This window comes from Podarcis filfolensis (assembly GCF_964270895.1).
Source record: "Podarcis filfolensis genome assembly, chromosome: 4".
Lineage (NCBI taxonomy): Eukaryota > Metazoa > Chordata > Lepidosauria > Squamata > Lacertidae > Podarcis > Podarcis filfolensis.
Window position 1 is genome coordinate 74,932,745 of NC_139607.1, and position 67,166 is coordinate 74,999,910.

The following is a 67,166-nucleotide window of genomic DNA, read 5'->3' on the forward strand; positions in this document are numbered from 1 at the left end:
GGTGCCCTCCAGATAATGTTGGACAACAACTTCCATCAGCACCAACCAGTATGGCCAGTGGTCAGGGATGATGGGAATTCTAGTCCAAAAGCGTCTGGGGGGGGCACAGGTTTCCCATCCCTAATCTAGAGAGATGTGATGTGTTCCCTACTTTTCTATGGACCAAAGCATATCACAAACCATCAGACATCATATTTTAATCCATGAAGGTAAGGCTGAGATGGAGGGGGAAGCATTTAATACCTTCTGCTTTGAGCTTCCTTTTACTATTTTGATATGAAATAAGGGGAAATTGATATAGAGGAAGGGAGAAAGCAGATGTGGCATCAGCACATACCTAAACATAGATAATTCCAAAGCAATCAACTTTGTTCCCATGCCACCAACTCCTTTTGGCTGCTGTGAGCATGGCATGCAAGTTGGCTTAATGAGGTTCTGCAGTAAGACCCAACATCCCATGCCATGGATTATATTGGCATAAAATGCCAGTGTTTTTTTTAGCAAATGTTTTATCTAGTGTATTGCCCATTTGTTCATTCAGCCTAAAACAATATGGAGTCTTTTTCAGGGACCAGTAAGACAATTCCTCTTCCATAACTCATATTTTGGATCTTATCCATCTATAAGAGGGAAGCTCCTTTGATGACATGTTAGAACTTGTGAGCTTGTTTCTGTTGGGTTCCCTCCCTGTCCTGATTGCTTGCCTGGAACTCACAGAATTTGTTCTCCTACAGAAACATCCTACATGTATTTGGTCTTAGCCATACTTGTCTGTAAAGCTACCAAACTGCTGGAGTGAAAGAGAACTATTCGGTGACATTGTCTAGGCCCCCTATTTATATCTACAACAAGCCCAAAACAGGAAGGACACACAAGGCTTTTTTTTTTTTTTTTTTGGCTTGGAAGGAATCCACATCTATGAGCAACCACAGGGTTCTCTTTGTCTCCTTTCTCCTTCTGCTCTCTGATTCATCCTTCCTGGCCACATACAGCTCTCATCTGCGCTACCCCAATCACATGATTTGCCATCTGGGCTTTTTTCCCAGCATGGAGAGGCAATTTTGCAAGAGTCTCATTTCCCTGATTTTTTGGAGAAGCGTCTTAACAGGGAAAAGGCTACAGAAATGACCGTCCTTACAGTCATACCACACTGCCCTGTGGCGAAGGGATTAATGTTAACATCCAAAGGATTGTTTTTGACTTTTCTCTCTGTACTTCCCATCTGGAATGAAAAGATGTTAGTGACTTTGTGACTGACAGGCTGAACAACAGTTTGCTGAATATATACATCCTGATTCAGCTGCTTTTTATTCTTCATCTGTCCCAGATTATTAAAAAAATGGATTTTGGATTGGATTAAAATTGACTTTGGAAGTTGGCTGTTTAAAAGATCTGGTTTTAGAAGACCTTGAACTTGATTAGAAATCTATTAATCTCCACTAGACAAACCATTGCTGTTCACTGGAAGTCAGTAAGAAGAACTCCTATTTCAGATTGCTATGTGCGTTTTTGGATGCTGGCCTGTTAAGGTGAACTCATGAATCATAGTAGAACTAAGGAAACACAATATGCAAATATTTTGTGGAGAAATGGAATCTGTTGTTCAGTCATTGGAAGAACAAAGGACACAATCATATCTATCCATATACATTGTTTTCTCTTATTTTAAGCATTTTTTCTTGGCTTTTCAACAGAAAAAAGCTTGCCCAGCAGCTTAGAATAATCAGTAGTAAGATAGTGCCTGGCCCTAGGCTTACAGTCTAAAAATACACAACACAAAAGGAAAGGGGATTGGGAGGGAGAAAGAAAACAAAATCAGGCACAAGCTCTTATTCACAAAATTTCTATAAGTGTTCTGTTTGGCGGGGAAGGAACCTGACAATGGTCATTTGACCCCTAACCAATGGCAGAAGGCAAGGTATGCTATTCTACAACTCTATAGTCCCTGAGCATCTGCTGGAGCCAAGTTCTTTCTGGTGGGAAGGTAAAAGCATACTCTTCACAGCCCATCCCCCCCTAAGCTGGCAGATGGGGCCTGGTTGGTCTCCCCATGATGTTCTTAACTTAATTACATTAATTCTTTAAAAATAACCTAATCTTTCCGAACAAATTTCCTTGTTCAGTACTTCTGCACTTGAATATTGTCACTGGTACTCAACAATGGCATTTTTACATTTGCAATCCTCCAGGACTCATAGCCAAACGTTTCTGAGCTTGGCTAATTCTCCATGCGTCTTACTAGAGTTTCAGCCAGCAGTGCTATGTCTCACTTAATATCCTTTTTGTGGGTTAAGTAAGGTTGTGTACACAGAACATTTTATTCTACAATCAATGGAGATGGAGTGCTTGTTTTCCCCCCCTCTCTTTATTGTTCACACACAATCTAGATCTATTGCATATACAGTGGTACTTCGGGTTACATATGCTTGAGGTTACATACGCTTCAGGTTACAGACTCCGCTAACCCAGAAATAATACCTCGGGTTAAGAACTTTGCTTCAGGATGAGAACAGAAATCGGGACGACCTAACCAAGAGGATGGTTTTCAAATGCAGATCAAATAGCTACACCCATTGATGTAGACAGCAGGACCTAACATCAGTCAAGATTGAGGGCAAGCATGAACAAATCCAGATTAAGGAAAACTTCATGTTTGTGCTACGAATGTGGTTAGTGTGCACACAACCTATCTTTAGCATCTAATATATCCTTGCAAAGGAAAGTACTCTTTAAGTGGGGAATTATCCTGGCTTAGGTTCTTCTTTCTCGTTGTCAAAGTGTTGCATATTTTTGTATCACTTCCATTTCTCTTTGACAATGTTCAGCAGTTGGAAAGAGTTTTCATTTGGCCTCCCTGGGGAATATTCATGCACAGCTGGAAGTGCCCAGAAGGGCGAAACAGAGAGACAGCCAAGATAGTTATGATGTCCAAAATAGAAAGCAATTTACATGGACAATTAAGATGGAATCACCAGGGACCTGGGAGGAGGAGAACTTGGAAATTCTAAGTCTTTTTTTTATTTGATAGGGTTTTTTTTAAGGATGGTTTCACCTGAGACCAGGAAAAAAAAAGAATGGGAAAATTGTAAAATGAAATTGTTTCTCTGTTTCGTTCATCAGAGTATTAGCCTACAACATAGTCAATGTGGTTACCTTCAAAACGACCCCACTTAGATCTCATAAGAGAGATAAAACTAGGTCATAACACACGCCAGCTTTCAAACTACAGGTTCCCCAAAAGCACCATGGGCCCCTATCCCATAGTTTACATTGTTAAAATAAGGTGTAATGGCTTGTTTTAAAGTGACATAATGCCCTGCCCATCACACGGCATCTTCATTTTTAAACTAAACGAACCCATTTCTTTTTCTCCACTCCTTATCCCCCCTTGTTGCTTAACTCTCAAGGTTTTCAAAAGTGCAGAAAACAAAAAAACAAAAAAAAAAACTGGACTCAAAGCTGAATTAATTGATCCCCTGAATCTTCTGAGGAATATTCAGTTATATTTGATTATTTTGATTATTATTTAATTTATTATTATTTAAAGAGCTGAATGGTTTTAAACCGAAGTAACTGCGCCTCTGTTGGGAATTCATATTGTAAATTACTTTTTATATCAATTTTGTAAAAGACAAAGATTAAAAATCATAAATAACAAACAGATGACAAAAATCACTGGAAGGGAAAGGAAAAGTAAATAAAATATATAACATGAGCCTGAGTTTAGCCTGATCGTCCTGTCTCTGTTTGACAATTCCTTAGTATGCAGCATAAAGTTCCCAAGATACTGGCCATTCATATACTGTAAAGTGTTTTAGCTATTAAGAGTTCCATAACTTACATAATTTGCTTAATTTGCTTAATTTCCATAAACTTACATAATTTGCTGAGTTATCTGGAGCATCACTTCCCACATTTATATATTTCATGAAGTCAATCCAGACTGGATAAAAGGTGTGTTTACCTGATATCTTTCTGTGTAAGCTAACTTTTTACAGTAGTTTTTCTGACATGGCCAGAAACCAGAGTGGTATTCAACTTACTTAGAGCAGACCCATTGTCTCAGGTTAATAACTTCTTAAGAGCCTACTGGTCCAGCATCTCATCCTCACATTGGCCAATCAGATGCCCTATGGGAAACCCACAAGAAGGACCCAAACACAGAGCACCTCCCCCCCCCCCGGTTTTTTCCAGCAACTGATATCATTCTGTCTCTGAGCATGGAGGCAGAGAATAGCCATCATGGCTAGCAGCCAATGATAGCCTTATCCTCTGTTAGTTTGTCTAATCATCTCCTTCCAAACTGATGGCCATCACTGCTTCCTTTGGGATTGAGTTCCACAGTCTAACTCTGCGCTGTGTTAAGAAGTACCATTCAACTTTATTGGATGCCCGCAAGTTCTAGTGTTATGCAAGAGGGAGAAAATTTTTCTCTCTGTCCACTTCCTCCATCTGATAACCTTCCATCATGTCATTTCTTAGTCACCTTTTCAGTCATTTCATTGGGTCTACTCAGAGTAAAACTTAGTTGAATATCACCCTTTGCCATCTTAAAATAGCTACACAAGGAGCACGAACATGTGTTCCCTCTTGCATCATGGCTTCTCTTTTCTCTCCTTCCCCTTATGCTCCCAAATCTGCTCTTCAAAGTAGGGTATCCTGCAGAGTAGATGGGGGGGGGTGGTAAAAGAGTCTGGAAAACTGATATGGAGAAACCAGAGGCCCTCAAGCAGGTGGACATAATTGGATGTCGCCCAGTGTAATTAAAAATTAATTGCATTAATAAAACCTAATAACATTGTTATGATATTGCCAGCAATCCCTATTGGAAACCCTTTTGGTATATACAGTGGGTATTATTTTTATGTCTACAATAGGGCTGCATTATTTCTCCTAGCTTGATATATTTTATAATCATAGTTTCCACAATCTTCACATTTTGTGTTTTTATAGTATAGTGTCTTTTGCAATAGGAATACAGGAAGCTGGCTTCGACCATTCTTCCATTTAGCTCAGAATTGTTTACACTGACTGGCATGGGCTCTCCAGAATTTCAAACCAGGATAATTCACAGCTGTTCCTGAGAAATCAGGATTTGAACCTGGAACCTGCTGCGGCGACATCCAACTGATGCTCTACCACCGAGCTATGGCCTCTTCCTATGTACCTTGTTGGTGAATTTTAAGCCAGTAATGTTGCTAAAGTTAGTATTTTAACAGCTTTTTAATTCTAAAACAAACCCATAAATACAGCAGAATTCAGGGTGTGGGAGAGTCAAATGTGAGCAAATGCAGTTGGATTTTCCCAAGCAAATCTGAGCTGTGAAAATTGGTTGAGAATGTCACCTCGTCCAAATTTCTGTGGCTTGGTTAACTGGCAATTTCTGACACACTGCATCTCCCAACCCTTCCTTCACTTCTAATGCAGATTGTAGCCCTAACCATTCCTTTATAGTGAATGTGTGCAGGTTTAAAGTGGGAGAAGCAGATCTCCAGTGTGCTAGCTCCACTTACAACGATTGCATCCTAAGCAAAGATGCAAAGGTCTGAAGGAAGGCTGAAACTGCAACCTTCTAAACTCATCTAGAAACCTTACTAGGATGAGGGAGTTCCATTAGGCAGCAAAAAATTTCTGCATTAACAGAACTGCTTAGCAGGATACAGCCCAATGTACATACACTTTGGTTTATCCCTCCTCTAATTTTCAACTAAATCAATTTTGCTGCATTCCTGAGGCTCCATACAGTTCCAGACATGTACCTTGACTGTTTTTTGGCCCTTTCCACTTCCAACCAAATCAATAGCATCACTGCTGCATGTACAGTCCACGTTTTTATGACTCCCATTCATTTTTGTAAAGCTTGTACAGGAGACATTCTCAATGGATGCATCAGCCCTAAGTAATGTCACATTTTGTACAATAAATGCTCAAGTGTCTGCCTCTCACTCCCTTCCCTGTGACACGGATGCCCAGGAGGGAACGGCCAGTTATTCATGTAAACATAAAGTTGTTCAGTTCCCTTTGTTTTAATTGTCAGTGTTTGACAAAAAGCTTTTAGGTTACCTGTTTCCTGGTTATAGAAGGCGGCCTGATATGTTGTTTATATTCTGAAGTGAGGAAAGTGAGTTAAACTGCATTAACCTTTAAAGCTTCCATTAAGGAATAGCCACTTTAGGAAGGCACAATACTGTACATTTTTTATCATGACTTATTTTTATCCTTGCTTCACAACCATAGCTCAGTGGTAGAGCTCTGGGGATGAACAAATTGGTCTGTTTTGAGTGTATTCACTTTTAAGTCAGTTCCCTTCCTGTTTCCACATTCATCTGTGATTGTTGTATTTTAAAAAATCTGAAGAAAATGTGCATGTAAATATGTTCTCAAGCATGATTTGTTAGTGGATTCCTCTTATAACATGTATTCCTAAACATATTTCCTCTCAAAATACTCATTTGATAAGCATGTTAATATGGTTTTGAGCAAAGCACACACAGACACACACACACACACAACAAGCTCTGCATCACAGCATCCAGGAAATGTTTTTTATACTGTAAATTGACCTGTGATCTTCAGGTGAAGGGCACTATATAAATTAAATAAACAAATAAAATTAAAATGTGAAATCTAATGGAGACCGTATTCCCCTCATAGAGCTGTAATTCCAAGAGTTCCCTCTGAAGAGGACTTGGTTGTTAAACTCTGAGATGGGAATAGCATACCCTACAACATTTCTCTGATGAAAATAGGGACCATTCCATAATGATAATTTTGCCATTTATATCCCACACATATTACTGGGTTGCCCCAGCCACTCTGTGCATCTTCCAAAATATATAAAAACATAAGAAAACATTAAACATTTTTTTAAAAAACTTCCCTATACAGGATTGCCTTCAGATGGCTCAGGGATCAGATAACTTCATACCCTCCAACATTCCTCCAATGAAAATAGGGACATCCTAAGGGAAAATGGTACATTCAGCATTAAATCAGAAATCGGGACGGCTTCTCTAAATTAGGGATGTCACTGGAAAATAGGGATACTTGGAATGTGACATGCCTATTTTCATCAGAGAAACGTTGGAAGGTATGAAATAAGTATTGCTGCTAAGCTATGAGACTAAAACAGGAAGGCACTCTTGCAGACATTTCTCCATTTGTAGATATAAGCATAATTTGCTCATATCTCCTCGACAGCAATGCTGTCTGGTGTGTGCTGAATAGAAAGTAGCTGAGCTAATTTGGAGGCATGGCTAGTAGAAATAGGCTTTAGAATTATTCCCTTCCTTGCATGGCCTTCTGCCGGCTGATTCCATTCCATATCCAGGTGCAAGCTTCTAAACAAATCTAGATTTGTCTGGGTTTCAGAGCTTTTGTGTGTGGGTGTAGGGCTTCCGTTTCCAGACTGTGTAGCCATCCCTTTTTCTGCTCAGGTTAAATGTCTGTAAAATGTGAACATCAGCTCCTAGAAGTACAGATTCTTGGTTGCCCCATCATCATGAGATGTGTCACATAATTCAACCAACAATTTGTCCATGCATCCAATACACTCAAGAAAACAATGGATATTCAGAATAGAAGAAAATCTCCACAGTAGAGCCATGAATTGTTGTTGTTTAGTCGTCTAGTCGTGTCCGACTCTTCGTGACCCCATGGACCAGAGCACGCCAGGCACTCCTGTCTTCCACTGCCTCCCGCAGTTTGGTCAAATTCATGCTGGTAGCTTCAAGAACACTATCCAACCATCTTGTCCTCTGTCGTCCCCTTCTCCTTATGCCCTCCATCTTTCCCAACATGAGGGTCTTTCCCAGAGAGTCTTCTCTTCTCATGAGGTGGCCAAATTATTGGAGTCTCAGCTTCAGGATCTGTCCTTCCAGTGAGCACTCAGGGCTGATTTCCTTCAGAATGGATAGGTTTGATCTTCTTGCAGTCCATGGGACTCTCAAGAGTCTTCTCCAGCACCATAATTCAAAAGCATCAATTCTTTGGCGATCAGCCTTCTTTATGGTCCAGCTCTCACTTCCATACATCACTACTGGGAAAATCATAGCTTTAAATATACGGACCTTTGTTAGCAAGGTGATGCCTCTGCTTTTTAAGATGCTGTCTAGGTTTGTCATTGCTTTAGAGCCATGAATTAGGCCACATATATTAGGCACAAGATGTCTCCGACTGAATGTCAACTTTGTGTTCTTAAAGACAATGTCTGTAGTGAATTCTTGGCCAATAAAGGGGTATTTTAAAATGATGACCTTATTAGAGTTTGCAATAAGGGTACATAATACCAAGTTGGACAAAGTGACTGGAGTGTATTTAGATAAAATCTTGCTTTGCAAAGAAATATTCAAAAGTAGGAAGGTAGCTTTGAATGCAATGTAACCCTTCTATCTGTTCAGGTGTTTAAAAACGGAAGAGAAAAATGGAAGAGATGGAAGACTGAGATCTCACAGAGGTATTAATAGAGGAAATGTTCAAATAATGCTGTGTGTTAAGCACAGATTTAGTGCAGGTTTCAACCCAAGCTATAAAAGTGCTAACTGAAATCAATGGTAGCAGCTTGTCCGTTCACGAAATGCTTATAGAAAAGGCACCCAAACCCCTAGAATTTTCAAAAGGGTTGATAATTCACCGCCTTAAGAACATTTTTAGAGCATGGATACAATCATTTCACAGACAACTGGTGCTGCCCTTTGCAATGATTTTAGGAATACTCTTTTTTCCTGTCATTCCATAAATTGTATGGAAGGTTCATAACCAAAATAAAATGAATACAACGGAGGAGCCCCCACCTACAATCCCAGTTGCACCTTGGCTATGCACATAGAGTCATTTTCCAGGGACCCAGGCTATATGTACATTTGGGTACATACACATAGGCTGTGTACACAAATGTCAAGGCCTGAGCCAAGCAGATGTCAGCAACAAAAACAAAAACACTTTTTTTCTCACCATGCAGCCATAGGGATAAGTTGCAGTCTGTGCGCTCCTGAGCACAGGCACCGTGTATTTTTATAACCCAGAAATATATTTTGGCTGTCTTATTTCACTGCTATTTTTTGCTTGAACCAAGTCTGCAACTTTAGGTAAGTAAAATAATTTTTTATATATTCTTACATTACAAAATTTACAGCCCAGTCTCACCAGGGCATCCTGGATAGCTGTAGAAAGCTCCACAGCTTTGTCCCAAGTTTCTGTGTTAATGCTTTTTAACTCTGCTATGTTTTTAACTCTGCTAAACTCGCCACTGATCTTACTCAAAGGATAATAAATAAATACGGTAATATATCCTACCCCACCTTCCAAATCGACCCCAACTAATATTGCATTAGCGGCTTCTTTCTGGCCACGAGACAATTTCTGCTGGGATTTTTATTTTCTTCAGAATTCTCCAACATCTCTATCTGCCACTGAGCGGCAATCTTCACCGGGAGCTCCCTGACCCTATAAAAGATCAATCTTCCTACCCAGGTCTATGCAATTTGACGATCCTTCTTGGCTGCAGACTGCCCTGCCATGAACTGGCTAGCTCAGCCACAACATGGATGGGCTTCAGATGAATTATATAGGGGAAAGATAGTTTCAATTCATGCATTATCTTGTGATCTGGTAATGGAATGTGCCTGTTTTGAGGCTGGAAAGAAGTTGGTGCTTGGTTACCTTGGTGATGAGTGATAAAAGACTAGCAAGCTTTAGTTTATTTTTTTTAATGAAGTGCTGCAGAGTAAAGGTGAATGTTAATACTGCATTTTGTGCCAAAAGCAATTATGAATTGTATAAATTGACACTGTTCTTTGGCATGAAATGTAAAATATTAGTCTAAAGGATCGCACAGTATTTTTCTTACAGGCTAAGTCCTAACTGTGTTACCATTTTCTTGCTCATTGAAAGCAAAAATCCCCCTGTACCTTGGAGTGTAAATATGCAGATAGTGCCGCACTTGGCTTTACGTGAGCCTTTTTTCCAGCGAGTCTTTCTTTCAGCTTTTTCCAGCTCTATATGACGAAGACTTATAGTTGCATTTGGGGGCGGGGGGAGGGAGGCAGGAACACCTATCTGGAAATGTAAGATAGTTTTGTTACAGTGATCAGCCTTGCAGAGACCAGGAACTGCTTCCTTAATGCCAGAAAGCTGTCAAATCCTTGCATCTCTCATACCACACATAGGGTGCGAAAGGGAGCTCTCATCCATGTCCAAGGGCATCCTGGGGGCCCCTGTGCTACAGAAAAAGATCTCATAGAAGGACAGAGGAGTCTCTGTGAAATGGCATTTCGTGAAGCCCAAGGGACTGCGTTCTCAAAGTTAAATTACATTATTCCTCTCTATTATATGGTCTCATCATTAAGAACAAAAGAAGATCCCTGCTGTCTCAGGCCAAAGGAACATCTACTCCAGCACTCTGTTCTCACTGTGGTCAACCAGATGCTTCTGGGAAGACCACTAGCAGAATGTGAACTCAATGGTGTTCTCCCCACCTGACATTTGGAGCCACTGGTATGCAGAGGCATGCAGCTTCTGAAATGGCTAAGGAAAAACAAGATGGAGGCAATGTAGGTAAGCAGGGCCGTCTTTACCCAGGGGTGCAAGGGGTGCGGGGCACCCAGGCGCCGAATTCTGGGGGGCGCCAAATGTATACCTCTCGATCGGCAGCAGTGAAAAGCAATGGAGCAAAAGTCCCTGCCCCCCCCCGTCGCTCTGTTACTCTGTAGCGTCAAATATTTCTGACATGTCAGGAAACAAAAGCAGTCGTCCCCCCCGCTGTGTCATTGATACAGGTGAGTGACTCCCCCCTCCCAAAAAACTCAATAAAAGAATTTGGGGGCAGCTAAACTAAATTTGGGGGTGGTGGGCGGATCTTTGCACCCTGACGCACATATGCTCAACATAACAAATTATTAATCCATTTAATCAATTACATTATTTTCTCCCTTCCCCCCATCCCTCCCTCTCCCTCCCACCAAAGACTTCCCTCAGTTCCCCTCTCTGATTTCTTTGCAAATATTGCTCTCTGCATATTATAAAATTGTACATATCTTTATCAACCATATGTTCACCTAATAAATTTGTGGGTGTTTCTTCAAAACCTGCCAAGGTGTCCAGTCCATTTTGTTGTCTTTTTAGATAATTTGTAAAAAAGCTCCCATTCTTCCTTAAAGTCACAGTTGTCCTGAGAAATTGGTCATTTGTCTACCCTGAATGGTGTTGCACTCCTCCTGAAGGAGCAGGTTCGCAGCCTGTACGTGCATCTGGATCCAGCTGTGTCACTGAGGCTTAGGTAGCTTCAATGGCTAGAAGTGCTTTTTACCAACTGCATTGGGCTCAACAGGTTTGGGCATTCCTGGACCAGTAAAGCAGTTTATGTGTGGGTTACTTTGAGAATGGATTACTGAAGTCTATGTGGGGCTTCCCTCGCACTTGATCTGGAAGCGGCAGTTAGTGCAGAATACTGCAATGCAATTGCTGGCAGGAGGGAGGCCTTGCCCACATAGAACACCTGTGCTCAGAGATCTGCGATGGTTGCCGGGTTGTTAACAGTCCAAGTTCAAGGTGTTACTAGCAGCATATAAAGAGCCCTTAAAAACTTAGGACCAGTTTACATACAAAATCATATTACCACAGATGTCCCCACTTGACCACTTCATTCAGTGGAATTCACACAACAACAGGCACCACATAATACCCATTCTGCATCTGTATGAACACCATCATTTTAGTGTGGCAGTGCCTGAACTTTGAGTTAAGTTGTGGGCGAACATATCAGACGACATAGCGATTCTTCAAACAGCTCTTGTTTATTCAGAGGCCAGAACAGAACTGAACTGAAGAGCTCAGTCAGCCTGCTTATATAGAGCTCCAGAACAACGTAACTATAGCAACTTTCTAAAACTATCCAATCACTGAGCGTCACTTTCGATCCTTCATTTGCATAACTATCTACAGTATCCCCCTGCTGGCCCAGGGTGAGAACTTCAGTACATAACACTTTGGAACTCCCTTTCTATTGAGATCAAGCAGGCGTCTTCCCTGTGCTCTTTTTGGTGCCTGCTAAAAACATTCCTGTTTAGATAGCCCTAGCCAGATTAATTTAGAAGGTTAATCTGTTTTAATATTTTAACTTTTGTGTGTTGTAAGGTACGGCTCTGATTTTTTACTTTATTTTACTGATTCCTCTCTTTTTAAACTGCTTTGAGTTCTGTTTTGTTTTTACAATCAAGCAGCACACAATTTTTAATGAAATAAATAAATAAATAAAGCCTACATATTTGCATTAACTGCTATGCCCACTTTTTTTTTTCCTCCAGTCCCACCCACCAGTGACAAATAGCCCCAGAAAGTTGCCCATAAGGAAATGCAGCCCTTAGGGTATCAGACTGTCAAGTTTTCGAATCAGGGAGATACGTGTGAAAATATGTAGGCTGAAACTTAAACAGTAAATGTTGAAAATCTTCTAGTTCTGATTATAAGGATCTGTCTTGTCCTCGTCACAAAATACAAAATGGCAATAACGTACAGTCAGATAAAGTGTTGATTTTCCTTAATGATAAATGAAATGAAAGATTTTAAATTGGGATGATGAATGTGGAAAGTCAGAAATCTTCTTGCTACAGCAGCCAAAGCCTCTTTTACGCTCCCATCTCATAAAAGTGTCGAGCATATTTAAAAGAGAAATATGCCAAAATTAAAATGGAGTAGAAAAAAGCCATTTCACATCCTTAATGGCATAATGAAGTCTTTTTAATGTAATTTTCTTTACTCTTCTGATTACATATTCTAGAAGAGATTCTTAACTTCCCTTTTTATTAGGAGGACTGTTTGTAATCATAATGGACTAAGAATTTTCATAAACATTTGATGAATATTAACCATTTGAAATTAAAAATATATATGTAGTTTATGCTCTCCCTAATGATTGCTGGGCATGGCAAAATTAATATCTAAACTGAAGCAAGATGTAAGTATATAAACTCCACTACGTAGCCAGAATAGAAGCCTGAAGGTTAAAATGTTGAGAGGTTCCCCATGCCAGAAGGCAGCACTGAAGTCCTGTTATTGACATCCTATCCTTGAATCTTTGAGCTACCTATTCCTTAGTCCCAGGGGTGTTGTCAGCAGCAAAATCATCCTCATCATCTAGATGTTTTACCATGAGACTTCAGGGTGGACCACAGCAATCCAAAACTGTAACACTGACATCAATTTGTTGTTGTTTAGTCATTTAGTCGTGTCCGACTCTTCATGACCCCATGGACCAGAGCACGCCAGGCACTCCTGTCCTCCACTGCCTCCCACAGTTTGGTCAAACTCATGCTGGTAGCTTCGAGAACACAGTCCAACCATCTCATCGTCTGCCGTCCCCTTCTCCTTGTGCCCTCCATCTTTCCCAACATCAGGGTCTTTTCCAGGGAGTCTTCTCTTCTCATGAGGTGGCCAAAGTATTGGAGCCTCAGCTTCACGATCTGTCCTTCCAGTGAGCACTCAGGGCTGATTTCCTTCAGAATGGATAGGTTTGATCTTCTTGCAGTCTCAAGAGTCTCCTCCAGCACCATAATTCAAAAGCATCAATTCTTCGGCGATCAGCCTTCTTTATGGTCCAGCTCTCACTTCCATACATCACTACTGGGAAAACCATAGCTTTAACTATAAGGACCTTTGTTGGCAAGGTGATGTCTCTGCTTTCTAAGATGCTGTCTAGGTTTGTCATTGCTTTTCTCCCAAGAAGCAGGCGTCTTTTACATCAAATTAATTGAGAAGAGAAAGGAGACAAGAGATGGCCCATGTCAATGTCCTGTTTCTGCATTAACTATACACTCTTTTTATATTTGTATCTAAATATTTTTAATTTTATTTATATATCTATCTATATCTAATCACAAGGTAATATCCTTCAGAATCCAAAGTGTGTACATGTGCATGTGCATACATGTACACACACGACTGAGAACCAAATACTATATTTCAATCCACATATTAGCAACTTAGGTTCCCGTAGGCTGCAAACATGGCACTCATGGACTCCCATGTTTCTGTAGAAGCCTTCCCAGATGGGTCCTGCCCCCATCATTGAAATGAGGCTTGAATGGAGCCTTCTATTGCAGCTAATAGCAGGTTCAAGCCTAATTGCAATGTATGTGGTGGGGAGGGGATAATTTCTACCTAGACATGTCAGGGGTTGAAAAAGCATGTTTTCCGCCCTGGACAATTATTATTACTATTATCATCACCAATTCGTTAACATTTATATACTTCATCAAAAGACCACTAGGTGGTTTGCAACATGGACCACACATGTCAATACACCACATAATAGCCATACAATAAAGGATCGAAACAATTACGTAAATACAACTGTAATAAGAAGAAATGCATAATAAAGATTCTTCTTCTTCTGATTCTTCTTTATAAAACCACAAAATATCTAATAAAAATAAAACAACAACCCAATATCCTCCCCCCCCAAAAAAAAACCCCCACACATTTTAAAAGGGCATAGGATGTAAATCAGATCAACCAAAGGCCTGGTTAAAAAGGAACGTTTTAGCCTGGCACCTAAAGTTATGATGAAGGCACCAGGCAAACATCCCCTGGAAGAGCATTCTCATAACAGTAACAGCATAAAAAAAAGGAAGAAGAAAATCAGAAGCAGCTACATGGCTAAGTCTAGGCATGAATACCCCAAAATCCTCTGAACAAAAACAGGGGTTTAAAGAACTGTGTTCCTTGAGCCACGTATTGAAGGATCAACCATCTGCTAGTTCTTCGCCAAGCACAGAAAGACCATTTGTGATGTTGTCCAGTTTCATGGCCATGGTTGGGACTGGTAGGGGAGAGATGGTTTTTCATCTCTGCCTTTGAAGTTGTAAACTGGGTCACTTCAATTAAATTCTGTACAACTGAAGCCAGACTAAGAGGGCTAAACAGCCCAAGGGCCCCATTTGAAAGACACTGGCCATATCCTGACTGGGTAGGCTTAATAACAATTAGTGTTAGTGGTTTAATTGTTATTGAATATATGGCGATTCATCACCAGGTTTGCTCTGCTTCAGTAAGCAGTTCACATGGGAGCTGACAAGTCTCGTCCTGGAGCTAAGGCTCCATCTGTAGGCAGCAGCCTCACAATTTGGCTACCTTCCTAAATTCCCGGCAAGGACAGGTTGAGTAAGTGGTCCCCTTGCACCAGAATTGACAATATAAATCTAAACTGCAAGGGAAATGGCTTGCAGGACAGGGATTGCTCCTTTTCACCATTGACAATATACATCTGGGCAGCAAAACAAACAGATTGCAGGACAGGACCGTGTTCACTCATTTTCACCAACTTTCAAGGCGGGTACAATCCAAATCGTCTAACAAACATCAGCCTTCCTTTTCAAACACTCTTATCCAGGCATAGGCAAACTCCGGCCCTCCAGATGTTTGAGACTACAATCCCCATCATCCCTGACCACTGGTCCTGTTAGCTAGGGGTGATGGGAATTGCAGTCCCAAACATTTGCCTATGCCTGCTCTTATCCTTCCTGGAGAAATGTGATATTCCACTGTGATGATAGACTCCAAATCTTGAACATGTTCTCTTGTAAGTAAGCAATAGAAGCACATTTCAAATGTAAGATGGACGCCAATGTAAGTTGTGTGTGATGACTTAGCACAGACAAGACAGAAAAAAGGAAGCAAAAAAATGGAAGGAGTCGAGCCTCAGAAGACATGTGCTTAGAAATATGAATTAACTAAAATATATATCACATCCAACTCATGGAGAAAAGAGTTTTGACCTACCTAGAGCAGTTCCCTTGAATAATGTTCTGTTGTAGCATTGTGCATCACCATTATGGCTTTGGTAGGCACAGAGCATTTTCTCTGCCTGTATCAGCTATCTCTTAGAGGTGGTACTCATAGGAATTCAAACTCCATTCACCAGGATAAAACCTATTATAGATGCAGTTGGAGAGCAAATGGTTATTCTTTTCGACATGGTGCAATTTCTACCATGCATGTGATGCCCTGCTCCTTTACATCAAGAGTGACTCCAGATTTTGCAGCATTCCATCTTCCATCATCCTTGGTCATTGGCCCTTCCAGTTGGGACTGGATTTCAAGTGCAATGACATTCAGAGGGCCACAAGTTATCCACCCTTGCTTTCATTTTACCCTACTCTGCAGTTTTACTTCTTGTTTTCCTGTTTGTTTCAGATGTTCACTTCCTTTGTGTGGTTGCAATCATGTGAGGGACAGACAGAATGCACTGCTAAGCCCCACCCTCTCTAGTGCAATACCTTTGTCAATCTCTGTGGCCTTCCTTAAGGTGGAAAGCAGTCTTCTGAACCCTAAGTGTGTGGAATGCTAAATTAACCACAGAAGAAGACTGAACTTGAAGAGGACTGTGAAGACTGGCAAAGGTGACATGTATTTTTTTGGAGGGAGGGTCTTGCAAGTATGCTCTTGCTCTCCCACCTGAGTAAAGTGAACACACAAAAGGACCTTCTTTTAATTAAATAAAATGATGCTTACCCTCACAGTTGGCTTCTGGTAAAGCTATTAGGGCTGGGCTGGGCAAATCTGTCAATCTGTCTACTCTCAGTTTCTCATTTTTCCAGTTTTGAGTTCTCCATATTTCCACGTCAGTTTGCTATTAAAAGGAAAGTTCCTCATGAGAATTAATCAGCATTTTAGAGCAAATTTCCCCTACATGTTTTTGCAAAGTAATTTGTGCATGCTGCTTGGCCAGGGAACTGCATAGCAAAATTTGGAGAAGTGTGCATTTTGAAGCATAGCTATGTTTCGGTACATGTATTTTTTTCACCAAGTTCTAATTAGGTAGGTTCCCCATTAAAGCAAAACTGAATCAAATTTCTTCATATTCCCTAAAGGTTACACACACAACAATGGACTTTGGTGCATAGATTTAAGAGATTCTTCCACTGAAGGAAGTATGCTTATGATTGCGGCATTTGTTATATTGTAGGAAATTCTATAATAAAGCACTGAAAATTGTAGAATTATATAATTGGAAGGAATTTCAAAAAAAATTGAGGCAGGACTGATGGCTATTTTCTATGTACTTTCCATTTCTTCTAATTCCCTTTTAAAGGGAAAAGTAAAAGATGAGTTCTCCAGGTTCACAATGACTTTTTATCGTTATTATTGAACTCGGTGCATTTTGAATTGAGTGCCTCCGGGAGGGGGGGCACTATAAACAGAAATAATGTAAAACTGCAATGCAAATCATTTGTGCAAACGAGAGTAATGAAACCTAAAAGCAAAACTTCCAATGGCCCTATTGCAATGTGTGTCAATAGCAAAACGAAACAATGGAAAGGGACAACCAAATAATTTACTTTTTACTATTTTGATATGCAGTGCTTCTACATAATTACAATACCCAAATATAAACAAACAATCAAAAACTGCCTTCATGTCACCATTTCCGTTGTTTTGTTCTGCTGTTGATAAAAATGCTAACAGGGCCATTTTAGGCATTGTTTTTTACATTTCCTTTCTCCTGCGAGGCAACTACTCTTATCTGGGTCACCCATACTCCACCATGGCAGCTTCAATTATGTAGTGCTTTGTGCCCATGCTTGCCACCTGCCACTGAGAAAGGCAAAAAGCCAGCAAGACCTAAAGCGGCATGGATATTTGGAGGGGAACTGTGGCAATCAATTTTGATGAATGAGTGCATTCAGACCATGGGGAAAACCCCAAGCTGGAATGTTCTCAGGGATTCCAGAAACGCAAAGTTCAAGGGATTAAAGGTTGAAATAATAATAAAATGAAACTTAATTCCTTTTCTCCTCCTAAAGTCTTCCTTGAGCAGAGATCTAGGACTGTTTTGCCAGCAGTGGCTACCAATTCCACCCTCGTTCTCTTCCCTTCTGAACTAACAGTGTATGGTGCTGAAGGATACGTTGATGCCTTCAGTGGCTTTGGTAGGGAGAACTTCAGCAACTGGGCATTATTCCACTGTGAGAGTGCCATCAAAAATGGAAACCATTCCAGAATCCAACTTCTGGAAGGGAACTGGAAAAATATGGGTGTATTAAGCATAGGGGAAAGGAATGGAAAGACAGAATTGTCAGGCATAGAGAATAGAAGAGGTCAGAAGAACTGGTTTTAACTGTAAATTAGAGTTAATAAGATTTGAATTAAATATTAAGAAGAGGCATTAAAAAAACACACCACAAGAGGTGTTCAGGAATGGAACAGAGCTAACCAGGCTAACCAGGCTTGGACCAGGAGATTGACAGAATTCCTTCCAAACTTTTGATTTTAGGATTTTAATGCTGCATTATTGTGTGAAGATGGCAGCCACCAGGCTTCTCAGGACCAAACATCTTATTGGTTATGGCTCATTGTAATTGTGGAAACCAAGCACTGAATGATGAGGTCTAAAAATCTAAATCTAAAGTCTTGTAAAGATATGTATTTTCGCCTAGGCTTTCCTTGACCTAGAAAATTCATTCCTCAGAATTTCTGTTTTATTTGCTTTTATAATTTTTACAGTGGTACCTCAGGTTAAGTACTTAATTCGTTCTGGAGGCCCGTACTTAACCTGAAACTGTTCTTAACCAGAAGCACCACTTTAGCTAATGGGGCCTCCTGCTGCCGCCGCGCCGCCGGAGCATGATTTCTGTTCTTATCCTGAAGCAAAGTTCTTAACCTGAAGCACTATTTCTGGGTTATTTCTGTATGTGTTTTTTTTTAATTGCTGTTTTCCTGGTTTTAGGTTGTGTTTCTGTTTTAATGTTTTAATGATACGTTTTTTGCTTTTTAGACTGTACACTACTTGCTTTAAATTTTATGTGATGTAGAAATGCATTTAAATAAATACGTGGAAAGGGTGTGCTGAAGTGCAAGGTGTTCCCCTTTAACTTTCCTCCCCCCTTTTTTTGTTCTAGCTAGAGTTTTTAAAAACATGCACTACCTCTCTGTGTTTTGTCTCTCTTTTTTTTTTAAAAAAAAAGCTTTCTTTCTTCTTTTAATTATAATAATTAGCCACTTGGAGCACTCCTCTATGGAGTGGAAAGATGTGGTTAAAAAATCTTAGCAAATAAGATCACAAGGTTGGTTGGTTCGTTCATTCATTCATTCATTCCCCTGCAGGCCACTATAAGAAGGACAGCAGTGCCAAGGCATCTTGCATCCATACCAGTCTTCTCTCTCCCTCCTTGACTGTGATATCCAGAAAACACCAGCATATACCCCTGGATTAGGGCAAATGGGACACTGCCACTAACCTCAGCCTGCCCTCAGCAAGCCCCCACTGGTCTACCTTCTTACTTGCTACCAGCCAGGCAGGGGCGTCTTACCCATAGAGGCTAGTGGTGCGGGGCGGCAGGGCGCCAAGTTATGGAGAGCACCAGGGAAGAGGCCGAAGCTGGACGCGGCGCCTCCCAGCATCAGCTCGCCACCCTTGCCTGCCTCCACCATGCCGCACCAAAGCAGTGCCACGCCCGGAGCATCCGTCTGCCGTGGCCACTGTGGCACAAGCGGCCAGCTGAGCTGGGAGGCGCCGCATCCAGCCTCTGCCTCTTCCCTACTGAAGGAGCCGCCCTCCAGCCACTGCCCACCTCCTCCAGCCCCGCCGGCAGCGCCATCCTCCCTAAAAAACTCTGGGAAATGGGGGGGGCGCCAGAGGGAGTTTTGACCATGGCGCCAGATATGCTTAAGACGGCCCTGCAGCCAGGGTATGACTCTGCCTGTCATTGACTCTGGCCCCACCAAGTGTTGGTTTTCCTGCTTTACATTCTTCCCAGGGAGCAGCATCCACCACTACCCTGGACAGCATTAACAGTAGTGCCCTTCAAGGCCACAGCCATCAAATTAACTTCTACCTTTCATAAGTCTACCTTTTCCCATCCATGATAGGAAGCTCTACCCTTCCACCAGCTCCAACCCAGGCAGTTGCTCACTTTCTCATCTCCCCTCTTCCCCTGAGGTAAAAGTGTTCACCTCACACACTCTCCCACTAACGGAGCAGTTTATCAGCACTCACAGCCTCATCTATCAGTCCGATTCATCTCTCCTTTCAGCTTTTGGAGAGAGTAAGAGGGAAAACCATGAGCAGCCTTTCTAAAGAAACTGGCGATAGCCATGGGCATTTATATAAGCAACCAGGAAAGGGTCATTTTTCACTCCAGCTGACATTTAAGCTATTTCATAAATATGAAACCAAACCAGAGAGGCCAGATGGACTGCCACTTCTTCTTCCTTGAGGTAGGAAAGGCTCAGCCATTTTTTGCTAGCCTCATAATGGGGAGCAATGACAGAGCTAGCTAACTCCTCTCTGGAGAGAGGTAGGAGGGGGAAAGGAAACAGGGTGTTTTGTATGTGGAGGCATAAGGTAGAAACTCCTTTGTCCTGTTCTGTAGTGTAGTGGCAAAGTGCACCATCCTTTCATGATAGTCAAAGCCACAGTTACTTTTGAGATTATACAACCTTCCAAGATTATATAATAGAAATAAGCCTCAATCTATTTGTGACTGCAGGCACAGCAGCTTTATCTAGCAATTCAGCGCCCCAAAGGCAGCGGGCAGACAGAGTTTCATCTCACTGCTGGGCATGCCCTAAGCTCAAGTTAAGGCCTCTGCCTGGCTGGATTCTCTCACCCAGCGAGACCTTGCACCATGTCAGGGTTCAAGCACTTAGCCTTCTGGGCTTGCCGATCAGAAGGTTGGCAGTTCAAATCCCCATGACGGGGTGAGCTCCCGTTGCTCGGTCCCAACTCCTGCCAACCTAGCAGTTTGAAAGCATGCCAGTGAAAGTAGATAAATAGATACCGCTGCGGTGGGAAGGTAAACAGCATTTCCGTGCACTGCTCTGGTTTCCATCACAGTGTTCCGTTGCACTAGAAGCAGTTTAGTCATGCTGGCCACATGACCCAGAAAGCTGTCTGTGGAAAAACGCCGTCCCCTTCAGCGTGAAGGCGAGATGAGCGCTGCAACCCCATAGTCACCTTTGACTGGACTTTACTGTTTTTACCTTCAACACTGAGCAACTTCCATGGAGGGGTTTGGGGGCTTTCCAACTCTGACAGAGTGCCATTCCATCAGCAAGGGCTGAGTGGAATGAGGAACTGATCCTTGCCCTACTGCCATGCTAACCCTGCTTGCCTGCTGATAGCCAATAAAGATCTGGCCTGATTTTCACCCAGTAACTGGTGTCTTGTCTCAGTTATTTCACTGCCTTTGTGTGCTTGCTTGGGCAACTAGGAGTGCATTGCAATGATCAATTCAGATCTCCATGTGTTGCCTTTCAGCTAGGTTATATTATGTTCTGTGCCCTTACATAGCCAAATGATTTTGAGTGCTTCAGTATCTTCTTTCAGAATACCTAAAGTTGTGTTTTCCTTAAAATTCCATTTTACATAACAGAACTTGCACACCAGTCTTATGAAAGTGAAGCACCTTGCATTTTCCATGTTCCTAACTGCTAAGTTTTGAAGCATGCAGAACAACTCCTCCTTGATGTTCTTCTCAGGCACCTTCTCCAGAATGATCCTAGGAGCCAATCCTTTACATCCCAGCTCAGTTACTGAGGTTTCTGGGGGAAATAACTGTTAGTGCTCCTCCCAAGCTCTGATGCATGGCTCATATCTACCAGCAGCCATGTGTTCGGTATTATGTACCAAATTTCATGGAACTCCCTTCCAGCAGAGGTCAGACAGGCCCTTCCCTACTGAACTTCTGGTGTGCATGGAAGACCTATTATTATTATTATTATTATTATTATTATTATTATTATTAATATTATTATTATTACAAGCATTTTAACTGAAGTTTTATAGTTTTATTTTTATTCTTTGCATTGTATTTTTGTAAACCATTTGGATACTATTGTAATTAAGCAGCATAAAAATTGTTGAAATAACTTAACATTGTGATATCGCCAGAGAAAAGAAGTCAAAGCTTTCATCTTCATAGCAAATATTACCAGTGGTAGGTAATAAGGTCCAAAAGAGCCAGAAAGAACTAGGCATGGGTTATAACAGCTTTGAAGTTACTCATGAGGTCTTGGAATAGCAATAGCTGACCCACATTTATGAAGCTTCTGGACATATCTCTCATCTTTGGACCATGCCAGCTTAACAATGAAGCCATAGCCAAGCACTCGAGCCTTGAGCACTAGAGAAGTCCAGAGGGCTCAGCCTGCATGCTGGGCTCCAAGACAGCTAAGGTAGGCTGATCAGTAATTGGTAAGAATTTGTGCCTAGAAAATGGGAAGCATTTAAGCATGGTTATAAATATGCCGAGGATAAAATTAAAGGGAGACCGTTTTTCTTTCCAAAGGGCTAGTGCAATAATTTATGAAAAGTAAACGTAAATGTTCCTAAGTCAGGAAAGCATACAAGGTCTCCACAGCTTACAGATCTGTAGCAAGGTAGGACTATTCTACAATTTGAAAGACTGGATGGGTCATACTTATTGGCCTGGTGCCAAGGAATCACTCAACTAGTTCTCTGTTCCTGACAGTGTTTGGGACTCATCTCTCTCCAACAATAGCCCTCCACTCGACCCCAATCATGCTGCAGGGCAAAAGTCTTCTGAAATCATGGAGAATCACAAAAGCAATTCATTATTTGCCATGGAGGGGTAGAGTGGGGCGACTTCAAATGAAGAAAGGTTACAAAATCCCATCTGATGAGTACAAGCCTTTGAGGGAGTCTGAACTCTCTCCAAATCGTGGCTATAATTTGGTGCTGGCCGTAGGAGCAATAACCATCTAGGCATGCAACCCTCTTCAAACGACAATTGCATGTAAACTAAATATGCAGAACGGAAGTGGGATTAGGTCTCCTGTCTTCATCCTTGACACCTGAGAGTGGAGCTAAAGGTCTGAGCTCAGCCTATGGGCACGGATAGTCATGTTGAAAGACCCTAGATGTCTACATGCCAAGGCTTCAGCTGAATGCATGGCCTTAGGCCTGCAGAAAGGGGGCATGAGTTAGATGTGTGTGCAGTGTGTGCAGTGAACATGTGAAAGAGATGCTCAAAGGAACATTCTGACAGCCCCAAGATCACAGGCAGAGAGAATGTTTTCGACTGTTTTTAGAATGCTCTTTTAAAATCGCTTTATTATTGATGTGTTTGCTGCCCTGGGCTCCTTCGGGAGGAAGGGTGGGATATAAATTGAAATGATGATGATGATGTAAAGGCGGGAAGCACAGTTCTGCCATTAGCCCAGCCTGCAATAACAACATATCATGCCCCTCCTTGGGAGCTATATGTTTGGCATCCCTGTGAAGGATGCCTATGTTTCTACAGATGTGAGTGATTTGTAGTCCAACAAATAGGAACTTTTCTCAGCCCACAGACCACATTCCCTTTTGAGCAACCCTTCATGGCAGTGGTGATGGCAGGGGAGACAGAGGCAAAAGTGGGTGGAGCAATGGAAAGGCTAGTTCCTACGAACACCTCTCTATACCCCATGCAGGCAAGCAAGAGGCATCCTTAGAACTCAGGGAGGCATTCCAGCCAGGCAAAAATACTCAAGGTGGGCATGAAGCAGGCCTGGAGAAAGGAGGTGACTGGGTGTGTTGAACCAAAGGTGAGCTGCAAGTGCCATCTCAGCAGTGGCGAAGCTGTATGCTCCGCTACCGGGGGCAGAGAGCAGAAGGGGGCATGGCTGGTGCCCCCTGGGGGCGTGGCACACATCCCGGGGGCATGGTACGCCACCTGTGAGGGCGTGGCGCACCGCCCACAGGGGTGTGGCGCCTTCTGGGGGCGTGGCACCTGGTGCACGTGGGAATGTGCAGTGCATGTCGGGGGCGCTGAGATGGCACCCTGCTGGAATAGTGGTGCTGGGGGTGGTCTGCTCCCTCCGCACCCCTGTTCCTCCGCCAGTGCATCTCGGTAGTCAAAATAACCCTACAATTAATTGGTAGTTGTTGTAGCAATGAGCTCACTTATGTTTATATTCACTTGCTTTGATATAAGCCATTTGGCTTGCTTATCTGTGGGCATGGGGTGTTGGGCTTTGAGCCCAGAAAGGAGAACGATTTGTAAGATTTGAGTATTTGCCAATAATAATAATAATAATAATAATAATAATAATAATTTATTTATTTATACCCCTCCCATCTGGCTGGGTTTCCACAGCCACTCTGAGCAGCTCCCAACGGAATATTAAAAGCATGATAGAACATCAGACATTAAAACTTCCCTAAGCAAGGTTGCCTTCAGATGCCTTATGCCTTTAACAGGTCAGGTGGAGTGAAGGGGAAGTCCTGGCCCAAATGACATATGCTGCTTTGTGTATAAAGAATGTTTGTTTGGGCACAGACAAGCTATCTCTTTGCTGCAGTGTCTGTCCCGTGTCTGTAAAGGCTGATTAGCTGTCAATCCATACCTTTCTTTAATAAAGCACTAGAACTGAGCATTCCATACCCTGCAACATTTTGGAAGGGCAAACATGCATCCCACACCATCTCACCCACATAATCTCTGCACTCCCTTCTCCCACCCACCCACCTGATCTCCATGCTCTTTCTCCAACCCACCTGCCCGATCTCTGTACTCTTTCACCCACCCATCAAGCAAAATTGGATGCCCCAGAATGAAGGCCAAGCCAGGGACTCCTTCAAAGTAAACAGAGCCATCCCATTCAAAACAGGGTGTGTGGCAGGTGTGTCATTTGGGTGTTTTTGACATCCTTCTTTGATATCTCTTTGAACCACTCCCACAAGCCTTCTTTTGGGCCTGTGGTTGAGAACACTGGGAAGGAGGTGTGGCGGGAGAGTCCCGAGAACCAGATAGTGAAGTCTGCAGGGCTCAGGCCTGAGGTTCCCTACCTCTGTCCCAAAACATCTGTATGGCTACCCCTAGCTCAATATAGTCGTGTGGTTCGGGATAGGGGAAATAAAGGAATGTTTCCACTCCCCCCCCCCCACCGCTTCCCCTCAGTGGGTAGAAAATACGCTGTGAAGAAAGAGACCTCTGCTCTCCACCAAAGCCATTTCATACTGCCCTGCTGGGTGAGGCGTTTCCCTGCAGAAACATACGATTAGAAACATTTGTTCTGGATGGGGGAACCAAAAGCTTGATCGGCACCCAATAGGCTTCCCAGCTTGCTGGCAATTTGGAAAGGATTCGAGACACACCGGAGTGCCGGTCCCCCATGTACTGGCTTCAGGGCACGGAAGAGAAATGGCAGCTGGGCCTGACAGAGGCAAACTGAAAAAGGACTGAGAAAGTATTGTGTTGCACATCCCAGTCCTACAGAGCTTGTGAAATGAAAATCACTTGTAGGGAAAAGCCAGGGAGTCGAGGAAGAAGAATTAAAAGTGCTCTAATCTCATGCCACTGAATCGTAATTGAAAAGATGGTCCCCAGCAAGGAGCAGCAGGCACAAACCACTTAAGCTATTGAAAAAAAAGGGGGGAGAGACTATCCCTGTGATTTTTACACATAATATCTATCAGGACTGAAAAACACCCCAAAGATGATGAGTTTAATTCCCCATTGCTTTTAATCATTCACACTTTTCAATAGGGCATGAAACTCCACATTCTGAACTGGTAATATACAAGGGTAACAAATGACATCTGCTTACGCTTTCACTAGTGGATATTGAAGCTGTAATTGCATTGACAGCACCACCTGCTACCACTTGGGCTTGAACTCTAAATACCCTTAGGTAGGAAGTTCTGACAGACACTTATCATTGTTCAGGGCCCCCACTAGAGGGAGCCATCATTGCAAGCACTATAAAGATGATTTGCACAAATGGTCCACGAAGAATGATGTCACTGTTATTCAGAGAGGCTTCTGCTAGGAATGCAAGGGAGGGAGAGCTGGTTAGCTGCTAGGGCAAAATAAGACCCAAAGTCATTCTCAATTAATCAGTCTCTGCTTCCCTCCCTCCTCCACTGTGTGTATATGCAGAACCCATTCCCCTGATGATCACACATTATTCTCCACAATGGATTTGAGGTTCAGTTCTCTCAACAAAATAGTGAATTTGCTGGCAACTCTGAAAGTGGGGGGAAATCAGTATGAGATGTTCCAATCAGAGAAATCTATGAATTAAAGAATCATAGAATTGTAGACCCCTGCAATGCAATAATCTCCATGACAGATGCTTCAGCTGTGTTTCAGAAGCCTAATTTTTGTAGCTGTGGGTTCACGTTTGAAATTGATTGGCATCCAATTAATTCAATTTAGATTATTACGATGTTTTGACTTGTTTTCCATAGTTTGAATGCTGCGAGCTGCCTTGGACTTCCACCTCGGGGAGGAGCGGTTGGGTATAAATTTGGACTAATAATACACAGGTAGCAAGTGTGAACCCCTCCAGATGTTGTCGGACTTCAACTCGCATCATCACTCGCATCCACACTGGCTGGAGCTGACAGGAGCTGGAGATAGTTGTTTTGGCCACCCCTGGAATACTATGTATATGTAGCAGAAATGCATCAGACTGTGGGAGAAGGCAGCTGTAATATATAAAGAAGCCTCGAAGCACATTCATGACACTGAGTGCTCACCCTTCACAACCTAACTGACAGATGAGCATACGAAGCCATTAGTTTTCCCTCTGCTTGCTTGCTCCCACTCGCACAGCCACATCACCTTCCTGCTAGTCTACACAGGACAAGTTAACTAACCACAAGGCAGCCAGATGCCTGAGAGAAGGACATGTTCATTGCAGGCACCCAGAGGCAGGACGCTTTGTTACAGGAAGGAAGGACATGAGCAGACAGAAGAAGCCCTGTGAACGTTCACAGGTAGCTGTGCACTATCCACCATTTGTCTCAGTGCCCCTATCATAGCATCGCTCTGGGGCATGATGGGAAATTTGTAATGAAATAATAGATACATCCTAAACCAGACTTGTGAGAGCTGGACCATAAAGAAGGCTGGCCGCTGAAGAATTGATGCTTTTGAATTATGGTGCTGGAGGAGACTCTTGAGAGTCCCATGGACTGCAAGAAGATCAAAGCAATCCATTCTTAATGAAATCAGCACGGAGTGCTCACTGGAAGGACAGATCCTGAAGCTGAGGCTCCAATATTTTGCCCACCTCATGAGAAGAGAAGACTCCCTGGAAAAGACCCTGATATTGGGAAAGATTGAGGGCACAAGGAGAAGGGGACGACAGAGGACGAGATGGTTGGACAGTGTTCTTGAAGCTACCAGCATGAGTTTGACCAAACTGTGGGAGGCAGTGGAAGACAGGAGTACTTGGCGTGCTCTGGTCCATGGGGTCACAAAGAGCCGGGCACGACTAAACGACTAAACAACAACAACAAACCAGACCTGGGGAACCCTCTTCAGCCTACAGGCCATATTCTCTCATGGCCTTCTGGGGGACGATTGCAAGCAGTGAGTGGAGCCAGAGGCAAAACTGGGTGGAGGGGATATGATGTTTATCTTTGCACAGTCAGAGACCAAAGATATACAGCTATGCACTCCTGTTGCTGGGCTCCACTGAAAACGGCTCCTCAATGCGAACCAGGAAGTGGGCTCTCCAGACAATGGAATGGCTCTTATCTCTGCGGCTGCGATCTCCTGGGTGACGTGGATGCCATTAGCGGCTGAATGTGCAAGCATACTCTGTCCGATTCCCTCTCACGCACCCACCCCCCTGTGCGGCCTGGCACTGGCAACCCACACTATGCCACTGGCACTGACACGCCTCTCCACCAACCATCTAGGCAAGCAAGAGGTGTTATCACCATTCAATGACACATTCCAGATAGGGAGAAGCATTTGAGGAAGGCGTGGACCAGGTGAGGCATGGCCTGGACAGAGTCTCAAGGGTCAGAGAGGGAGTATTTGGCCCCTCTGCCTGAGCTAAACCACCTGCATTTCAATGGGAACATAAAAGAAGGGGAATCTCCAGTTTCTGAGCATACTAGAGCCATCAAACAACAAAAGCACCTCTGCACATGCTGAGTGACAGCTACCATGCATAAAAAAAGTGATCATGCGAATTGGGTCTGTAAAGCCGCCTGTTCCATTAACCTCCTTACCGCAGACGGTGCTCCCTGCATTTGGGCTTGCTAAAATGAGAGCATCTCTCTCACCAGAGTGAGTGGAAACAAAGGGGGAGGAAATTAACCCCCTCCCCACCTTCCCCTCATTCCTCCCTTTTCTTGCCACATGAAAGTAACCTAGTTAAGTAGCACCATCACTTTTCAAGTCAGAAAAGCATTATGCAGCTCCTTTCGTGCTTGCTGAATGAAGAGAATAATTATTCTTTTACTGAAACAAAAAGGTGGTTTTCCCCCCAATGCTTTTTAGCCGATTTTTGTATTTAGCTTCCTATCTCTTAAAAGGAAACTTTTAAAAAAATCCTAAATTGATGCAAACAAAATAATTGGCAAGGCGTGAAAATACCGACCGTATCCTGGAGACAGGCTGTGTTGTCGGTCCTTTCTTAATTTTCACTCTATTAAGGTAATTTCCTGTGACTGTAGCTTTTCCTGCAGCCATTCCCACATGCTGCCATCTCTGGCTTTTTTGTAAAAGGTTTTTTTTAAAAAAAAAACCACAACAACAACACCAAAATCTTAAAATTTATGCTGGGGGGGGGGGGACACATCAAAATTTGAAACATATTTTATGTTCTTTTTTGTTGTTGTTCTGCATACGAATTGACAATGATATGCTGCTTTCTGAGCACAACCGAAACCTGCTGGAAATAAGTGTTGAGGAAAATATAGAATGCTTTTGTTGGTATTTAAGGCAAAGCCCCAGAGGTACTTTGGATGTAGGTGATGTTACAGCCAGAGTAATGAGCTTGGAGATGGGAATTCCATCCCCCGAGAGGTAATGAGGGATACCAACCTAGATGACTTTAGCACACACTTAGACACATTCATGGAGAATAAGGTTGCCAATGGGTAGTAGCCTGTAGCCATAATGACTATGATCTGCCTCCACTGTTGGAAGCAGTAAGCCTCTGACTACCAGATGCTGGGAATCACAAGTGGGGAGAGTGTTGTTGCACTCATGTCCTGTTTGCAGGCTTCTCATGGGTGTCTAGTTGGCCACTGTGAGTACACGGTGCTGGACTAGTTGGGGCTTTGACTCTTTATGTTCCTATGAGATGCCACCCAGGGGCACCTGAAGGTTCATGAGTCAATCACTTTGCTTAAGGCAAAACATGTCTGTGTCTGGTCAGTTCCTGGATGGGTGACCACCCAAGAACCATAGGTTCCTTGGGTTCCATGATGGAAGACAGATGGACTATAAATCTAAGAATTCCCTGTATGTTGCCACAACTGTCCGATGAATAATGTCAGAAGAATGTGGTAGGGTTGCCTCAGCACTGAACCCATGAATTACCAAAAACACGTGTTTACAAGTTAGAGTGGGGAGGAGCCATAGGAAAAGAGTGAGTCTTCACCAAAACTGAAACACGACTAAGAGCTGTCCACCTTCTCAAGCAACTGAGGATCAATGAAGGTTCCTTCCAGAGACTGGAGCTCTCGTCTGAAAAGTTCCTTCCTCAGATGAGTTTATGTGATGGATTATGGCCAATATACCAGTGGCGTAGCGTGGGGGGTCCAGGGGGGGCCGGCTGCACCGGGCGCAACATCTGGGGGTTAGGGTTAGGGGGCGCAAATCCACGGGTTAGGGGGTGCAAATTACTTGCCTTGCCCCGGGTGCTGACAACCCACGCTACGCCACTGCAATATACTACATATGCTGGAAAGTAGTCTGTTCACCATGCGTATGGACACCTATTAAATTATCGTAACCAAATTTTACATGTTGGTTCCTGAGATCAGGGAGCAGGATTTCCTCTATGTTTCAATACAATTGGTTGCCCTTTTGAATCATGAGGGTAGACCAAACCTTAAAAAAGTGCCCTGATTTTCACAACTGTACTGATTTGCGGGGGGGGGGGGCTTCACATAATTCCGGGATATGAGGCCGTAAGTGTAAAAATAAAACTGAACTAAATATATGTTTTATGCTCTTTCATACTTCGAAAATAAACTTCCCTTTAAAATTATTTATGCCCCATCTTTTGAGTACCAGTACAATACTTGTTGCAATACTTAAAAAAAAACATTGTATAATAAAACTTCACATAGCATAAAAATGTGTGTGATCTGGTGGACAGGCCGTAGTTATAAAGATATCATACACATCACTTGCAGCGATTGCACAGGCTGTAGCCTAGGCTGTGAGAGGAAATGGCTACAAGCAACCCAAACCAACCTCTGCTGCTTCACTACTGCCACCAAGTGCATATCTTTGTTTTCCCCCTCTCTGGCTGCCTCCATGTATTAACCCTTTTGGTTTACAGACTTTACTTGCCCCAGCCTACTCCCTATAGTGGATAAAGTGACATGGTACAGCTATGGGTTGAATCACAAGGGCTCATGCCATTGCCCCTCCCAAACAAACAATACTTTCACCAACAAGTTAAACAGTCTTTGAGAAAATGAATTCAGAAAAGCAAACTAATTTTAGTCTGAATAGTTGCTCAGAAGAGCAGATCAAAAATAATCAGAGTTCGATAAGGACAATAGAGGTTTTAAGAAAGACTGGGAACTGTTTATGTTGTATTTAAAGAACTATTGTAAAGAAGTGGACTCATTAGCAGGGTCTGAGTAAACACTTACAATTAAGAAAACAAACAAAAAAACTTAAGATGTAATAATGGGAAAATAACGAAGGGTAGGAAGTAATATGGGAAAGATGAATTGAATCAAAATTGAAATGATTATAACAAAATTTAATTGAAAAATTATAAAAGGAAACTAGAAGAAAATGAGCAGGAGAAGTAAATACTTAATGAACCAGAAGACGAAGTTGGGGGACGTCAGGGGGGCAGTTAGGGATTTATATACTATTTTGTTGATAACATTGATTGTGATGAATATAAAATTTGTAAAAATTGATAAAAACTATTTAAAAATAAATAAATAATAATAATAATAATCAGAGTTAAATACAAAATGTGCTCTTTAACACTTTCCAGTGTTGTAGCCCTTCCTCTCTCTTGCTGCTCTTCCATTCCAGCTCTTTAATTTTTCGACTTCACAGCTGACTAACTCAGCTATTTTCTAGCTTAACTTACACAATATTTCCTCTCCCCTTATCAGCCTTTTAGCCAATCAGGAAGAGAGCAGAGTGTAAGTGGAGTTAATGTTTCCCCTTAATTGCCAGGTTCCTTTGAAGAACTTTAACCCTGCTAAGCAAAATTGCCCCTTGTACTTTTAACCTTCCTGTGAAGCTTTGACCCTTCTACGTGGGAGAGCCTTTAAAGCCAAAAAGCAACCACTTTACAAGCCAAACCCCAACACAAAATAACTGTAAGTTCACACTTGCTTCTCCAACCCTTGGTAACTATCCTTTCAATGCTTATTCTTATGCTTATTATATCCCCACCAATCCTGGCTCCTGCCCCCAAACATGCAAGCCGAAGCTTTTACTGGTAAATAAGAAAGAGACCTATATTCAGGCAAATAATGGTACACAGGCACAAGGTTCAAGAGTTATGGTTCAGGAGTGCAAAAGCCGATCAAGAAGTCCAGAACTAAACAGAAGCAATGAAGATGTCCTAACAAGTGTCCATGCCCTAATCACCAAGTTAAAAATATGAGATGTAGTGCAGACTTGCTTGTCTTGCTGGAATGTTGGGATTGCAAACAAACACTCTTCCTTGGTAGGTGGGTCTGTCCCATCTGTGAAGGTGGCTACTGGTTCCAGTCATGTCTCCTGTACAGTTGCTCCTGCCTCTGGTTTCACCTTCCCACTCAGCTGCTTTAAGCCCTCTGCAGCCTCCACTAGGCTCTTCTCTCCACAAGAAAGTCAGGAGGGAGAGCTGGCATCCCTCCTCCTCTTCCTGAAGTATCTGGTGTTGCGGTGGAAAGAGGAGATCCTCTTCCTCCAACCCAGGTTCCCACCATTTAGGCCCCGCTCTGTTTCTTCCACCTCTTTCAGCAGAGCCTGCTGATTCTAGCCCCAATCCAACAACCCTGCCAGACTCATGACCCCACCCATGACCCCAATTCCTACACTCTATCCACCTCAGCTGACCATAGGTCTTCTGCCCTCTTAACCAACCCTTCTCCTTTTCTGCATTATCTTTTGGTACATGCCATGCACACAGATTGCACAGTGGTGGTGATGTTGATGATGACTGGGAGCTGAATGCAAAATTTACTGAACTGAAAAGGTACTGCATCTGATGATACTTGGTGCTGGCGGATTTCTGATAGCATGCCATCACTGTATGCTTGTAAGCCATCACTTCACATGGTGGTCGTTGTGTGATGTGATATGTGAAATAGACTAGCTCTAAGAGTGGCTTCTCACAGTACATTTTGTATTTGGGGCAAGGTCCCAAATACTTGAGGACAGCATTCATCACAATAGATACACATATTGATGCAGGTAGCAGTGGGGAAAAGTCAGGTATCGATTTCCACATATTTTAAAGGGGATCATAGGGATGTGCACATGCATGTCCTGATCAAAACTGACACAATGCTTATATATATTTTACACTTGGTCACCTAAGGTCTGTGAAGCCAAAAGGTGGTGTAAGACACAACCTCGGGAAACGCTGGGATTTGTACTCCACTGTGCTACTCATTGACATGGAAAAAATGATTGAGGTCTCTATGCCTTTCTCTCTGGCTTGGGAACGTGGGGAAAATGAGAGCTATCCATCTTCAAACATTGCTTTTGAGATTTATAGATGGAAAGCACTAAATATTAACATGCATATCTGTTGTTTACTCTTCTCCTTATGGCCTGCTGTCCCCCTAAGGCTGGTCTCCTTCCCCTGTGCTTTCATCAGAAATAAATTAATTGTTCTTGGTCTTGGTCTTCAGGCTTTCCCCCTCCCTCGTGTGAACCACATAGTGGCTGCATATACACCATACATTTAAAGCACATGGCTTCCCTCAGAGAATCCTGGGAACTGTAGTTTGTCAATGGTGCTACAGTTTCCAGGATTCTTTGGGATGGAAGTCATGTGCTTTAAATGTATGCAGCGGCATAGCTAGCCACTCAGGTGCTGGGTACGATGCGCACGTCCTGCAGCTGGGGGTGGGGCGCATCTCCCATGGGGGTGGGGTGTGCTGCATGGAGCCTCTCTGCTGCCTCTCCCTCAGCTTTAGGGCAGCTGAGGGAGAGGCAGAGGGCAGACGCAAGTCCCACGCTGCTGTTTCAGGCAGCGCAGAGCCTGCAGGCGCCCAAGCCACCACATCACTCCCACGAGAGATGCGTGGCTCGAGCACACTGCAGGCCCCTTGGTAAGTGCCAGCCCCCATGGTGTGTTGCCTGTCAGGAGTTCAGCCTACACTCAAGTAGGACGTTAGCAGAGACACATGCCCAACTGGCATGTTCCCTCCCTCCTGATTGAGCGTTTGGGAGCTTCAAAAGCTTTCTTCAGCCCGAACATCACAGCAACCGATGCCAACCGACACTGGCACACTTAGGGATCCACAGAGTTTGCGCACCCTGTGTGACAGACCTCAGCAACTCAGCATTTTGGCTAATCTACTTTATTTACATATAAACACACATGGAGCACTGCAACATGGCTCCCTCTCTCTCTAGCATCAGACAGCAAAGAGGAAAAAGAACAAAGGACAATAGTTCCACTTCATGGAACACAGTAACACAAACATCCTGTCTCCGTCACTTCCCACTCTGTGGAGTCAAAACATACACCGTCATGCGATAGACAAAAATCAAATGACTGCAATCATAGATCAGGAATTCTAACAGTGCCCAGTGCCAGCCGTGTTTCATTACATTTGTTGACTGAACTAAAAAGTTTCATGAGCCCATTTTTATATATAAAAATAACTCATATATTTTTTTTTATTTTGTCACCCCCCCCTCAGTGATGATACCCGGGGCAGCCAACACACCCCGCACTCCCCTTCCTCCACCACTGCCTTTATCATAATGAACATCCCTACATTATCAATAATAATAATAATTAATTGATAAGCCTTGCTAGCATTAAACAAGTATCAGCAGCTTACATGGCAGTGCCAGCCCTCAGCCCAGATCTGATAACAGTATGAAGAAAAAGAGGATTATTCAAACATTAATGTGCATGAGGGAAGGGCAGAAGGAAGTGAAATCCAGTCAAAAACCTTGAGGTGTCTCATTGGACCACAGCACCATCAGTCAGCTTGGTGACAATAAGAGCCACACAGAGCCCAGACTAATCCACATATAAAAAGGATTAAATTAGAAGGGTCAGGGAGGAATCCATGCTTCCTATATCCTAGCAACTATTTGAGATCTCCTCAAGGAATGACTACAAGGGACGCGGGTGGCGCTGTGGGTTAAACCACAAAGCCTAGGACTTGCCGATCAGAAGGTCGGCGGTTCAAATCCCCATGACGGGGTGAGCTCCCGTTGCTCAGTCCCTGCTCCTGCCAACCTAGCAGTTCGAAAGCACGTCAAAGTGCAAGTAGATAAATAGGTACCGCTCTGGCGGGAAGGTAAATGGCGTTTCCGTGTGCTGCTCTGGTTCACCAGAAGAGGCTTAGTCATGCTGGCCACATGACCCAGAAGCTGTACCCGGAAGCACCCTCGGCCAATAAAGCGAGATGAGCGCCGCAACCCACAACTGGACCTAATGGTCAGGGGTCCCCTTACCCTGACCAAGGAATGACTACTGTAATGAACTCTACAACAGGGCGTTGGAGACCATTCAAAAGCTGTAATCAGTGCCCCCCCCCCCCCGAAAAATAAGTACCAGTACTCACCAAGAAGTTGTTACAGTAAGTGTCACACTTTTTAACAACAGCAGCAAAAGAGGTGCCGGTACTGTGTACCCTTGAATACCCCCCCCCCGAAGAAAAAGAAGCACTGGCTGTAATCAAACTCACCTTTGAACACTATGTCTCCTCTTGTGTAGATGCAGCAGAATATTTGTTGCACACTTTGGGAAGTTCCTACATAAACCACACATTCATCCTGGTTTCCATTGAGCAGAGACCACTTCCACAAGTCTGGTTTTTCAGAAATTTCTACATATGTTGAACCCAAAACAGCATGCTGTCCGGCTGCCTATTGCAGGGGTCAGCAAACTTTTTCAGCAGGGGGCCGGTCCACTGTCCCTCAGACTTTGTGGGGGGCCGGACTATTTATTTTTTTTGGGGGGGGAGAACAAATTCCTATGCCCCACAAATAACCCAGAGATGCATTTTAAATAAAAGCACACATTCTACACTCTGATTCCCAGACCATCTGCAGGCCGGATTTAGAAGGTTGATTGGGCCAGATCCAACCCCTGGGCCTTAGTTTGCCTACCCATGGTCTATTGTGTATAAAAATGGTATGATGGGTCAGTGTGTCTGGCTGTTAACCAGAATGTTGGCAGTTCGAGCCCACCCAGGGATGGCTGTGGGTAGGATTACTGCACTGCAGGAGGTGGGATCCCTTCCAACTCTACAATTCTATGATTCTATGAAAATAAATAGTTAAAATAGATGCATGTTGGGATAGTTTACCTGAACCACTCCTTTCCAGGAGAGCAGTAAATAATACATTGGGTGCATTTGTGCTGGTCTAATTTGAAGCCATGCCAGTTTTTTCTCACCCGAACATTATTTTTCTCTCTGAGGCAGGTGTAGCAAAATGTCAACTGGTTGTTAAAAATTGCTACACTTCATGGTCTCATAAGTGTACCATTTGTTCATCCCCCATTCCAAAGAACTAGATAAGGTATACTTTTGCCAGGAGGGCTGGTAGATGAAATTAGTTCCATATCAGTATCTTTTACCTGGAACACTACCTCCCTCTGAAGACTACATTTAGCAAATATGTCCACAGCTTGCGAACAACAGATATGCCCCGCTATCTCCTAACTGAACCACTAGCTCCTTCTCCATTCGTGCAAAACTAGATACCATGTGTAAATGTGCCGGTCAGAATGAATGCTTCATGTCATGATCAGCAGCCCTGGGGTATTAGCTCTCTTTCTGGTCCAGGTATAGCAAACCATGTTGACTGGTCATCAAAAGTTGCTATGCTTCAGCATCTCTTAACTCATTGGTAAGCAAACTAAAGCCCGGGTGCCGGATCCGGCCCAATCACCTTCTAAATCTGACCGGGGACAGTCCTGGAATCAGCATGTTTTTACATGAGTACAATGTGTGCTTTTATTTAAAATGCATCTCTGGGTTATTTGTGGGACATAGGAAATCATTCATTCCCCCCCCCAGAAAATATAGTCCAGCCCCCCACAAGGTCTGAGGGACAGTGGACCAGTCCCCTGCTGAAAACATTTGCTGACCCCGTCTTAACTCCTACCCTATTCAAAACATGGTGTGCATTTACATCAGACTTACTAGTTGCCAAAAATCACTGAATGCCTGACTTTCCTGCCTAAAACATTATTTTATTTTTATTTCATGTACGTAGGACCCTTGGTGTTCTTATTGGTGTGCTAATGGTATTTCTGATCCAGGTACAGTTGAAACTCTATGTGTTGTCCTGTGATGACTCACTCTGTCACGAGGGGGTGGACTCCTCTCTCTCATCAGCTTACTGAAGGTTAAGAGACGACACTAAAAAAAACACCAAAACCTTAGTCACTGATTGCTTTTTTTCTGCCATGGGAGATTACTCAGTGTGGGTGCCTTGAGTTATCGGAACCCAGCCAAGGAAAATTAAATGAGTCTGGCATTAATTCACCTGTATAGAGTCAAGTGACAATAGGGCAGAAAGGAGATGTCCTTTTTGCCGTATGATTGAAATTCAAATTAGTTCTGAGAACATCCCATTTACAATGTGGCAAAACATCATCAGCAACCAGTGCCTGACATATCCCAGGCAGATAACCTTTAGTTTAGAGGCAAGACTAGGGAGTCAGGATAAGTGCTGAACAAAAGCAACTTGGTGAGCTAATATAAAGAGTTAATTACTGGTGTCAGGAAATAGATCACACAGCATGAAAAGTGTCTAATTTGACGAAATTGACAAATTTTTATTTTTCTGGGAAACTTGCACATTTATACAGCTGTGCAGAATCTGATCAGGCTGAGGGCAGAACTGTCCCTACAGTTTTCAGTGAAATGAATTTTGTACAATCCTGCAATTTTATTTTTATTTTTCAACTCCTTGTGTTTGAAATGTGCTCAGCAGACATAGCCAGGAGTATTCATAGACAGTGGTCCCCCCCCCCTTATTGTTAGCAAGATTCAATATAAGATCCAGCCTCTGTGCCTCTAATAGCAATATAAAAGGGGAAAATGTTCCCATTGCACTGCTGTTACACCAATCAGATTACTTTTTCCTGTATAACTATTGAAACCAAAAATTTACTGTGCTATATAGTCATGGTTGTAAGATAGTTTGTTTTTAACTCCTTATTTTCTACGTGTACCAAACAGTCCTAGATTTCTGCAGACTTATATACATGCATCTGTTGCCCAGTTGAAATCTTAAGTGGGCCAGCAAGGATAGTCATGTGTGGAAAAGCCATACCGATGAATATCATGTGCAATGCTGCAAGACCATACAGAGGCTCTCCAACAAACATTCAAAGCAAGCTCTACCATTAGACTTGGCACATCATCAGCCAAAAACATTTGGTTGATGGGAATATGGCACAAACTTTTTTCTGTGACCACATCCTGTGTACTTCTCTGATGGATTTGAGGAGGGAAGTAAAATAATATCAATTGAATGCCCCTATTCACCTTAGTTTTAGGTCTTTGGATTTTTAACAGCAATCCACCACCACCCTCACACCGAGTTGGAATGAGGGAAGGTGTCCCACCACCCAACTTTCTAGCTAAAACAGCCTCCTGCTGGCCATCAGATATGTGGGATGAAGGAAGGCCACTGGTGGAATCCCTGCCCATGGGAAGACCCAAAATTGGATGTTCCAAAGGCAGAGAAGGGGCATGAGCCAGTCTCATTTCTGTCAAGTGACAGCATCAGGTCCAGATCAGGCACAGCCACCCTGTCCCTCATCTTCCTGCATCAGCACCATGATTAGCACATGTGTAGATGCTGCAGTGGCCCTGCCGCCAAGGAAAGCCCACAGTGGGTGGCTGCAAGGTATTGTGTGTGTCATGGCACCTGCCATGTGTCCCCTAAGCTAGCCTCCTGCCCCACGTGCAATCCAGGATGCTGTCCTGTCACCATTGCTAGAGTGAGATTCACCTGACTTTTGCACTTGGAATGGGAGGGGAGGACTGCCCCTCATTTCAAGCAACAAAATATCTTGGGCCAACCATAGTGATCTGCATTTTTTATCTGAGTGAGAAGAATTGAAAGTCATGAGAATCAGAGATCTGAGCAGTTGGGTGTCCACAAGAAGACCCATTGCCACACTTGACATCACCTGTATGACTCCATATGAGATGGAGTTTGCCACCTGCATACCAACCATACAAACACACCATGCAAATGCTTTCTCTCACTTTCTCATTTTTCTAGTGTTAAGATCAGTTTGGAAAAATATTTTTTTTAAAAAAAATCTGCATGAGAATTCATATGCTTTTTGCATGCATTTCTCCAAATATACACATTTTCCCAAGGAATCTACCCCAGCATAATACATCTTTGCATGCTGTTATCACTGATATGCACATTTGTCAGATATATGCTTTTCAATGCATTTTTGGGGTGGAGCACAGCATCACAGTGTTCAGTTTGGTTCATGTATTGGTCTGAGGAGAAGTGCTCTACAGAGGTAGCTTTGCATTCGTATGTGAGCTGAATTAATTTCTCCCCCATTTATTGGCCCATCCAATAAATGCCTTAACCAAATCCCACTGCCATCCTGTTGCTATTTCTTTTCCCCTCGTGGCACTCAAGAAAAAAAAATTAACATATTCAGAGTATATATGACAGCAGCATTATTGGGGAGGGGGGAATGTTGCGGATAATTTTTGAGATGATTTCATGTGCCCTGTGATCCTACACTAGGCAGGCTTGATGTATGGTAAGCTGCAATAGAAAGAGGCTGTTGGCAAGTCCAGTCACTTCTAGAGGCACCCCTGCTCTGCAGATTATTTTTAAATGTCAATATATACATTTCCCTGCGTTAGTCCAGAACATTTGACTCTGTATATCTTTGAAGTTAGCCCAGTCGTGAGCAAGAATATCCAGATGTCCCAAAACAGAGAGAAATATATATACTTTGGAGTCATAGGCTCTGGGGCTTAGAGTCTTTCTGCTTCAGCTGATATATTGTTTAAATCTAAAACTTATTTAAAAACCTGTCTGAATGCGACAGCTTTTAATTAATCTTCTCTTAGTTTTTATACCATATAGTACCTTGAAGACGCAAGATCAATCACAGCTGTATTGTAACATGGAGTTGGGAGACAGAAAGATAAATGAGCTATCAGGTTTAGCATTTTGATAGCTAAGTTTAATTTTAACTAGCTCATGAACATACTGTAGATCTGAGGATAAAGTCATGAAGCGGAACATTCATCTCTGCAGTCCATTCATAAAAATAAGGAAACGGCTTAGCCAGCCCCTACATTAGGGACTCCAGTGAACTGGGGGGAGAAATGTGGGGGTCTAGAAGCAAGGCTATGCTCTCCATCCATAGAAATGAATTTGGGGAAGGGCAAAAAGGTGCAAGAGCCACATGTCTACAGGGAGTAAAGCAGCGTGGGTAAGGCAATTTTGAACAGGCAAAAGGCAGCAGGAAGAACGGTGAACCAACCAGTGGCGTAGCGTGGGTTGTCAGCACCCGGGGCAAGGCAAGTAATTTGCGCCCCCTAACCCGTGGATTTGCGCCCCCTAACCCTAACCCCCAGATGTTGCGCCCAGTGCGGCCGGCCCCCCCTGACCCCCCACGCTACGCCACTGGAACCAACCGCTCTCTCCTTGGGATAGATATATCAGTCTATTTTTGGTCTCTGTTTGTTCTGACTACGCTTCCCTTGAAGTATTACCTCATAAAGCATGCGTTCCTAAACACATACGTTACAAAATGAAGTACATCCGAGAATAGAGATGGAAAATTGGAATGATAAAGATGCATATTCTAATCACACTTACATCCAGAATATGCAGATCTGGACAGTTCATTCTAGATTTGCAAAGAACTAATTTCCTCAAGCATTGTGAGCCTTTGCTGATACTCCTTCACAGAATCTGGAAGTCATTGATGCTTTTTGTTTTTAAGTGTTGGAGGACTATCTATACATCTCTTGCATTGCTGCCTAATGTAATCCTCAGCCTCATCTCTCCCCATATAAGATGAGGATAATAATACTATCCTACCTTACAAGGATAATTGAACTGATGTAAACCAAATGCTTTGGGAGAGAGGGGAACACACTATGTACTAAGTATTGTGGCTATTAGGGTTGCATTACTGATTAGATTAGGGAATCAAATGTTCGTGGTAATTCTTCCTGATGCTCTATTACTGCAAATGTGTGCAGGCTTTGGAGTGATGCTGAACTCTTCATCACAGCATGAAAAGCTACTGAGTTACAGCTAAGCAAAGAGCAAGGTTATATGCTGATGTAAATAGTTTAGTCACTTCCAATATATAGTGGCCTAAATAGAAAAAAAAGTTTTAACACTTCAAACACTTGCAATACAAACAAAGTTAATGGAAAGTAAATTTCAGGCCAACAGCTGAGAACCATTTATTATGAAACTAAATTAGTGCCTGGCAGAAGTAATTAACAAAGGCTTACTCATTCAGGCAGCAGTTTGAACACGGAGCCACTTTGGTGACCAATTTTACAGCAGGAACTTTGAATAGCCAATAATCATGATTCAAAGGAGCATTTAGCATCCAGGCATTTTCAAATTTGGCATAGTAGGCCCAAGTCAAGAAAGAGAAAGCAGATTTTTAAATAACGAACTGGAGAGAGAGAGAGAGAAAACCAAGTATATATCCGACATTTGTCGGAGCTGATTCGCACATGCATATATCACTCAATGTCTCATCAACTTAAAACTGTCACTTGATGATTTACAACTGGGTATGTGAATTACCTACACTGGAAAGGACTGTGTTTGAACTGATGAGAAGCCATTTGATACCTCTGTTTGCAGTGTCTCTCCAGTAATGGCTTTTTGACTCTGGCAAGTCATCATAGGATACTGCAGCTGTGATCTGATGAACAAGCATGTGTGAATCGCCCTGAGACACCTGATGAATCAATCTTAGGCAACTGAGGAGGGGTGAGAGGCCAGAGGATTGCCTTGTATTGAGTCATCATATTGCTCCTTCTAGTTCAGGATTGTCAACGCCAGAGGTGTAATATATGCATCATCAACTAAATAGCTGGCATACAGCCCCTATAAGAGAAACAGCTATGACCCAGGAGGCCAGCTCCTGGAGAGCTGCTTCAGATGGGTGGCTTGGTTGGAGAAGTTTGTGAATAGGTAAAGGTAAAGGTAAAGGTACCCCTGCCCGTACGGGCCAGTCTTGACAGACTCTAGGGTTGTGCGCTCATCTCACTCTAGAGGCCGGGAGCCAGTGCTGTCCACAGACACTTCCGGGTCACGTGGCCAGCGTGACGAAGCTGCTCTGGCGAACCGGCCCCAGGGCAGCACACGGAAACGCCGTTTACCTTCCCGCTATAAAGCGGTACCTATTTATCTACTTGCACTTAAGGGTGCTTTCGAACTGCTAGGTGGGCAGGAGCTGGGAGCGAATGACGGGAGCTCACCCCGCCGTGGGGATTCGAACTGCCGACCATGCGATCGGCAAGTCCTAGGCACTGAGGTTTTACCCACAGCGCCACCCGTGTCCTTGGTTGGAGAAGTTTGTGAATATGCTGTGCCTAATCCAGGCCTAATCCATACCCTCCAATAGGGGCATTTCTCACTCCCCCCCTGCCCAACTGACCTTCCTTGAGCCCCACAGAGCCACCACCACTGCACCAATGAGACACAGCACACATGCCCTCCCCTGTTTTGAGAAAACCCCTTAATCCTTATTTTATTTTATTTTATTTTATTTCATTCTTTGGTAGATATACAAAAAAGAAAAACATACACCAATAAATAAATTTCAGAAAGGGGCAAGAAAGCTGAACAAAGCATCATCATCATCATCATTATTATTATTATTATTTAAAAAAGACTCCTTGCGCTCCACTCCCCCTTTCTTCCCACCCATGGGAGCCCTGCCTTTTCCCTGCCTCTCAGAGCCAGCGCATCATGTGGGTTTGGACCTCGGCGGCAGCAGCCTCTCTTCTTCCTCACCAGAAGAAGAAGAGTTTGGATTTGATATCCCGCTTTATCACTACCCGAAGGAGTCTCAAAGCGGCTAACATTCTCCTTTCCCTTCCTCCTCCACAACAAACACTCGGTGAGGTGAGTGGGGCTGAGAGACTTCAGAGAAGTGTGACTAGCCCAAGGTCACCCAGCAGCTGCATGTGGAGGAGCGGGGAAGCGAACCCGGTTCACCAGATTATGAGTCCACCGCTCTTAACCACTACACCACAAGCTGTCCAAGGGGGAGGAGGCCAGCAGCAGCAGTCATGGAAAGGTCATGGGATGCTCCCTCACTTCCACCTCTTGGGACAAGCACTGGCTTATCCTCCTCCCCAAGCTTGGTGGCAGCAACACTGGCAGTGGAAATAGGGATCAAATCACAGAAGCTAGGGCAGCTTTCCAGGACCGTCCCTGGAAAATCAGGACACTTGGAGGATATGCTAATCAAGAATAAAAGCTTTGATTACCATTGTCTCATTCAAGTGGTGAGGAATCTTAGGCCCAGGGCTTCTCAGGGCTGAACCCAGCCAATATCCCTGCTCCAAGGCATCTCCCCACAGTGTCCCTGCTCCGCATCCTTCTTCTCTGCTTTTGTCTGCCTGGAAGCCTCCTTGAACAGGCTATAAAAGGTTCCCCACCGATGGTCAAACTGATGGGCATCGGTTCAGTCTTTCCTGGACCTAGTTGGTGATTGAACCAGGGACTTTTTGCATGCAGCACATGTGCTCTACCACCGTAACAGTTAAATAGCGGCATTGTAAATGAATAACTTGCAAACAGCAGTTAAGTGCTATATTTACCATTCATTGCATGCCTCACCTCAAGTGTAGCACAATGAACGGAACCTGAAGGGTGGAAAGAAACAGCAGGCATAAGATTGAATAAAAGCTGCGAGGAAGATAAGAATGTTAAAAATATGCAGCCCAATAGCCCAATACTTTAAGTATGTCAAAGAGAAGGGATTTCTCGCCTTATAATTCAGGAGTAAGCAGCAGAATGCAGCAGCCCTACTGCTTGCTAGAGCAGGATGCTGGCAACATGTTATCCCTCTGCTGACACAGGTGCTCTAGCTGCCAGTTTGCTAAAGGTTAGTTCACAAAACCCTAAGCAAATTGGGTCCCGAATATCTTAAGGACCACATAGTTCCTTAGGCTTCACCTTGATCATGCGGATCGTCTGATGGGGCACCTTAATGGTCCCCCGTGCCCCTGAGGTTTGGTTGGTCATTACCAGGGACTGTGCCTTCAGGACAGCAGACCCTGCCCTATGGAACTCCTAGCTGGGAGAGATCCAGCAGGAATCACCCCTGCCTCCTCTTAGACCTATTTTCAAAACTGTAGTATTCAAAAGAGGCTTTGAAATGTGGATTTCTTTTTACCAACCAGTGTTTATTGTTGTTTATATTGGTCCTTTTATTGATCTTGATCAGCATGGCCAAAGGTCAGGGATGATGGAAGTTGTACTCCAGCAACAACTGGGGGCAAAAGCTTCTGCATCCTGGGACTAGGCCAGGTTGTGGCATCTGCCTGATCTGATGGATGAGGTTAAGGACCAGATGCCTCCAGGAAGCCAAGTTGCGGAGCTGGTGATTGACTTCCTCCTCCCTCCTTCATCTAATGCACTGGTTCCCAAATGTTTTCCCTCATGGACCACTTGACAATGACAATTGTAGTCTTTGTGGACCACTTAATCTTGTTGTTTTCCTGATTGTAGCATAGATGCTATATGATTTTTAACTGTATAGTACTTCTTTTATTTCTTATATTTGTATTACAATTTGAATCCCAAATTCTATTACATTAAAAATCAATCTAAGAAATAAAAAAGCAATAATAATAATAATAATAATAATAATAATAATAATAATTTTATTTATACCCTGTCCATCTGGCTGGGTTTCTAGCAGAATGAATGCTAGATAGTGAATGTGATTGATGTGCCATCTCTCATCTTCAGCCACAAATCCACAAATATGCTGTATTCTTCCAGGAACCACAGAATGGGGGCCCTTGCGTTTTCAACTATTTCCATTGCAACTTGTGGCCAGACCTAGGTACCTGGGTTATGTGAATAAGCCTCCCAAAGTATAGCAGAAATAATACACTGAGCTTCTTTCAGTTCAGAATGGAAGGAGGGCAAAATCACTACTGACTGTTTCTGAGCAATTCCTGATAGATTAGATTAAGCATTAAGGGCAAAAATGAAGTGGGAAATAGCCATGTTGTCATCCTACTGTTATGCATCACGACAGGAAGGTCAGCAGCGGAGGCAGAAATAGGAGGAAGAGCATGAGATTGCCATAGAATATAGTAATTTACATACTGGATCAAAGCAATAATCTATCTAGAGCAATAACCCATCTCTGACAGTAGCGTCTAGCAGATGCATCAGTGGAAGACATAAAACACCCATAACAGACAATTATGTGCTAATAAGCTTGCAGTGGAAGTTTCTATCCAACTTCAGTCAGTCAGCGCTTAGATTTATGCTCTCAGACACACGGGCTGCTATAGTTTATACATTTTTAAACCCGCTTAATGAATGTTCAGAAGTGCCACACAACTGTCCAGAATTTCTTAAAGTTGTGAAAAGTATTTGGCCTCCACATTTGGCTTTACCCTGCATTGAAGAGTTCCATAAGTTTAACTAATGACCCTGCAGCCTGGAAGACTCCCAGCTCCCACTTTGAAACTCTGCTCCCTAGTTTGTATGCAATATATTGTGGTTATTGAGTAGTCTGAGACAGGCACTCTGTGCATGCTCATTGACTTTCAGACAGGAGCCACTTGAGACACAGCCATAATATTAACAACTCAGCAGCAGCGTCAATGCCGCTTACCAGGAGGGAGAGGGTGAGGACCAAGGTGGCAGGGAGCTCAGAACTGTGCAGGTATCAGGGACTGGGCACAGGAGGAATGGTGGAGACCGCCTCCTTATCCTGACCCTTCCAGGAAGGAGGAAGAGGAAGACAGTATAGATTTACAACAGTGGTTTGAGGGAGGTCACAGCTCAGAGGCAGATGAGGGGGAAAGTTGGGAAATCATGGGAGAGTCAGAGCAACACCTGACTGACACGTTGTCATTAGAAAGTATTCCAGACCCTCCATCTCCCAGAACCCGGTGAGCCTTAAGAGTAGGAGAGCAAAGAGCTCAAAGACAGAGGACGCTTAGCAGCACCTGTGGGAGAGATGATGAGAATGACGAATGAGGAAGTGGGAGAGACGGGTGGGGGGTGGAAATTAAATTGGGACACTGCCATTATCCAAGAGGCTGGGTTCTATAGCCTCTCTCTGTAAAGACTGATATAGAAAAGGACTGTAAGAAACTTTTCCTTGTCTTATACTTTCCTGGGCAACCAGCCGGGAGCCGCCAACAGCATCCTAACAGCAGGTGCACCAGTGGATCCAATCCAGTGCTCCCAATATATAGACTAGGCAGCCATGACCTCCCCATCACCTGACCCTTTCCCCTCTCCTTCCCAGTAAGCAACAGTGACACCACTGCCAAGAATTTGCATTTAGAACAGCACAGAAGGTTCTGGTCAAAGAGCATATTGTAGAGTTGGAAAAGATCCAGAAGAGGGCAACCGAAATGGCCAAGGGGATAGATCAACATCCCTATGTGGAAAAGGGACTTTTTAGGTTAGAGAAAAAGCAAGTCAGAGGTGACATGATGGAAGTTAATGCATGGTATGAAGAAAGCAGATAGAGAAAGGTTTTTCTCCATCCCTCATAACACTTCATCAATATCCAATGAAGGGGAATGTTGAAAGATTCAGGACAAATAAAAGAAGCTACTTCTTCAGGCAGCACATGGTTAAACTTGGGAACTACCTCCCACAGGAGGCAGCAATGGCCACCAACTGGGATGGCTTTAAAAGAGGATTGGACAAATCCATGGAGAGCTGAGGCACCATCTTCTCAAGTTGATAGAGGGGGCCCAACGCAACATGGTGAGGAGCCAGGGGCAGAGCCAAATGCCTTCTGAACATTGAGGGGGCCTGGCACCCTCAAAAATACCATCGGGGTGGCTAAAACTGCCTCACCCCCTAGGAGCTGGCACATGTGTTGGAGAGCAAGGCGATCAATGGCTGCTAGCCATAATGACAATGGTCAGGGGTCATATGCCTCGGAATACCAGCTGTTGGGAATCATGGGTAGGCAGAGTGCTCTTGCCCTCATGTGCTGCTTGCCAGTTCCCCACAGGCATCTCCTTGGTTGCTGTGAGAAAGGATGCTGAGCTAGAGGGACCACTGGCCTGATCAAGCAGACTTATATTACATTATGTCCTCAGACTTCCAACACCCTAATGAAGACTTTGTTATTAGCTACTTAATTCTGACCCACCTGGTTTCTGGTAGCAGTTTGCTTCCCTGTGAACATGAGCAACTGGCAGGCAAAATTTCTAGACTCCTGCTTCTCCTCTGTTTCCGTTGGCTGCTACAGCACAAAGATATTGTGTGTGTGTGTGTGTGTGTGTGTGTGTGTGTGTGTGTTATGCAACGTTGTTTTTTTAAAAAAATGCACAGGTCTAGTACTTCTGGTGTTCCTTCTGTCTCTCGTGAAAGCTCTGATCTTCTTGTCTTCATGCATGTTAGCTGGCCAGCTGCCCTATTGGGATTGTAATTCAAATAGCAACACACACACACCTTTGTGTGACACAGCACCTACCTCATAGTGAGGGGATGTTTTAAAACCTTTCAAGCTATTTCATAAATGCTGCCTTGTAATCTCCTCATTAACTTTAATGTCCTGATTGAGTTAATTTCTATAGCTGTTATAAAATGACAACCACGGAAAAAAAGAATGACTAGCTCTTTGGTGTGAATTATCTGGACGGCACACCTGTGTTTGGTCCATGGGTATCACCAACGTGGAAGATATATGGGTTATGTCGGGTGACAAATGCTAAACTATTCCAGTTGCTATAACATCCTATCTGGACAAGAGATTAGCTCAGTTTACAAAAAAGAAAAATAAATACAGAACAGAATTGCAGAATAATGCAGAGAAAGGCTTCATTTTATTGCTGCAGGTGTGTCATCTTCAGGTATTTCTGAATTAGCAGGGGGAAACCACGAGCTGTTTCGTTGAAGCCGTCATGTGCTGCACAACATCTTAATTCATCTGCTGTTGGTGGGGGCGCGGAGTGTTGGTTGTTGTTCTGTTTTTTTATGGCATGTGCGGGTTGTTGTTTTTTAATCCAGTCAGCCATTTGCTGGATCTTCAATTCCCCGGCGTACACATTTCTTCTTTGCAACGCTATCTCCTGCTTTCCACAGATAAACACCTCACACCTAGGAGACAGGAGCTTCTAATTAGTATTAAAACCTGAAGTTTTCCTGTCTTGCTTTGAAGCTTTCCAGGGTGCTTTTTTTGTGAATAATAATAACGTCCTCAACTCTACATTATACAGTGTTCAATCAAACGTTGGTTTAGACTTAGGGAAGGAGGAGTGCTGTGGTCTTCCAAGTACTGTTTGACCTATCACCCCCAGCCATCATGGCCCATAGCCAGGGACGGTGGTAGATGCAGCCCAACAGCATCTGAATGCCTTGGGGTTCTCCAATCTTGGTCTAGAACATGAATTCCTGCAAGAGAATCCGATACTCTTCTGCTCTGTGTTGGGTTGAGGGAAACACACCAGAGATGACATGGTCCATCAGAAGAATCTCCTACACATGTTCTATTTAAGTGAACAGAAGGTTTACAAAAGCACAGGTGTCTATTCTTAGGGTTGCAAGAGTTACTAAGCCCTATACAATATTGATCCCCCATACTGTGGCATGACTTCCCCTATATTCTTAAATGATAGATAGAGAGGTTTTAGCATCATAAAACTTCTCTATCTATCATTTAAGAATATAGGGGAAGGGATGCAGCTCAGTTACAGAGCATCTGCTTTCCATGCAAATGACCCAGCACATCCCCAACCCTCTGGAGAAGATTTGGAGGATGCAGGGAGGAACGTGGAGAGGAGAGGATGGGGGAGTTGCATTACACAGCTAAAGCTAATTGTACAAATTGCTCCAGGGCAAAAAAAGAGCGCTTGGGCACAAATGGGTAGGGCTGTGCAGCCACATTGGCAGAAATGATATGGCATTCCTCCAGTGCATCAATGCCTCCCACATTCATTGTCGCCTTGTCTGCCCCAGCCACATTCAGGTGGGCCATAGCAATCCTGGTGTCAGGAAGATGTCTCTGTTAACCCAAGCCCCCACTTTCCTGCCCATCTTTACCCTTACTTATTATTTACAATATGTATATACTGCCCTTCATAGGGCAGTTCTAGGATTTCCTCTGTGTTGAATTTTACATGATAAACATTTCAGGGACCTGTTGGAAAGAATGATGGTGATGATGTGGGTGCTCAATTCCAACATTTCCTTCTAGCACATGAATCAGATCGCTGGCTCAGTGAATGTGTGAGCTAGGAATAAGGGTGTGTGAATTTTCATTCCACATAGTGGGCCATAGTCACATATACTGGGTGTGTGTGTGTGTGTGTGCATATTAAGATGGTCATGCTTATTCTAAGTGGTGGGATGGTGGCAGAGGGTGGAATGGAGAATTTTTTTTTTAAGCCCTTTCATCAGTCGAGAGCAGGTGTATATGGAAGCACTGCTATCTCAAGTTGGGTTGGACAGGGTTCTGATATGCCACAGAGCCACCATTTATCCAAGCACAATACTGGTGCCTCCTCCAAAGGCCTCTCATTCCTACAACTGGAATATGTCTCTGGGCATACTTTGATGATATACATATTGCTGTTGATTTTGTCAAGGCAAATTAATGGCTGTATTTGCATTATACATTGAGTATTCTGCTCAAATGTTTAACTCCAGAGTAACGATTGTATTGCAATTAAGAATGATAAACATTTCCTTCAGCTCCACATAATCAATATTCATACACTTGTTTAAATAGCCATTCTCCAAATGGGACTGACCAGCAGCCTCTTTCAGCAATTAAATTAACATTTATTTTATAGGATGCATATGCTGTCTTGGATCCCACATACCTCTCTCTCTCTCCACTCAGTAAGTACTATCCTCAGAGGTAGAAATATCCCAAGGAGATAGAAGTCTTCATTCTAATTTTCCCTGTAATATATCAGCATACTTGAGGATATTTTTCAAATGTGTCACTGAACATGCCAACTACTAATGAATTTAAAGCAATCAATAATATGGATTATCACATCCAGACTCTTTCTCTGAACAATAAAAAAAAAGAAATCTCAAGGGACTGCTCTATACATTATGGATGCCAAATGAAGGTCATGTTAAATCATTCCCTGGTTGCTGTTGCCATGCAGCCAAGAGTACCTGAGCACACTATCTGGATAACACTGCCTCTATCCCTTTTGGGTGGAGGGGAAATGGATGGAATGATGAAAATTGCAGAAGATTGCACACCATTCAGTAGTTACTCCAAAGTGTAGCACTGGTTGTTTTGTGTAAATCCATACATAAGGCTACAATACATTTTTCACCAACAAAACTTTCCTCTATAGTCTGAAAACCCATGATGGTCATGTTCTAGCTGAAGCTAAGCAATTCGATGTCTGGGTCTAGTCAGTTCTTTGGGAACAACCACTTGTTTGCTGCCTTGGTTCTGTGATGGAAGAAAGTTGGGATATAAATGTAATAACATCAATATCATGGTTTATTAACTGATTCACCCCAGTCTTCTGTTGCAGCTGGTCACATGGTTGGGATGAGGTGGTGGGTGCTGTTTTCCTTTGGCTTATTTGTGAATCTCCACTAGCTCAGAGCCCAGGAACTCTGTTATTTTGTTCTTTGAAGTTTATGCATCCAATGATATGTCTAGGAAAAAAGATAAAGGACCCCTGGACGGTTAAGTCCAGTCAAAGGCAACTATGGGGTTGCGGTGCTTTCAGGCCGAGGGAGCCAGCATTTGTCCACAGACAGCCTTCCGGGTCATGTGGCCAGCATGACTAAACCACTTCTGGTGCAACGGAACACTGTGATGGAAACCAGAGTGCACAGAAAACCAGTTTACCTTCCTGCAGCAGTGGTACCTATTTATCTACTTGCACTGGTGTGCTTTCGTACTGCTAGGTTGACAGGAGCTGGGACACAGCAACGGGAGCTCACCCTGTCGTAGGGATTCAAACCACTGACCTTCCAATTGGCAAGCCACCGACCTTCTGATCGGCAAGCCCAAGAGGCTCAGTGGTTTAGACCATAGCGCCACCAGCAGCCCTATCTCTAGGAAGAACTGGACAAGTCACTACTTCCCATACCTAGTAGCACTGAACAGAAGGAAGGCAGATAATCCCCCTATTTGGATGTCTGTGCCTGTGGTTTTATGTCTGTAAGGTGGGATTCTGATGTAGAAGGAACTGTTGAAGTGGGTCTCTTTGATAAGTTGATGACCCTAGTCTGTTATGTTTCTCTTTACTTGACTAAGGAGTCCAGGTGACCAATCACAACAGAAAAGACTAGCGAGTGATGTTTATAGAAGAAGGCAGGCATTGCAGGTGATTTGGGTCATTTCCAGCTCTACAGTTCTATTATTCCCTCTTCCCCTGGCTGGAGGTGATGTCACTGGAGTATAAGAAGAAAAAATGGACAAGAGCCAGAATTCTCTGGAGCTGGGAAAACAAAGAGGCCTGATCTTCTCTCTGTGCTGAGTCCATGGCTATGGCTTTTGAAGAAGAGTCCTAGAAACCCAATGCAGGAGCAAGATCTGCTGGAGTGTTGTGCTGTAACCCTTCTATCTTATGCCAAATCTGTACACTGTGGGATGTAATCCATTGGTACAGTCAAATGCAACATTCCTTATTTCCCTAGAGTGGGCACAGGCAGGAGGACATCAACTCCGTGTAACTTCCTGTTCCACTGATTGAATCATCCTCCCCCTGCATGTGACCTGCGAGATGGGTGTGGTCCTGGCTCACTCCATAAAAGAGCCGAGTCATGCAGCCATTTTCTCAGTCTATTTTAGTATTGCAGTCTTGTCTTGTTCTATCTTTTGCTGCCATTGCTGCTCTCCTGTAGCCATTTTGTTATCTTAATGTAATTTTTCTTTCTGCTGGCTCTCAGCCAGCAGCACATGAGTTCAGTCTCCCTATGAGATGAACTCACAGTTTATTATGTAGCCACTAAGTAAAGACTGCCTTTCAGGGATCAAATCGTGAAATGAAATGTGAGTAAACTTTTTGTTACTTTACTCAGAAAGACTCTTGTGTCTTTATTCTTTTAAGAGGGATCTAAAGGGGATACCAGGAGTAAACTTAACTAAGAGAGTCAAACGAATCTGCAAACTAGCTTCCAGCTATATTGAGGTGATCTGCTACATCACTTACTTGCATGGGTGAAGGAAGTATAATACTTATTCAATATATCCTTTCCTACTAGCCTTAACATCCCCAAATATACATGTCTACATAAAACCATATATCATGAAGAAGCCAATGTATGCAGTGACCTTCTTTCCAAGGGAACCAAACCTGAGGTATGTGCTGGCATCCCTGAAATCACTTACTGCTAGGAAACGGGAGTGTGTATAAACATATTTCTTACTTTGGTCACCTGCATATGATTACCTGTATATTATTAATTGCTTAGAACATTGTGGCATTCTGCTAAGTTTGGTCAGGGGCCTGTGATATCTGTGCTGGTGGAACTCAAGTTGGACAATTTTAAGTTAGCCAAATTGCTACTATCAGTGTTGCTGTATTTCTGACTGCGTTCCACTCTGTGTCTTAGACTTGCAGCTTTAAAAAAAACAAAAAAACCCTGTGATTTTCTTCCTTCTTATTTTTCGTCTTATTATAAATGTGTAAATCCATACTTAAGGCTACAATGAGTTTTCACCTACAGTAGGATTAAAATCCCTCTGTTTTGTAATTTAATGACTGACTGACATTTCTAAATTTAGTCTGATAATTCTTCCAAGGACAATTGGATTTCCTATACAATTGTTTCCCTGTGATATGCAGCCCTCTGCTATTACTGTTTCTGAATAGCAACAAAAATTGCAATATGATCTGCTTTGGAATGCAAACATGTTTACTTTTTAACATTTGCTAGGAAAAGTTCAGTTTAAATTTGAGGATTGCGGAAGTAGGCTTCAAATGTCAGTAAGTAGCTTGGGTTTACATTATTACAAATTGAGGACATGACTTGGGAGTGAAAGAGCTCAGAGCAGAGGTTGCAGGTGGGGCACAGTTCAGGACTGGGGAATTCATCAAGAATCCCAGGTATGTCTTAAACCTATCAAAGTGCAGAAAATAAAGTATGTGGCAGCAATGCAAAGTAGCAGGGTATGGCTTAGGGGGAAGAGGATTCAGAAACAGACCTGAGTCTCCTAGCATGACCAGTGTTCTGAATGGATTGTGATGCATCAACTGCATTTTTCAAGGGATGAACCTGGAAGCATCTTGTACAATCCACATTACTGCCTTGTTACTGCCACCTCTGCCATGTGGCTCAAAATCCTTCAGTACTAAGAGCTCTGGAGAACCAACAAGTCAGAGATCAGGTTGATCAGGATAACAAGGAAGCCAACCTCCAGCAAGGAACACCTCAGTAGCAAGGTCTTGACTCTGTAGCAAGGCTGTTTTCTAGCCATTTCTTGACTGTCACCAGGGCCTTGATCCAGGGCATGCTGGACACATGTCAGACTCTGAGATGATTGACCTCCTGCTAGCAGTGGACATGCCACTGCCTCTGCTCCTGGAGTGATCTTGGTGGGTCTGGAGCAGAGGAGATGCATTGATTTGTCCAAACCTATGGCATCTTTGACTAGGCCAGGCTTCCTCATCCTTCGCCCTCCAGATGTTTTGAGACTACAATTCCCATCATCCCTGACCACTGGTCCTGCTAGCTAGGTATCGTGGGAGTTGTAGGCCAAAAACATATGGAGGGCTGAGGTTGAGGAAGCCTGGGCTAGGCTATCTTCAAGGGTTGTGGTCCTTGTCACCTAGATTATCATGGCAGTCACAGACAACTGCAAGGTTCATGTGCAAAGAGAAAGATTCTGGTCATGGCTAGCCAATATATGACATATGATGCAATATGATGTAGAAGTCCATGTCCTAAGTGTGTTTTGGGAGAGTCTGAGGCTCTATGGGAATAGCAAAGGGGGGAAAAGCACAAAATTTGAAATGTAATTGATAAACTTAAAGGTGCACATTGGCAGCTGAGAGGATGGTCATGGAAGGATAAGCACCAGTCAGCCGATTGCAGAATGAGTGAAACCCTGATCAAGAAGTGCTGTTGGGAAGATAAAATGCTGATCAGGGCATGTTCTTAGGGACTATAGTTAGACAGCTTGAACACATGGCTGTACAGCTGAAATAGTAATAATTAATAATAAGGAAATGATACTTACCCCGTGCTGGTCACCTTATTAAAAGAAGGATATTGGGGAAATGGAAAAATCACAGCTGGACTCTACCTGGAATGATAGATGGATGAGATGCAATTAAAAAGAGCTCACTGCATTTCAGAAGACAGATTTTTTGAAAGGAGGAGCTGTCAAAATATCCCCAAGATCCATGAGACATAAACTATATGTGTAATTTTTTCTGTCTCTCCAGCATTTTCATTCTTTTTCTTCTAACTTAAAATATAGAGGCAGTATCCAGGGGAGAGGAAAGAGGATTCTTAACCCTTTGGCATCGAGTGTTTTCTGCCTCTCGAACTCTGCCACCAATACTGCCTTTTGCTCCTCTCCCCTACCCTTGTCTTCTGCTCCAGATGGCAAGTGTATGTTTTAGGTTTTTAACAAGGAAATATAGTACAAATACATACCGTACTTTTCCGTGTATAAGACTAGGTTTTTTTTTTTACTTTAAAAGAAGGTTAAAAATCTGGGGGCGTCTTATACACGGATAGTGCATATGCCCATTTTCTAAATTTGGCGTCCCCAAAAGTAAGGGGACGTCTTATACATGGGGGCAACTTATACATGGAAAAATACGGTATATAACTGAGTGACATATGGAATATGGGCCTCAGCCACTACAAATTATTCCACATGTTATTCAGCATTGTCTCAGCTGCTTATTAACTCCAGGCTAGCCATAGGTAATTCTACCTCACCAAGTGCCACATGCAGTTCCCAAAATCTCCTCAGAGGAGGATAGTTACTCCATCAATTGGATTCTGAGGAAAGATTTACAGGTCCAACCAACAAGCTTTGGAAATTTCCAGTGAAAGGTCCGCCCCCACCCCAAAGTTCTATTGACGTCACGTGGCCCCAGGCTCCCCTCAATCATGGTGCGATATTTGCTGACAGGGTCTCACTCCTGCAGCACGGTGTGCAGCTTCCAGGTCAAGCAGAAGTGAAGTCCCACATAGTGTGCACTGTAGTAAGTCAGTCTTGAACCAACCAGTGAAATGACAAATATAAATATGATAAGAGAGGCCTGGGGGCTGTGCAACTTTCCTAACTCAGCACAGGCAAGTTAGCAGAGGAGCTGCAGCTGCCATTTCCACCAGCATCACCACCACCACTACTAATAAGCTGTGGTAGTGGAGAGGCATTTCAAATTCAGGGGAGCGGGAGGCTGATCAGCTCTGGCAGAAGGAGGGAGGTCAGTCGTAATGAGCAACTGTGAAGAAGAATGCAAATTGCACAAGGATTTATGAAGCCGTTTCTGCTCTGTGAGCATATTCCAGATAAGTCGAGTGTTAATAAGGCAGGCAAGTTTTTCAGCTGTGCCAGCTGTTATGAAGATGCTGGCACACTTTCCGAGTGGTACTTAGCGAAGGTTAGGCTTACCATGTCATAGCGCATAAATGAACATAGGCATGTCCTGCCTCGATACACACGCATGCAGCCGGTTACAGAGCATGCTCCAATTACCATGCCATGTGAAGACAGGCAGATAGATAGATAGATCTTACACTTAAACATTTCAAAGCAAATTGGAGGGAAACAAGAAGCTACTAGGGGAAATGATGGGTGGCAAGATGGAGAGAAGGGGTGGGAACAGAAAACATAAATAAATAATCTCCAGGAAATTTTGCTGCCTACAGCGGAATCCAGATGCTGTCTGAGACAGAGCTAATGCTTTTTTAAAAGTATTGCTAGACGAGTCAGACACACAACTTCTTTAATCTCTCCTCATGGTCATGGTGCCCCCTGAGGCAGGTTCCTTCAGGACATGGCAGGTCCAGGTCCTGAAAAATGCATTCCATAGCAACCATTAGCCAATGTGGTGCTCTCTAGAGGCTATACATGTAACCACTGCGCTTTGCACAATTCTGGTGGTCCATAAGAGGATGGTTTCCATTACGGTTTGGGATGAGACATCAAACTGCTTTCAGTTGCTACAAGAGAAATTGGAGTCCGCAAGGGAGTTGCTGACAATATGTTCACACATGGTTCTTATCCCCCCAAAACCAGTTGCATAATATAAATCGCTTTAATATATATTTTTGTGTTGTATTTTAATGTTGGAACCCTCCCAGGGATGTTAGGGTGGAGGGCAGGTGATTAATGTTAACAGGAATAAAAACAACAACAACATTAATCACTTTCCATTCCAGCTTGAATAACAGATCTCCAACTTCTCCCTAGTTTCAAGCACAGAAACTATTTCAAGTGCAGTAACTTGCAGGTATCTTCCCCTACCAGTAAGAAGTGGTGATTTCATTTGCCCTTTCAATGAGAAAAAGCTTTCTTGTTAGTTACACTGAATGGGTTGTATGGGCAGATCAGGAATTGCATGAAGAGTCTGTGTCAATAGCTATTAAGCCAGTTACCAGCACCAAATACAATGATCTCTTCACACTAGCAGCTTGAATTTAGTTCTGAAGATAATTGGCATCCAATGTGGTTTCCACATTGACAATTGCTGGGTAATGTTCCGTCTCTCTGCTTCATTCAGAGATTGGGCTGCAGAAATGCAGCTGCAACCCTTACAGTCTCTAGGCGCTATCTAAAAATCACCACCACTGCCATTTTTGAACCATTAACACTGTAGCTGTAACAATAGTGCTAAAGCTGAAAGGATAGCAGGATGGTTTTGCGCATTGTATACCCCAAAGCACAACCAGATCAACATTGTGTCCCAGTTACCTAGATATGCATGATTGGATCTGGATCAGAGATTATGGTAACATGTTCCCTCTTCACCTCATTTGAACAATTCTGCACTCATTTACAAAGGAGTGTTCAGTAATCACAGGGTGGGGTGGTTGTTTATGGAAGAGTCGGACACGACTAAACAACAACAACAAACCCCCAGTCTTTATTTATATTAAATGTGTTCAGCAAACACAAGATTCACCTTGTATCTGTGGCATTTGAAAACAACCCACTCTGTTTCAGATTTTCTCTGTGTTGTTCCAATTCAATTCATTTTTTGTGTCTGAATCTGACCTGGTAAATCTGAAGGACTGTTTTGCTTCCATTGAGTATAAACGAGTATAAAAGTTTTTTTCCACATAAATTTCAAGCAGATTCATCAATGGGTTTCTGTGCACTTTTTTTGTTTTCTGTGATGAAAATTTTTTAGAGATGTATGATTTTAAAAAAACACCCCTCTTCTCGCCAGCCCTCTGGGCATTTCCCCAGTCAGCTTGGTTTTGTTTCTCAGAAAAGAAGAGGAGGGAAATTGGTGTATCTAACATTTTGGAAAACCAAGTCCAAAAATAAACTCAGACCTTGACTACCAAGTGACTCAAATATGCCTTGAGGCACCTTGCTTGCTAACAGTGTGATCCAACTTAGGAATGTGAGATCATGATCTGAAACACTTCCAGTTTATCCTTGTTGTTTGGGTATGCAGAGAGCTAATGCACACCCATATTCAAAATTATTGTATAGCATATTTGTACTGCTTTTGATTCGCCTGCATAAAAATCACCCATATTATACAGGTATAGAGAGAGATACTAGAAGCTCAACTTCCTTCTCTTTTCTTATTTCCTTTATCTGATACTTTCTCTTATTTCTGCTGCCATTCTTCCTTTCAGCAGATGAGAACATACTGAGTTCTCAGCATGTGCCAGTTTGATGGGCCCATCTTCATGTTCATTGGAATATTACAATGAAATGATGTGCTTGGGGGTGGTGTGGGGCGAGTCTCCAGGTTCATTCAATCCTTCTTTGGAATAACTCAGCAAATGCCTGTGGAATAATAGCAGGTTCTGGAACTGATCCAATAAATTGTCCTAACAAACCAACCAATTAATTAGAAACTATCTATCCAGGAGATCTCGGCAGCCAAGTGTGTGAGAAACATGCAGATTCAAAGGATGGGGTTTCTGAGACTGTCACCGTCATTATATGCTAAAAGATAGTGTCTAATTATAATGAAGGCAAACATTAGATCCAAATTCCTCTACATGCTGTGTACATAGCACAAAACTGACAAAATGAATCAAAGCTCTGTATCATCCTAATCCATGAACTTCAGAGATTTAAGCAGGTGCATTCTAATCACAGGCTCAATGTAGTCATATTTATAATGCACACTGAGTTGTGCCATCCTCAAAGGAAGACTATGCCCTGGTATGCACACACATGAGGTAGGAGGGGCTGTTGCTGAGTGGTAGAGCTTTGAATGCAAAAGATCGCTGGCAACTCTGGTTGAAAGGACTGAATGATAGGGAGGGGGCTGTTTGAGTCTCTGAAAAACACAGGCACTCAGAATGGATAATACTGGGCTAGATAGGCAGTTCTCACCAAATAGGAGGCCCCTTCCTTTGTTCGTATGAATAAAGCAGTATAATGGGTTGAAATCACTTCAGGTGAGGGAATCGATTTTTAAATCCACTACTGTATATGTATGCATATCAAGTTGAAAACTAGTACAGTGGGGAACAGGCTGGATTAAAGCCTTTCTCTAAGACTTGTTCAGGTTTCTTGCCATTGCTGTGATATAAACGGCCATCTGTCCTACTTCAAGGGGGCTGTCAGAAGACAATCCTCAATTTGAAGGAGCCCTCTGTTTGAAAGCCTGTCAGGTTCTAGCGTTCTATCTGCACCATACATTTAAAACAGTTTCATACCACTTTAACTGCCATGGCTTCCCCCAGAGAATCGTGGGAAATGCTGAGTTGTTAGCAGGCCCCTATTTCCCTCACAGAATGGTGTAACCGTCAATCCCTCTTCCCAGAGGACTCTGGGAATTGTAGCTTTGTGAGGGGAGCTGGTGTGTTCTCACAACTCTCAGCAGCCTTAAATTACATTTCCCAGGATTCTTTGGGGGAAGCCATGATGGTTTAAAGTGGTATCATACTGCTTTCAATGTAGAACACAGATGGGGCCTGATTTGAAGATACAGAACTGAGAATAGAAGTTTTGGAATTGCCTATCAGTCACACTGGTCAGCTTGTCATTCTTCATGGTGAGATGCATCTAATTTTTATTTAAATGGTAACTATTTAAAATATTTTTCAGCTGTACATATGAATTACCAAATGTAAATATGTGACTTTTTTGCAATACATTGTCTTTGTGGGGGTGAGACTATGTGACCACCCTATTTTACTTGATGGGGGAGCAGTCAAAGTAGCACTGCCAAGCTTCAGCCTTCTTTAAAAAATGGGTCTATCATGTCCGTTCAGAAATCTGCTGCCAAGCCCTTGTTTATGCAGTGGGGCAGAGCTGCCCCAACCCCAGCATTGGTGTTGCAGGAGTGCAGGATTAGGGCATGACAAGGTGACAGTGAGGTTAAGGTTGCATGGGTGCCCCAGAAGGAATGCTGCATTGGCTCTGCTGCTACACCTGCACAACCGGATCTCACCAATATCCGGTCCCTTCCCAGACCTGTCCATGTAAATGGCAGTGATGCTGATCAGGAGGATAGCCCTGCAGTACCACTCCACCACATGGCCTTCTACTCCCCCTTTCTTCTGCATGGACCAGGCCTCTCCTGTGGGATGTAGAGTCAGGCCAGAATAGGACATCCCATTTCTGAAGAGTTATGGGGAAGCATTCAACATAGTGCTAAGGAGATCAGTCCATCAGCATTTCAGCTTGCCAGATGGAATGATCTCCCCTCTTCTGCTCCTGCATGCTGTTCTGGGGTCCTCCCAACACCCCCATAATCAATTTGGGGGTTGTGGGGAGCACATGGGGGAAGAGGGGGGCAAAAAGCCCCACTGGCCTAGCAGAAGACATTTCACTGGCTTCCCCTAGTGGGACTCCTTAGTTAAATCTTGGACTCTACCATCAAGCAATCCTCCAGTTTGGAACCTCTTTGCCTTTGTGCTTATTTATTGATTAGAAACAATTACTGGAATCCCTTCGTAGCCCAGCGAATCCATTCAACTTAATTTAGGATTCAAAAGATTGGATTTTGTTCCATCAATGTACTTTTCTCTACATACATTCTTATTGGTTTAAGGACTTGCTCAACACTTGACGCTTCCTCCAGAGCTGCAGCCCTGCCACTCACCTTACTTGAAGGATGAATATGGCCCTTGGGGAACAGCTAAAGCTCCTGCTATTTAAATATAACTGAACACAGGCTTCATGACAGGGGAAGAGGAGAAATGCAGGGGCCCTCCAAATGCAGAAATAGGTAGAATATGGCTGGGAGTTTGCACTCATCACAGACATAATAAGTCTGAGTGCGACATGTAGCCTTTGAAATGCACAGGGCCCGCTTTTGCACAATGTGCTTTTTCACAAAGTGGATTGCAATTGTACACACATTCAGGTAAGAGCATCATCTGAAGTGGCAGCTACTATCTGTGCTGTCTGTACACATGGGCGGGCATGTTTTCAAACTAGTGCGCAATGGTGTTTTCTATTCCTCTCCCTTCAATTAGTGTTTTCATTGTCTATATTTATCACAGACTTTCAAAGAAGAGGGGCTGGAAACTGGTGTGTCGACGTACTGATGTATAGTAGGATACAGAGGCAGCTAAGTTACTGATTTTGCCTATTTCATTCATAGGCAAGTTAAACATGGTGAGGGGTGTGTGGCACAGCTCTGCCGATAGGTCTGCCCCAAAAGGAGGTGACCCGATAAAGCTCTCTCTGTGTGTGAATGCAGCAAGTGTTGGCACAAAGCAGATTACCACTGTTCCAGCAGAAGGCACTTTAGGTGGACAAATAGCACACCCACAAGTGTCCCAGAAAAAAGGGGTCATCCCACTTTTTCACACAAGAACACAGAAGCCATTGGGGGCCGCGTGCTCTCACATGATTTTGCGCTGAGATCTCGCAACAAAGCAAGCCCTTTTTTGGCAGGGTGTGATCTCACGCAGCATCCCAAACACATGTTTTTGGGCATTGTGAGAGCATGCCCCCCCCAAAAGCAGGTCTTTTGGGTTATGTGATCTCACGCGTGTCACATAGCTTGTGCAAGAGCACAGGCAGGAAGACATACATTCTGGATTGGGGATTCAACACGCTGGAGGTATGAAATAGTGTGGCACAGGGACAACATGGGGATGGTGTTGTGCATGCAGCACTCCAAAATGATGGTTGTACACAGCATGTGCACACTCTAAAGCTACAGACATTCCTTGGAAGTTGAACGGAATCCATTCCGGAAGTCCGTTCGACTTCCAAAACGTTCGGAAACCAAGGAAGCTCCTGCAGCCAATCAGAAGCCCCTTCGGACATTCAGCTTCCAAAAATAGTTGACAAACTGGAACAGTCACTTCCGGGTTTGTGGCGTTCTGGAGCCAAAACATTCGAGAACTAAGCTGTTTGAAAACCAAGGTACGACTGTACAGTGGTACCTTAATTTGTTCTGGAGGTCCATTCTTAACCCGAAACCGTTCTTAACCTGAGGTGTGCTTTTGCTAATGGGGCTGCCGCGCCACCAGCACGCGACTTCTGCTCGCATCCCGGGGCAAAGTTCGCAACCAGGAGCATCTATTTCTTGGTTGGCAGAGCTCATTACCTGAAACGTTCTTAAGGAGGACGGCACGTAACCCAAGGTTCCACTGTACTTAGAAAAGTGCTTCTAAGGCAAAGCCCATGCCTACATGGAAGCTTTAAGCGATACCATTTCCTCAAGAGTAACTGTAGGTACAGGGGGGCTGGTGGGGAGGGGTGCCACCATGGACCTGGCTTTCAGCAGCAGCATCACTTTCAAATACCAGGACGGTGGGGCAGTGAGGTCGCAAGGCCAAGGAAGCTATGTCTGCAGTGCTGCTCCTCCCTGCCACCACTCCTTTGTGGTGTTGGGAGGTGAGTATTGACTTTCTTTCCTCTTGATGAGTTCCCCAGAGGCACCTGGTTGGCCCCTGTGAGAAAGAGGATAACTGGACTCATTACACCTTAGATCCAGCCCATTAAGGCTCTTCTTCTGCTTTCCCATAGTTTCTCTTCTTCATTCTATTTTTTTTATAGAAAAAAATACATTATTGAATTTATTTGGGGAGGTTAAATACGGAGGTCACCATTTGCCTTGCAGAAATAGCTACCTTGGCAAGATGACAAAGCAAACAGAATGACAATTCAATCTGAGGTTTTATTTTTAGCTGTAATGTGCCGTCAGCTTGGATCCACAGTTTTAAATCTATAGTGTATTTTCATTTTGAAAAGCACTTTTAAGTGATAGATTGTTGTTAGGAATGAATAACATTTCCTGTTAATCAAACTGCTTTGAAACTTAAGTCATTTTAAAATGCATATTTATTTATTATCCTTAAATTATGATCTGCCTATGAGAAGGCTCAAGGTGCTTTGCAAAAAGTTCCCAGTGGTCTGCTACATGTGTGGCTCCCATTATCCAAATGCTTGTTATATGAAAATATCCAAATGTGAGTAGAGATTGTACAAACAAGCGACCATTTCCCCTTTTGCAAGGTTTCAGGGGTTTCTCCTGGGTTTTCTTATCATTTTGGTGTCAAAATTCCATGGTTGGGAATGCATTAGAACTTTCCCCATAGGAATCAATGAAAAACGGCATGCAAATGCTTGCCTAACAAATGATTTCCTGAAAACTCATTGTGTTCGGATAGCAAGACACTTGTGTAGTTCAACAGAGCAGGCCTCCTTAACATTTGAAGGCAAACCTGTATAGGGAAGTTTTTAATGTTCGGCGTTTTATCGTGCTTTTAATATTCTGTTGGGAGCCTTCCAGAGTGTTTGGGGAAACCCAGCCAGATGTGCGGGGTATTAATAATAATAATAATAATAATAATAATAATAACAACAACAACAACAACAACAACAACAACAACAACAATAATAATAATACACAGAGAAAGAATTCTATAACTTCATTCAAGTACATTTAACTTCCCAAAATTATGGGTATTAACAGCATCTGGGTCTGAGGATGAGGATGCAACTGGAAGACATGATGGAAGTGTGGTACCAACCAAATCTTGCTGATCCATCTACTAAATATTTTGGAAATCTGCCTGATATGCATTTGGATGCTATTAACAACATTGTAACCAAATTTTGCATGATGTTTCCTGAGATCAAGGAGCAGGTTTTTGTCTATGTCAGTCGGGTGACATTTTGAGTCAAGATGGTGGACTGAACTCTTCAAAACTGCGCTGTTTTTTTACCACTAATTTCAAAACTGCACTGAGGACAAATCTTCTAGTTCCCTATAAAGCAGGATGAAGATAATGTCTTAAAACATACTATGGGTGGTTTTGAGCATGGAGCTGATGCCTCTCCCTGCCTCACACTTTCCCACAATATATATGATTGAATCTAGCCAAGGTTAGTTGAATCTGAGTCCCAATGAAATCAATGGCGAAAGCAAGCGAGATGACTCTGGGTTCCTTTCCAACTCTAAGATTATATGATTATACTCTACTAACTTATTCTGGATCCAGCCCATTTCCGACCTCACCCCTGAGGGCAATTACTTTCAGTCACAGAGTCCCAACTTTAAAAAAACAACAACAAACAGGGGACTTGACTGGGTCATATTGCAACTCAGCACCATTCTGTCCTCTGTCAGGAGGTCAGCAGAAGACCACCATGGCAGCACCAATAAGTTGCTGTCATGCCTAGTTTACTATTTTTATTATTTATATAGTACCTTACAGAGTATAAGAGGGCATACCCTTGTGCCAAGGAGCTTACAATCTAAAATTCAATGTGGGGAAAACAATCAAAGAAAGATAGAGAAGTGGGGGCGGTTTGGGAAGTTATATGGTATTGTTTCCATTGCATGTGCTTAGGGCTTAGTTACAGGCTGAGTTACAGTAGGGCAGCTGTTCTCAACCTGGTACCCTCCAAATATTTCAAACTACAGCTCCCATCAGCCCCAGACACCATAGCTCATGGTCAGGGATGATGAAAGTGATAGTTCAAAACATGTAAAGTGTATTAGCATGGGGAAGGGTTGCAGTAAGACATGGGCACTAGTGGAGGTGACCTGCCTTAGGTGCATCTCTGTAGAAAAGCAAGGTGGGTGGAGTGAATAAAGAGATGGGGACTTGCTGAGTTTCTAGATCTGTTCACAAATAAGCAGGGTTGTTGTTTTTTCAGTGGGAACAATGTGGAAAACAGAAGAAATCAGGGAAACTAATAGTTGATTCAACAGACATCAGTTAGGCAGCATGCACAGTTCATATCTAATACAAATAATCTTATTGTCAAGATGCTGAAGAGGTCCCCATATAATTCAGGCCATGTGATAAGTCCACAAGATGCGAAGAAACACTCTATTGCCCATTTCCAGCAAAGCAACAGTAACATTGCTTTGCCAATAAAGAAGACTTAGAAAACTCATTTTCCTCAAGTGGCAACTAGAATGATCAGAGGTATATTTGTTCAAAGCATGACTTGGATAGATATTTGGCCATATGCCTGAGCTGCCCCAGGGATCAATCCAAATTTCTTGTCTCTGTGCTCAGAGGTTAATGGTGATGCAACTGAAGAATGAGATATGGTGCCAAACCTGTGAGCGGTTCAGGATTAGATTACTGGCACAGGGATAATGCTGCTGAACTGCATCCTCCAAGAACATCTACTCTTGGTAAAACAGGCACATAATTTTTGCATATAAATCTACAAACAGGGTGGGTAGAGGAGTTCTGAACCAAACCAAGAGCTCTCCCTGAATGAGAGTATGAGTTTATGAATAGGCATTTCATTACAGCATTACCTTGAATCCCGAACGCCTTGCAAGTCAAACATTCTTGCTCCCAAACATCGCAAACCCACAAGTGAGTGTTCCAGTTTGCGAACATTCTTTGGAACCCGAACATCCAACGGGGCTTCCGATTGGCTGCAGAAGCTTCCATATACAGCAGTATACATTGCAACTGTTTAATAAAGGATACAGGAATCAAGGTGCAGTAATGGCAGATTTACGCATGGTTTTGTCCCTCTAGTGCAGAAAGCAACTGAAGCACATGCATTTCCTTTAGCTTAATGTGTAAAACAGAGCTAAGGAAATGGGACAGAGAATGGGAAAGCAGAATGTCCCTAGACTGCCTCAAACTGCTAGGCAGGGGGAGAAGTAAAAGGCAAGGAACGCTCTTAACAGGCTCTGCGATACACAAACCAAGATCTGTGGCATGGAAGGTTTTCAAAATGTAAATGTGTGTTTTCAAAATGAATTTGAGGCTGTTCTTTAAGTAGCTTCCGATACAGGCTACAAAACACTTGGCTTTGCGGCTTCCTGAGGAAGGAGCGCTTAACCAGAGAGAACTCCCAGAGACTGGGCCTGGCCAAGCGTGGGGCAGAATCTGCTCTTTCCAATTATCCGCCAGCCTAATCATAAAAACATCAAGCTGCATGCTCCGTATGTCATTTTTTAAATATTGAATTCATTCAGGAGTTTCTTGATTAATCCTTTATTATTCCTCTCCAAATCCCAAGATTCCCCTAACTCTGTGCGTGTGCTTGATTATCTGAAGCAATTCTAATACAGAAGCAACTGCTGGAATCATTTTAGAACTGACTCCCTCATTTCCCCCCCTCACACGTACTAATACTCAACAGAACACAAGTACAGCACAGCCTACAATGCCTCTGGCAGGGACAAGATGGAACCCAAAACCACATATCTTTGCATTTCTCCCTCACACCCAACCTGAGACTCATGCTGATAAGGACTTAAAGGACTACTTATATATTCAAAGGTTCAAAAAAGGCAGATAATACAATTCACCCCGTGTGATGAACCAGGAAGAGCTTTGAGGCAAATGTGTCCTTTAATAATTGGCCATTGCCACTGCCTCATATTTTTTTCCTGGCTGTGAAGCTGGAGGCACTTCAGACTTATGGGATTCCCAGTGAGAAAGGGAATAATGCTGCACAAACCTATTGGTTACTGCGGCTGATTTAACCATACTATCCCCACGCACCCTTCCTTGCTAGTTTATTGCATGGTATATGCTGAGTAAGGCCACAATCACACCATACATTTAAAGCATCGTGATTCCATTTGGGCAGTCATGGCCTCGCTCAAAGAATTCTGGGAGCTGTAGTTTGTTAAGGTGCTGGGATTTGTTAGGAAGCCCCTGTTCCCTCTCAGAAAGCTACAATTCCCAGTGTTCCCTGTGAGGAGGGTTTGATTGTTAAACCACTATGACAATTAGACCCTCTCTGCAGACTCTCTTATTGGTGGCTGATCTCACAGGTAGAAGACATCTAGAACCTTCTGTCCACACATTATGTCATGGAGAGCAACCCCAGGAGAGATGTCCAGCTGATTAAGGTGAGGCACTTTCATGGCTGCCAAGCACACATGGAGCAGCAACCGAAGCGGGTGGAAGAATTTAGATGATCTCTTTGCATGTTGCATTCAGCTGTCCATGTGGACAGGAGGCTCCAGATGTTTTCTTCCTGGGAACATTCTTAGAAGAGGAAGCAGCCAAGCTAGCAAAAGAACACCAGAGGGTTGACTTAAGCCCTTTTCAGGCATTTGCCTAAAAGCATGTGAGCTATAAGTAGAAAGTGAGTGGGGGCATGCATGAAAGCCCAAGAATCACCATATGCGCTGGCATCTGAATAGGGCTTTATTCAAACATCAGAGTGAATGTAGGACTGTGTTGCACTGTGAGAGACTTCAGGTCACTAGCTGGTCCTGCAGTCACCTCTCCACATGGCAACCAGTGTGGTGTAGTGGTTAGAGTGTTGGACTAGGACCTGGAAGACCAGGGTTCCAATCCCCACTCAGCCATGAAACTTACTGGGTGACCTTGGGCCAGCCATTCACTCTCAGCCTAACCTATCACAGGGTGTTGTGAGGATAAAATTGGAAGGAGTGGAACTATGTATGTTGCCTTGAGCTCCTTGGAGGAAAGGTGGATATAAATGTAATGAACAAACAAACAAATAATAAAGAGCTGCCACAGGGTTGCCTGATTCCACCTTGAGTGGCAGTGATTGTGCCATTCTCTTAAAACGCCACAGTAATTTTTGGAGTGATTCTTTATATAGACAGACAACAAAGCTGCTACTCCAGCCCTGTTTCCTTCAATCAACGTACCTTGAGCAGGTGGCGAGGCTGTAACATATATCCAGATATAGGGAAAGTATCATGAGTCCATTTCCCAAGGCACTGATTTTTGTGGTACAAAAAAATACAAAATACAAGAGAAACACAATATATCTAAGAGGAAGACAATATATTATCTCCCAGAGAGGCTTGTCCTGCCCCAGTAACCCCTTTGGCATTTTCCTCTGTGTAATGTCTTCACCTCATTAAAGCTTTAGTTGATTAATTAAATATTTAATGCATTAAATGGGCTTCCTTTGTACAGGAGAGCTCCGTTCTTGTTCCTGGTGTGTGTGATGCTGTGTATCCTCATGGGAAGCTCCAATTTGCCACACTAATTGTGCACAGATTCTTCACAACCTGCCTAATTTCCTTAGCAGCCAAAGGAAAGCAAGCAGAAAGGCAGCCTGGCTGATTAAAGGCAATTGGCTCCACTGAATGTCACCCAGTCAGCTAAAGAGCCATCCGTTCCTGTTAAGGTTGCAACCCAGCACCATACATCTCAGGGCAGTGATTTGAAGCTACTCTGGCTCAGCTGCTCAGCACAGGGGCCGATTTAACAGGGCATCGTCAGGTACACAGCGGATAACATAGCACAGCAAGCTTGGAGTTAAACCAAAAATAAAATAAAACAAAATAATGGAAACTTAAT

General features: G+C 43.3%; 2 long non-coding RNA genes across 3 annotated transcripts; both read right to left on the minus strand.

Moving 5' to 3' along the window:
* Positions 1-36,320: 36,320 nt before the first annotated feature.
* LOC310762114 lies at positions 36,321-46,609 on the minus strand. The gene is made up of 2 exons (XR_014547873.1): positions 46,489-46,609; positions 36,321-36,499 (listed from the first exon to the last, which is right to left on the minus strand). It is a non-coding gene; the product is annotated as an uncharacterized lncRNA (long non-coding RNA).
* Positions 46,610-47,145: 536 nt separating this feature from the next.
* LOC310761795 lies at positions 47,146-58,300 on the minus strand. 2 transcript variants are annotated; one of them, XR_014547718.1, is made up of 4 exons: positions 58,140-58,300; positions 53,506-53,571; positions 49,163-49,244; positions 47,146-47,438 (listed from the first exon to the last, which is right to left on the minus strand). It is a non-coding gene; the product is annotated as an uncharacterized lncRNA (long non-coding RNA). The 2 variants fall into 2 exon arrangements; XR_014547719.1 differs by lacking the exon at positions 58,140-58,300 and adding an exon at positions 57,814-58,133.
* Positions 58,301-67,166: the final 8,866 nt, after the last annotated feature.